The following is a 72,089-nucleotide window of genomic DNA, read 5'->3' on the forward strand; positions in this document are numbered from 1 at the left end:
TAGATGGAATGAATAACAGTTACCATAATCAAAATTGATATTTACATACTGTAGATTATTGGTCAAAAACTAAAGAAACCATTTCAGGTAATAACCACTTCAGGGAATAATGAAAAAAAAAAAAACTCACAGAGGCCACAGTCAGGAGACAATGACTGATAATGATGGGTGACTCAAAAAACATAATAAATTACATCATGTCCTGTTTAAAGTCGTGAAGCACATACATGTAATACACATGTCATTTGTGTAAATATGTTGTGAACTTGAGGACTGTACCCTGGTGTCTGCAATATGGATATCTATGTTTTAACCAAACTTGTGGGGCAACTTGAGGTGAAGAAGTTGCTTTTTTTATTCTGTCCTGATACATCTCTCTTCACCCTGGCAATACAGTACAGATGAGAAATACAGACAATTTCCTGTGGGGTGCACTACATTGCTTTGACAATTTGGCTCTGTAACACTGTATCAAATGTCAAATTTAGATTATCAAATATCAAATATGATTATCACATATCACATTTAGATTATCAAATATGATTATCAAATATCAAATTTGGACCAGTTCTTCTACATTCCATTTTCTGAACTGGAACATCAACTACAGGCAAGCTTTTGCAATTTTATTGTATTCCTAGATTGAAGAAGGGTGTGTGTGTGTGTGTGTGTGTGTGTGTGTGTGTGTGTGTGTGTGTGTGTGTGTGTCTATGCTTGTGTGCACCAATGGCTTCAATTGGCTATGTGATTGACTATGCCATCAGTTAGTGAGACTGCTCAATCTATATATCAACCAAATATTGTCACAAATGAGTCCAAACATGTAGCAGCCCCATTGGGCATCCTTTGGGCAGTTAATCGGCATTGCAGACCCCTTCCCAGAGCTGATCAAACGGCAGCCAATAAGGCTGACACACAGCCTAGTTCTGAAATTTGATCAGATACGGACAAATTGGGTTAAAAAATTGATTCATGTTGAACACTACATGGCTGGCCTTGTGAAACCCTACAAACAGCTACTAAAATATTAACATACTATGAAATACCTCAAAACGAACCTAATGCCTAATGCACACATTCCTATCATCCAACCTGATTCTAACCCTGACCCTCACACGCAAACCTGACCAACACTAACACCTTACATTAAAGTCACTTGAATCTTTTGGATTGAGATCGGTGCACTTAAAGCAACATCAAAGAGATTGTACCTTAAAAATAATGTTTCCAAAATAGTTTCAGTGGTTCATCAACTCGTAACAGGGTGAACGGCACTTCTGCATTCGCTTCGCAGCCCTCTATCGGCTATAACCGCACTATGTAAGTTTGCCAGATCGGGTAGCGGATCTGTAGTTCGATGGAATGAGACATAAGAAACCACAAATGTGACGTGCTTCTGATGTCGCAATACATCATACTTTCATAAAATCATGCAACATACTCTACCTTGTCTGTGGACATTGTTATTTGCAAAGTCGATGCTGGATAAACAAATAGCATGTGTGCAACAGAGGAAAAGTGCTTTGGTGCTGCTTTAAGGACAAGCTATTTGTTCTGGGACAATGGAGTCTTTTCATCTGATGAACATGTAAATGGTGAATTACAGAAGTCCACCATCTTACCTCCACACCCATTCTGTCCCTAGGACCTACTGCAATAAAGCTGAATGGTGATGCTGAATACAAATCGTTAGAGTGTTCCACACAAGCTACCTGTATTCATTAGGTTGAGTCTTTTCTGTACAGAGGGTGCGATGTCTGACAATCTCCTGATCTGCCTCATTTGTAATTGCTTCAAAATGGTAAAATGATTGGTCTGCTATGGACAGTCTGCTGGCTAAATGGAACAGAATTGCATTAAGGGATTGTGGGAAAGCTGCCTCAAGAACAACAAGCAATAGGCTGAGAGCCATCCGAGGCCATTTGGGAGGCAGGAAGGTGACCATTTAGTCTGCAGATGAGTCACCAAGTCTGTGCCTGTTTGAGAAGCGGAGAGAGCCGGGCGAGCTGTCTGGACAGAGACTGGCGCTGAACAGAGTGAGCAAACAGACCGATCCGTGGGGCCATAGAACGGCGCGCGAGAGAGCCCCCCTTTTAATGCCCAACCATCTGGACCGAAAACGGAAACAGATCAACGCCTGAGTGGCTAATTCCATCTAATTCCCGTTTACACCCCACCATCAAAATGGCAGCTCTCAGGGGTAGTAGCTATCTGAACATGGATGACATGATTCGCACTGCTGGAATACACCTCGTGGAATCAGTCCACACCTGCTTGGGCAAGGTGGACGTAGCCAGTGTGCTTGATATACTGGACAAAAGGTTAGGTTGGCGGCGGTGGAGCCCAAAGGGTTGACTGCTCTGCTGACTGACGAATTGAGAGGGCATGCAGCTGAAACAGCCGTCTGCCGTGGAACCAGACCCAAAGTAGCCAGAGTCCTCTTGGCACAGGCAGCTAAGCAGACAGCCAAAGCAGTAAATGGCCGGTGTGTGTGTGTGTGTGTGTGTGTGTGTGTGTGTGAGAGAGAGAGAGTCACTATGACAGACAAAAGAGAGATAAAGTCAGAGAGAGAGTAAGTGGACTTCTACTGAGTTGTTGGAGCTGACATGATAACGCAATGTACTAAAGCAATGTACTAAAGCAATGTACTAAAGCAATGTACTACAGCAATGTACTAAAGCAATGTACTAAAGCAATTTTGTTTGTACAAAACACAGAAAAAAAGTACAGAGCGGAGAAAAAAAGAGATACAAACATGTGACCACAGGCTTCTGTTTTCCAGCTTCACCAATCTCTCAGTCTCACTCTCTCTACCTCCATCATCTCTCACACTCTCTCTTTCTCCTCTCTCCCGGCAAGTCACTAACTTTACCAATAATAGAAAAGAGAGGGAATGGGTATCAAGCTGTGAGGACTCCAGACCCCCTCTCTCCCCCCTTATCTTTTCCCCTACATCCTGTCTATCTGATAGTCCGCCACTCTGAATCACACACACAAATACAAACACACACACACATACTCTTTCTCTCTCTCTCTCACACACACACATACTCTTTCTCTCTTTCTCTCTCTCTCTCTCTCTCACACTCACACACACACACACACACACACACACACACACACACACACACACACACACACACATACAAATGCACCAACAACAGCACAGTCAACACACCTGAGGAAAAAAAGAGATTAAAACGTAATCAGCCCTACCACCTGCAATGTCTCCATCAGTGACAGAAAACAAACACAAACACACACACACACATACACACAGCTGTCCCAATGTACTTAGTCCTTATCGGTTGTTTCACCACAACAGACACCTGTGTGTGAGTGTTTTTATGTGTGCACATGACAGCGGCATCACCCCTGCTGGCAAAATACATTGCAATTGCTGTGATAACACACCTCTTCTGCTCTAATTGCAACCATTTTGAACTTTTTTCCCCCTAATCAGCAATGGAAAGGAAAGGAAACAATGTCTTTACCTCCACTCACCTCTGACAAATGAAAGCTAAACAGCACAATACTGGCACAAGGGCAGCCCCCACTGGTGGAAAGTGAAGGTGTTTATTCATAAGAGGTACTTCAATATTATTCAGCCTGGGTGAACCCAGACAAACCTGTTCAAATTTAAATCTGGTCTGCAGGTCCATCTGGAGACCTTCCTTTTCCCAGTCACCAAAAATCTATAGGAGCCAATCACAACCACGTATCCGCCATGGGGCGGGCTTTATAAAGTATGATGACAGAGGACTACAGTGAGCAGCACTGTTCAACACAACCAACAGCTGCACTGATGGGCTCAGTGTTAAAACCTGCACAACTACATTGTTAGTGTCTGCCATACCTCTGAAAATACTAGGTAAGAGTTTATAATGTACCTGTTTAAGTTGTATTTCACTGCTGGTTGCATCTCTTGTGAATTAGAAGCAAGTGAAAGGTCCCCAGACCCATTCATCTCAGTTAAGATTTGAGACGCAGTCTGGTGTTAGCCAGGCTAAATATTTCTGTGAAAACACAACAAAGTTTAAAATGAGTCGTGGCCTACTGGTTAGGGCTTAGGGCTTGGAACCGAAGGGTTGCCTGTTCGAACCCCGACCAGTGGGAATGGCTGAAGTGCCCTTAAGCAAAGCACCTAATCCCTCACTGCTCCTCGAGTGCCGCTGTAGCAGTGTCTCGTTCTTATCAATGCTTAATATCATGGCTTTGTTTGTTCTTTTCTGTTCAAACAGAGGTATTAGACAGCAGGCAGAAAAAAAAACAAGAACATAAAAGCCTGTCGGTGGGGAGACTGACAGGAGGACAAGGCAGAGAGGAGTTCTAGAGAATGAGAGAATAAGATAGCAAAAGAAAGAGAGAGTGATCAGGGAGGAATCCACTTTGAAAGTTAGAGGCGGGATTGACACTGAGGTCAGGGAAGACACAGTAAAGTTTTAATGACAAAGCCTTGGATGACTTTGAGCAAGAGAGAGAGGATAAGAAAGAGAGAGAGAGAGAGAGAGAGAGAGGTGGTGAGTGACAGGGAAAGAAGCTGAATGCAGGTCTGGAGTGAGTGGAATGAGATGAATGAACCAGAACAAGAATGAGAGAGAGAGAGGCCAATGCAAAAAAAGAGAAAAAGAAAGAAAGAATAAAGAAAGACAGAGAGAGAATGAGAGGGGCTGTGGAGGATGAAAGAGAATGGTGGACATGGTCCTGCTGCCATTAATGATGGAGAGAAGAAAGGAGGAGCGGAGTGATGGAGTGGGCTGTGGAGGGGGGCACCTGGCTGTGACAACAGGGACAAATCTTCTCTAAGTACAAGAAATACCGCGCATATATGCTCCTCTGCATCGCCAGCCAAATTAGACAGCCAATTTAAAACTGGGGCCAGAGGGTGGGGGTTATACAGTTAAGATGTGTGTGTGTGTGTGTGTGTGTGTGTGTGTGTATGTGTGTGTGAGAGAGAGAGAGAGAGAGAGAGAGAGAGAGAGAGAGAGATTGATACACTGTTTTTGTCTTTACTGAGTGAGTCGCTAAGCACACAATGAACACATCAGCTACTAATTTCCCCTTTCAGTCATACAGGTAAAAACAAGCAAGTCACCCGAGACACACACACACACACAAACACACACGTTATTTACCAGCAAAATATACACTGGCATCAGACATGGCACCTCATATCGATTCCATGGGAAGGCTGATGGGAGGTGTGTTTGGGAGAAACATGTTGGCTTTGACAAGACAAGAGAAGATGTGATGTGATGCTGGAGTAAGAGACATAGAGATAAGAGAAGCCTGTGTTGGGACTGGAGGAAGACGTCAATGCGGGGTTAGACCCAACCAGAACAAACAAGCATCTCACAGGGAAAATAGGCCAAAGCCTGTCGAGCTAAGATTCCCTAGTCATTTCTGAACCTCAAGCACTTGTCACTCATTTAGTCAAACATTCTCTGGTCTGTCAGTGTGCGTGTGGGGGCTGGGGGTCTGTGTGTGTGTGTGTGTGTGTGTGTGTGTGTGTGTGTGTGTGTGTGTGTGTGTGTTTCTGTGTATGAGTGAGTGAGAGAGAGGGATGGATTGAGAGAGAGAGAGAGAGAGAGTGCGCATCCATGCTAAACAGAGAAAGGCACACATTTAAGAAACGCACTGCCATGCCAAGACCAGAATGATCCCCCTGTCTGCACGCTGTCACTCACAGATGACTGCAGCAGCCCTGGCACGGAGCAGCAGCCTAAAGCCCCACCTCAGGGAAGAGTCAGGGAGAGGGATTAGAGATAACACAGGAGGAGAAGCCAGGAGGAGAAGCATTAGGGGCCCACGCACATTAAAGAAGCCAGGTGCTGCCAAGACATCACGGGTGCCCGGGGCGGGCAGACGGAGAGACTTTAATTAGCGCCACGGACGCCAGGAGGAGGTGCCAGCGGCACATTATCAAGCACACCACCTCAGGGGCACAGGAGAGACTGGGCAAAGGGTCAGGGCTAATCCACCTCTGGAATATGATTTGTTGGGGGTGTCGATACGGGCGCATTGAAGAATAGTGCAATGTCACGTGGTGAGCGATGGAGACAAGGCTAGTTTGCAGAAGGAATGACAAAAGATGGGGGAATGATGCTGGTGTTTTCATGACTGCTGCTTTCATGTGTGTTTACTTTTTAAGTAAACACACACAAACAGAAAAAATTGTTTTGGTCCCTGGAGGCCCACTCCCAGAGGAGAACAAATGGATTACAAAAAAGCGAGCAATGTAGTTTGCCATTATAGGGAAGGCTTAATGCCAGCAGGGCAGATTTGATGGGCACCAGTTGTCTGACTCAGACGTCCTCTGAAGCCAAAACTTGTACCCTCTCGGCTATACCCCATGCCATTCCAGAAATACAATCTGAGCAAGTCTTCTCACTCAAAAATTGTCAAACAGACAGAGATTTCAAGCTTTTTTGAAGGAAATTAGTATTCTCTAATGCAGCATTACAATGAGCAAAATAGTTGAATACTCTTATCTAATTACTTTAACTAATTGACTTAATGTCTATATTGGTTATATTAGACATCTTTTTAAAACAAAATAAATAAATTATTTGTTAAGCCATTACCGTTCAAGTAAATGTGTCAAACTGTTACATCATCGTGCAAAACATATTTTCAAATGACATGGAAATTATTCTACAGCCCAAACCCTTAAAATAAAATAAGTGTGATGACATGAATGGCTTAGTATGCTATGAGTAATACTTTATATGAAGCATAACCAACATGCTTATAAGAGTAAGCAACTAAGAATCTTCTTTGCCAGATCAGAGGAAGGTGTTTTTTCTTGATGTTTGTTTGTTTCCAGTATTTTTTGGGGTTTCAGTCTTTCATGATGTGGTTATAGGTACAGATTCCATGACAATAAGACTGGTACTACTGCTATGGATCCACAACCACAACAGGAGAACAGGTGCAGAACAGGAGCACAGAGGATGCCATCTCTATGGCACTTCACTCTGCCCTGTCCCACCTTGAAAATAGCAACACCTATGTAAGAATGCTGTTCATTGACTTTAGTTCAGCATTCAACACCATCATCCCCTCCAAACTGATCACCAAAATCAGGGAACTGGGCATCATTACCTCCCTCTGTAACTGGATTCATCAACCTAAACACCGGCATACCACAGGGATGTGTGCTGAGCCCTCTCCTCTACTCCCTCTTCACCTACGACTGTACACCTGTACATGGGTCTAACACCATTGTCAAGTTTGCAGACGACACTACGGTGATTGGTCTCATCAGCAAAAACGATGAGATGGCCTACAGGGAGGAGGTCCAGCACCTTACATCGTGGTGCACTGACAACAACCTGGCTCTCAACACCAAAAAGACCAAAGAGCTCATTGTGGACTTCAGGAAGTCTAAAGCTGGCACACACACCCCCATTCTCATCAACAGGACTGAGGTAGAGCGTGTCACCAGCTTCAAGTTCCTGGGTGTCCACATCTTTGAGGACCTCTCAACACCTCTACCCTGATCAAGAAGGCTCCCCAGCGTCTTTTCTTTCTGAGGAGACTAAAGAAGGTCCACCTGTTTCCCCAGATCCTGGTGAACTTCTACTGCTGCACCATTGAGAGCATCCTCACCAACTGTGTCACAGTTCGGTATGGCAACTGCTCTGGCCACGAGCGAAAAGCACTGCAGGGGGTGGTGAAACAACCAGTTCCTCACTCCCCTCCATCGAGGCCATCCAGGACAAGCGATGCTTATGTAAGGCATGCAGCATCATCAAAGACTGTTCTCACCCCAACCACAGACTGTTCCCACCACTACCCTCCAGGAAGCATTACAGGTCTCTCCACACCCGAACCAGCAGGTTCAGAGGAAGCTTCTTTCCTGCAGCTGTCACCTTACTGAACTCTAACTCTGGATCCCGGTGATAACCAAACAAGTCCAATCAACTAAGCCCCCAACCAACCCCCCCACCCCCCGCCCAGCCCAATGCCTCCTTGCCTATGCCTGTTGAGGTGTCCACGACTTGGCAACCTTGACAGGGACAACAAGGAAGCGGACATATATACACATATATTCTATTAATACACTGCATATATCTATATTATTCTTACTACTATTAGGCTACATTGTTACTGCTACTACATTGCAAGTAACTGCTAATACACTGCACATATTTATATCTAATTTATATTACTCTAGTCTAAACCACCTTCTGTTAACAAACTGCATACTACTGTCTACACTGCACTATATTTCTTGTCCTGCCTATGCACCACCTGTCTATACTTTGTATATCACATTGCATTTTTCTGCTTTTTTGCTCTTCTGGTTAGACGAAAACTGCAATTCATTGGCTTTGTACTTGTACTCTGCACAATAACAATAAAGTTGAATCTAATCTAATCTATAATCTAAAGTGTGTCTAGGGAAAACAAAAACCAAATGCAATGAAGGGAGCTCCCAGCAAAAGGCTTCCCATCGGAGCAAGCCACAGAATGAGTGAAAAGGCCGAGAGCGCGTACATGGGAAACCCAGCCTTCTTATACAACTCCTAGCGCCACCCCTGCACTCAGCACCCTGCAGGAGACAGACAGGCAGTACATAGAACAAAGGGGCGGAGCACCAAAAACAGTCAACAGGGTCGTAACAATAAATTACCCCTGAATGTTTTCAGGGGTAATTTAAGGTAAATTTGAGAATATACCATTTCGTAGTGTATGGTACGGGTACCAGTGGTGGTACACAGACTCTCTCTAGTGATACTCCTGGAGTCTCGAAGATGTTTTTTTCATAAAGACTAAATAATCACTTATTATCAAAATATTTATAATAAAAAATCCTTAACCACGTGATCACTGAATTTAAATTTAAATAAAATTAAAAAATGCATTATGTACAATGTAAAATATGTGGTTAAACTGGCCTACGCTACTGTATTTTAATGCCGGTCATATGGTGGTAGGCCTACTAGTTGCCTGAGATGCCTGTGGGAATGGTGATATAATATGGCAAACAGAACTAGGAGATGAAGTGAAAAGGAGGTAAAAGTGAGAACCTGAAGCACAAGATGAGGGAGCATAGGGCCTGCATTCCTTTACACACAGCCACAGATAAGATACTCTCCACAGAGGAAGAGGAGGAGGAGGAGGAGTGGGAAAAGGAGAGAGACAGTAATGTGAGAAACAGTGCCAGCAGGGCAGTGATGACAGGAGCGAGATGAAAGACCCTGTGGGCTGGCAATGGCACCTGGGAGAGATGGCAGCTACAGGGAATGAGAGAGAGAGAGAGAGAGAGAGATAGAGAGAGAGAGAGACCCAGCTGGAGCTGAAGAGGGAAAAGATGGCCCAAGAGAAAAGAGAGATTGCACCACTCAGGAGCAAATTGGGCACATGGGAGTGAAGAGAAGAGGAGAAGAGTGGGGAGGGAAATTGAGATCGTCAGATAGTCAGACGGAAGGAGAGAGGCGACTCACACCAACTGATGTGGCTAAGCAGGGGAGAAATGGAGACAATGGAAGGACCCAGTGGCCAGCACATTTGTACAGATGAAGAAGAAAGAACACAGCCTGGGAGAGGAAAGCAGAGAGAGAGAGAGAGAGAGAGAGAGAGAGAGAGAGAGAGAGAACATGCATGACAGAAAAGAGAGTGGGGCTGACTCCTCTCAGGACTCTGGAGGTCCACTATCTGAGGACATTATAGGCCATACTTTGAATGATTTGAATAATAAATAGGCAAAACCAATTCACCAACCTAACACCATGGACAAGACCTGAACCTCAAACAGGTCAGCACAATGCTCCCACATGCCACAGTATAGCATATAGGAGCAGGAGGACTTTGCTTGATGATAGACTTGGCACTTTGTCTGCCATTTAATCCTGTTTCCAAAAAGTTGGGATGCCGTATTTAATGTAAATTAATAAATCTGCAAATCTCGCAAACCCATATTTACTTGCAAAAAGGACATAGACAACATGTCAAATGTTGAAACTGACAAAGTTTGGTTACACTTTACTTGAAGGTATCTACATAAGAGTGACATGACATGGTCATGAATGTCATAAACATTATAAACAAGTCATAAACAGCTGGAAGGATTATTGGTGCTTCACTCCCCTCCCTGAAGGACATTTACACCACCCACCTCACCCGCAAGGCGACCAAAATTGTGAGTGATGCAAGTCACCCCGCTCACAATCTGTTTGATCTACTGCCCTCTGGGAAGAGGTACAGAAGCCTGCGCCCCCCACTACCAGACTCACCAACAGCTTCATACACCAAGCTGTAAGGATGCTGAACTCTCTCCCTCCTCTCCCCCCTCCACCCTCAGGTACATAACATCCTGGACATTGGACCCAAAATGGCCGCCTGCACTACTCCACTTGCACACTAGCACACTTGTACACTTTACAACTTGGTGTTGTTGTTCTGAAAACACAACACTTCTGCTGCTCTTACATAACTTGCACCACTATGCCACTTTCTTTCTTACTTAGGTCAAACAGAACTACCCAAGCCTTTTATTGGCCTGACTTTGCACTAGTATTTTATTGACTGTCTATGCACAATTTCAACCAAATTTTGCTGCTCTTATTTTTTTTCATTATTATATGTGCCCTCTTATTTACTTATTTACTTACTTTTTTTGTTTTACTTGAATGTTATGTTTGTCTGTGGACCTAAATTGGTAAAATATGTCTAGTCTTCACCGTGGGATAGTGAGAAACGTAATTTCGATCTCTTTGTATGTCTGGAACATGTGAAGAAATTGACAATAAAGCTGACTTTGACTTTGACTTTGACTTTGATAAACGCTTATGACATAACGCTTCTGTCATTCGCTTCTGTCAAGTGTCATTCGGTTTTTGCCATGACAAGTTAGGATTAGGGTTAGGGTTAGTTAGTGTTAGTACATAAGATGGACTGAGGCAAAGTAGAAAGCTCTCCTGTGGTTACACGTTTTTAAAATTATAGATTCTGCATCCTCCTGGTTGAAGAGAACCAACCAACTTGTTTTAGCCCACAGTTCAAAAGATAGCATTTTTAATGGTGCTGGGGTGCATTAGTATTAATGCTGAATTATATAAATGTTTTGAGCAACCATTATGCCATCCAGATAATGTCAACGGCCAAAATGCGAAATTGCATCCTGCACATACAACTGTATGGCTTCATAGTAGAAGAGCCCAGGTAGGCCTACTAAAATGGCCTGTCTGCAGTCCAGACTAATCACATTAGGTGTATCATGAATGTAGTTTCAAAGCTGAACTGCTTTTATTTAACCACTAGATGGTAGTAGTTGCCCACTAAAATATATTTTGGGACATTTCCATTTATGAAAAATCATATCAACCACTATTCACAAATCTACGGCAAGGGCTCATTTTTGGCCAATTCGTAAACGTAGGCCTCAGTCATTTATCGTAAGGCACTTCACCACCATGTGCTTATATCTTTCTTCGCTGTTGCATACACACACAGCACGCTACAATGTGTCACAAGCTCTTGCATGTTAGCCTATTTCCTTGTTTTTGCAGTTAAGCATGGCGTGTGCAGAGTAATCTGCTGACAAGGTCATTACAGGCCTATTTCGTAAAAACACATTTTCCTTAGCAGTTAGGTTAGGCTACCCTTGCATAACTAGTCTCCCATGTTATACAATAGGCTGAGTAACAAGAGGATGCTGCATTTTCACCACTGCCGCTGCTGTTCATCATAGTGACTGATATGATGTAAGTAAGTACTTTTCGTGATTATTCTTTGTTATTTTATATCGCAGTTGCAAAAAATACCTAACAAAGCAACTGCACAGCATTGGTATCCCCGTAGCACAAGAGCTGTTATATGGGGTCGGTAGACCGACCGACCGAGTGCATCTGCAACAGTAACAATTGGAACACCTAAAGAACTGGGTGGGAACACGCACACTGTCCCCCCTTGGTAGAGTAGAATCCCAGTGTCTCGAATGATGTGCAGGGTTTCCGTGGGGTGTTTAAAATTATTTTTAAATGTCATTATATGAGTTACAGGGCTTAAAATACCGGTAATGCACTAGGTCTAGTTCTTACGTACATTTGGGTAGCCTATGGTCTTAATTTTGTTAATAGCCTAGCCCAGTGGTTTTCAAAGTGGGGGCCGGGGCCCCCTGGAGGGTCGCGAGGGGGTGCCAAGGGGGCCTCAGCTTGTTTGAAGGAAAAATAAAAGCAACAAATAAATACATTTGAAAAATGTAAAATATACTATGAGGGTTGTTATACAATGCTATTATAATAATGTGTCGCATATCTGAACATTATATTTTCCATGATAATGACTGGGAATAATAGTAGAGTGATAGCTCTCATATAGCAGAAAGTCCCAAATGCAATTTTTACACACTGTATGCTCCATCGCAAAGTGCTTGTGGCTAAAATAATTATTAGGTTTAGCTTAATGTATTTTTACATTTGCCGTAGTATTGTCGATGTGTTTAATAACACATCAAGGAGGTCCTTGGCCAGAACCTAGTAGTATTTAATAATAATAATAATAATAATACATTGATTCATGAATGCATAAATGCACAAATAGGCTGACACCAAACATAATTTCACTGCATTTCTTACATCCAGTAACTATATGCATGTGACAATAAACTTCCTTGTATCCTTGTAAATTACTGACATAAATCAACTTTTTGATGATATTCTAATTATATGACCAGCACCTGTATATAGCACAAGAATGTATATAAGCAAGTATATGTGGAACCCAACATATATTTGGATATCTTGCATGAAAGTCTATGCTGAAATTATTAGAAAGTGGCCAGTATTGAATATATTGATATGAAAATATATGTTATTTAACATAGATGGAAATATATTTCTTCAATGCCATCACCCAGATGTAGCATAACCTCAATCAAAACAAACTGGCATAACCTCTGGCATAACCTCAATCAAAGAGAAGCGAAGTTAAGAGTCAGGTTTACAAGGCTACAAGCGTAGCCAAATAGGCTACTATGTCCTTCCATATGCCCTTCGGAATGCGGCTAACTTTCTTATCGCGTCAAGTGTTGCTATAGCAACTGATGGAACACTAACCTGTCACCTGACCCAAAGACGACAGCATTTGACACAGGCTGGTTGAGGTAGGCTAGGTAGGTAAACTAATATCAGCAATTTAAAGTTGGCTAACCATTTCTGTCCTACAGACAATGGTGTGGGATAGCCTTTTACTGTCTTTGGGGATAGCAGAGATGGTAGTGGTTGGAATGATACATAACTTACGAATATGATCTTCTGCATTAGGCTACTACTGTAGGTGTAACCAATAGGCTAGACTATGCTATTGCGAGAGAGAAAAGGATAACTTGTCATACCGTTTTACAAGAGTGCTAGCTTAAATTGTCCTAGGCTACACTACATCTTAAAGTTAGGCCTACAATTATACCCTGCTAGTTCTTTGAGTTCCGAGTCGAGGACAATGCATTGCTTGTATAGGAGGTACCCAGATAGCAAGCTGGCGGACCACTGTCGGTCCATTGCCGGTGTTATACGGTAACTGGCTTTCATGTTAACTGGCTGGACTGTTTACTTGGCCTCTGGAGTTAACGTAACCGCCCCCTTCTCTTGCAGGTGTGTTCAGCTGATGATTTAGCCTCCGATACCTGGCCGCAGATTCGTCTGTTTAACTGAAGTTCAAATAGACATGTTTGTGATACTCCAGAGGCAAAGTAAACAGTCCAGCCAGTTAACATGAAAGCCAGTTAAAGTATAACACCGGCATAGCTGGCCGTCTGCTGGCATTTTGCTCATCGGTTCTCTGGCGGTTTGCAGACAAATTGCCCAATATTTTGCACCTTTTTCATTTCTTCTGTTATACTATTTTACATATATCATTTTATTAACTTTTCTTAAATTATACATATAGGCCTATATATATATATTTCACACACACACACATATATATATTGCCTGCTGAACTGTTTGCTGAAGATGGTTATTTTTATTGAGTGAGTCAATTGGAATGTTTATTTTGGAGCTGTGAGCAAATCTGCCAAGCATACCACATCAAAGAACACTAACTTCAATAATTACAAACAGCACTAAAGAAGATTTGCTCTAGGGGCTCCTCTACAGTTGAGAAGCGCAATAATAAATGAACTATTATGCGTCTTGCCACAAAGTATAAACACAACTCCGATACAATATAGCATCGACAGCAGTCAGTAGAAAGAGAGCTCGGAATTCCAGTCGCATAGCAGCTCTTTGATTTTTTTTTTTGTGGGGGGGTGGATTCCTGTAGCTGTTTTACAAGCGATAAGAGCTGCTCAGAGTGCGGCAGAAGTGCTGTGCTGTTAATCCTATTAAGAGTTTATGTGCCATCAAAATGGTTTTGGAAACATTATTTTAAGGTAAAAAACTCTTTAGGGGGGCATTTGATTACACAACATATTGCTTAGTTAAGTGACACATTTTTGCCCACTTTTTTAATTCACTAGATGGCACCACAAATATCAAATTGGAGTATGCACACCACTGTGTGTGGATTGATGTAGAGGGTACACAAAAACGACATCACAGGTTTTTTAGGCTAAAACATTTTTTTGTCACGGCAAACAGTCCAGGCTCCACAAACGGCAACAAAAACAAACTCGTGCAACCTGCACCACAAAACATAAGTGTTACAGCCAATAACCGATGAGATGTGCGTTTAGGAGGGTTTTACTGTAATTGCACGGAGGGAGGGGGAGGGAGTAACGAGCTAGCTCTGTTTTGTTTGAACGTCATCAGGGGGGTATTCCAAGTATGTGGTTTAGTGACAAACCTGGCAAAGTTAACTCAGAGTGGTAAACCCCCTACAACAAGAGCCCTATGCTATTGTTTTGTTAGGAGAATGAAGCGATACAGCTCTTCTATTAGGAGGTTTACCACTTACTCTGAGTTAACTTACTCAGGTTTGACACTAAACCACGTACTTGGAATAACCCCCAGAAGTGATGTTGCCCAACATCGCTTATAGCACCTTTAAATTAATGTTCTTGTGTAGCCTTGCTCCACCCGCCTGTATCTCAGCTCATTTTCTCCTCTCAATGCACTTACGTTTTCCTCAGCCATCCGGACGGTGGTCCCGTCAGAGTTGAGAGGGTGTTACGTTGGTTTCAAAAACAAAATTGGCAAACGATAGTAGCAATGCTTGCAGTGCAAACATAAACAAATTGCAGTTGGAAGAATGTGTGAATTTACACAGCAAAGGTCAATATGTTGTTTCCTGACTGCTGATACGGTTTATTATCAGTTTACAAGTTAGGATTGATGTGATTGCATTAACGCTGGACCAGTTATTTCAAAGACTACGCCAGTTATGATGCTAGGGTAGGAGACATTTCCCAATGGAAAGTACCCAGACTCTCTTTCACAAAGTGAAACAAAGTGAGCGAGTGTGGCAATACCAGGCTAGTACTTATAATGTTGGCTAAAAATACCCTCTGGTGTTTGTATAAACATAAACAAGTCCTGGCTCTGGAAATGGGAAACAAACATTCAAATAGATTGCGTGCTTCAGGAGCATGGAAGGGAAGGATGTCATAAGCTGAAAGCTCTAATTTTAACAACCTAAACCGCATCTGCACTTTAGTGCCGTACAGCTACTAGTACCCCACAGCTACTAGCGCTCCTGCTAATTGACCCCCCCCCCCAAAAAAATAAAAATAAATAAATAAATAAAATAATAATAAATAAATAAAATAAAATAAAATAAAAACTCTGGGTTAGTTACCTCACTGGTGCAGGCTTAGGGGCTTAGGGGCAAGGCCACTTGGCAATTTTAGGGGCAAGGCCACTTGGCCTTCAGTTGGGCATATTTGGTGGGGGGCACAAAGGCCATATGTCAGGGCACCTAGGCCAAAGATAGATAGATAGATAGAAAGATAGATAGATAGATAGATAGATACTTTATTGATCCCCAGGGGAAATTCAAGGTCTCAGTAGCATACAGACATCACACACACATTCACTAACAGCAGAAAAAAGTAATTAAAAGTATATAATAATAAAATAAACACAGCTAAGCAATAAGGATAGTAGAAGATAAAGAATATACTAAAATACAAATTATACTAAATAACACAAAATCTAAATTAAGTCTTAAAACAGTATCCACATAGTGGGTGATTAATCATGAGGCGCTTGCAATGACTGAGGCAGGTACTGAGCCTGTGATTATCTGTGCATAGTAAGGTAAGGTGCTCTGTGTGAGTGAGTGTCATGGTGATGGTGCAAATTACATTACATTACATTACATTACATTACATTTTAGCCAAAGCGACTAACAGTTTAAGTTTTAAAGCAATTCTCAACAATTTTAGGACAATTTAAAAAACGGTAGAGTACAGTAAGAATAAGTGCATCAGTGAGTGCTGTTTTTAACAGTTTCGTGTCAGTTCAAGAAGGCTGGTAAGTGCTAGGATCGGCAATACTTGTTGTAAGTGGTGGTATGAGAGGAGATGTTCTCTAAAGAGCTGGGTCTTCAGGAGTTTTTTTGAAAATGGAGAGGGATGTCCCTGCCCTTGTAGGAACTGGCATTGTGTTCCACCAACGAGGGACAACAGATGAGAAAAGTTTGGATTGGCCTGAGCGTACCGTTGGTAGAGCTAGACGAGTGAGTAAGCAAATGAGTAAGTCCAACAGTGCAACAGTGCAAGAATAAAGTCTAGAGACCAGCATAAAATAAATATGGACATATAAGAAAGTAGTTAACTATACAGTAGTAGGCTATAAAAATGATCAAAGTTCTATTTAGTCTATTCACAGCAGTAGACCTGTATCACTGTATGAAACATTACAAAAACATGAAACATGATGTATAGAACTGTAAATCATCTGATCATCTAATATTTACAGACATCTAGGCTACATTTAACATTTATTTTATATTTGGCCAATGAAATCATGTGCCTTGACCAACCAAAAGAAACAATGATCAAAATTTATGATCAAAATTTTTCCTTACTAAGAGTAGGTCTGAAATAACCTGACCCTAACCAGATGAATTTCGCTCCGCGTAGCTTCACTCGTCTCCATCTGGAACCGATCCATTGAAGTGTTGCTTCAGAAGGCTGGGCCTAATCAAAAAATGCTTGCATATGATTGAATAAGCCACTTGTCCGTCATCTATTGACGTGCTACTTCAACCACTCACATCGAAGCCAACCCGTGATGCTAATAACAGTCTCACAGTCGCTTCTACGCTATGTCACATCTATGAAACTCCCGCCCTGTGTCCTGATTGGCTGTACCATAAAATCGGTTGCAGAAATCACTCTCAATTGAAGAGGTCCCAGATGGATGTGAGTGAAGCTAGGCGGAGCTAAGCGGAACAAAATTCATCTGGCTAGGGTCAGGTTAGGTCTGAAAGGCTTTGTGAATAACTTTTAGCTTTAATAAACTCAAATACCCTAGATGCATGCTTAGCATTTTGTGATCATTAAGGCTCCTTTCACAAACTCTTAGTCAGCTGTATATCCTCTGATTTTATTTTTACTGATATATGGCAATATTTGTAACATTTATTTTGTATTTGGCCTGTTATGAAATCATGTAGAACAATTTAAACACATTTTGAAACCTAAAGACCAAAGTTGGAGACATGAATGTAGACCTTGCTGCAAATTTAAAACCGGAATATTCTGGAACAGCTAACTGTACAGGAGACCTTAATGTTCGGTAAGGTCTGCTGTTTATTCTGATATATAGTATGGTTTGTCATGTGTTGAACAAAAGGTTTGTGAAGTATTCCACCGAGATGAATGGGTAGGCAGAATCTTGTAGAAGTTATGAATTGAATCATATTATTTACTTTTCTCGCAAACCGTTCACCACAGCAATTAGCGGCTAACATCGTTTAAAAGCTGAGAAAAAGCTGTTTCATGTTATGTGATACATGTGTCTGTGTGTGATGAGTAGGCTACTTTGCGAGTATTTCAACTGAGAAGAATGGGTGAATTTGGACGCACTTTCTTTCTCACTTACTTTCTTTTCTGTCATTTTGTCCACTGCGTAAAACTGAATTAATTTGCGCCGTGAGTGCTAAAATTATTTTGACATACAATTTGACGCTATTAGACGGACGCAAAGCAGAATATTGAAAGAAGGGGACTCCAAGGCCACAAGTGTTTGGAGACCCCTGATCTACTACTCTGAAAATCCAGAGTTCTCGCGAGAGCACAATTTGAATTGTCTCTGCAAGAGACTCTGGCAATGAGTAATGATGCATGTTACTTTTGCCCCTTGCATCGCAGGGAACCAATCACATCGGTGTATCTGATATAGGCAAGATTAACAGATGACGACAGTGCTGCAGTTGGAAGTCCGGAATTAGTCAGTAAACATTGGTCGTATTGTTATCCAATTGCATCGAAGTCCGGAATCAGTCAGAGTAAACATTGGTCGTAGTGTTATCCAATTGCGTGCAGTGAGATTTTCAAATGCATGCTCAAATGCATGCTCAAATGCAATCTTTCTAGATTGCAGGGACTGGATTTTCCAGGCTACTGATCTACATGATCTTTATCATGTTTTAGCACACTCAGCGGGGTGACATCGTCCATGGCGACCCGGATAGATCGACTTGCTGAACCAAAACCCAACCTTCTCAGATTCCCTGACAGGTAGGTGCATGGAGAACACACAAACATCTTTACGGATTAAATTCTGCTGTGTTGTAAATCATGCACACTCAGGCAGACTCGTTTATTTATACTGTCCTCCAGACGTTCTGTATACTGGTTAGATAAACTGCCACCACAACGAAGTGGCCCGACCAACTTCGGTGAGAAACCAGGCTTGACTATCTTTGTGTTATATTCTTTTCTATTCCCTTGCTGTGTCAAGTTATAATGTAACCTTGCAACGAGATGGACTTGCACCACTGATGTCTAAGGAAGTTATTGTACTGTTAAGAGTGGCAGGTACTATTTTTGAAAAGCATGTAGTAAGTTTATGATGACTTTTAAAATGTTGATTGTTTTTTAATTGTGATATACAGAGCTGTCCAAACGATGGTCAAAGTTAACAGAAGGCAAGCAAATCCACTCTAAGTTTGAGCAAAGCAGGTATTTTCACACCATAGACAGAAAAATAGTAGACGGGTCATTCTATGAAACGGGCGCCTTTTCAGATACACAGATGTGATTGGTTCACCATGATGCAAGGGGCAAAAGTAACAAGATCATTACTCATTGCCAGAGTCTCTCGCTGAGCAAATTGATATTGTGCTCCAGCGAGAACTCTGGATTCCCAGGGTAGTGTTTTCAAGTAACAGTATGCTATTTACAGACAAAACAAGTTAATGTGACGGGTGGTAAAAGTCAAACCAGGGGACGCAGGAAGCTAATTTTTTCACATATTTACCAAAAAAACATGATTTTATTCTGAATAAATATGTCTAATGCCATCAGAACAGTATATTTAATTCTGAAAATTACAAACGTTTATTAAGAACATAACATTTACGTGGTGATATTTTAGATGTAAATGTCAGGTCAATACGGACATATGGTAATGGCCACGCCCTTGTGAAAAATGGTTAAAAATAGTATGATACTCTTCGAGAATAGTATTTTCTTGTTCATCATGTTAACATGAACCCTTGAATTATTCATGGTAGGCTCTAGTATGTGCCTCATGAAATATTCTGGAGGCAAATGGCACCCGTTTCATAGAATGACCCAGACGCATAGTAATACTTTTACTGATAGCAATAGTAGTCCTTGAATAACTGAAGGAAAATGTGTCTATGTCTGTGTCTGTGTGTCTGTCTGTGAGAGAAAAAGTATGAGAGACACACTCACACAACTTTAGTTATCCAAGGACTATTCATTGTTTCCACCTACAGTGCAAGACTGCCAAACTTGTAAACCCATAAATACCAATGTTGGGCATTTCTCTGATGTGGATCATCCATCAGACCTCCTATCTCCCTCCATTTCTCTCTCTCCCTCACTCTCTCTGTGCAGACGTTCAGCGGAGTGGTGTGTGAGTGCAGCTGCACTGAAAGCTCTCCCGTCAGACAGGGTCTGCTCCTTGGCTCTGCCACGCCTCCCTGCAGTTGGCTGGCAACCAGACCGCCCTCTGCTGGCCAAAGTGAGAACTGCTGCATTCTCTCTCATTTTTCACATATTGTAGATAGATAGTTAAAGTGCGTATGTCAGGTTAAAAAACATTTTTGACAAATGAAGGGACATGAGGCAAGATAGTAGTGAGTAGTGGTTTTTCTTGAAAAAAATCAACTTTAAATACAATAGAACAATATTTACAGTTATTTTTATAACTGAATTCATGAACATTCCAGGAAACATTCCAGACACAATGATGACCTCATAAGAGGGAATCCAGCAAAGTTGGTCAATTAAAACACATGGGATAAGGGAGTCTACTACCTGCCTTACATAAAAATATCCTGATACCTTTTTTTCTTTACTGGCAACCATTATTGATCTTAAAATGTGATGAAGAGGATATGGGCAAGTAGCAATGCTTGAAAATGCCAGTTGTGTCACTTGCCATCACATAGGCCATTATATAGCCTAAACTAAGTAGAATCAGTAAGCAACTCATTAGTCTGTGTTCAGCCAACCATGGGCATATATGCTTTCCTTTAGAGACCTGACTATAAAACCATCAGTGTATATGTGCTACCACACATTTGCTCTTAGTGATCCGATCCTACTCACACCCCTAATCAATTTCTCACTGATGATTTGATGGCCATGATTTACCTAAATTTTGTAGCCTATTCGTCTTTACTTTGTCCCTGCCAGTCAGGCTCATGCTTATAAACCACTGGTATGTCATAGAGAAAATTTTTGGCCTTATCAGTGTAAAAGAAAATGCAGTTAAAACCCATTCTCCCCTATGCTCAACTTTGCTGGACTCCCTCTTATGAGGTCATCACTGTGTCTGGAATGTTCATAAATTCAGTTATAAAAATAACTGTAAATATTGTTCTATTGTATTTAAAGGTGCGATTTGTAGGATTGTTACCGAACATTCTGTAGGCCAAAATCAAAACACTGGTGAACGTTCTCAAGACTACCAGACGCGAGCCTCTTCTGGGTTGCCAGATGTAATGAAGACTTAGCTACGTTTTTGCATTTTTAAACAACCAAAACAAATAATGCATAACGAAAATGACGTGGCTGTAAAATATCAAGCAATTGGCACAGAGGTATTTATTCTAACTCCAACATCAGGCTACAAAACTAAGCCCATTTATTGCAATTTACCCATTTAGTGTTTATAAGTCCCAGTGCCAACAATTAAATAATGTTCAAAATGCTCTCTGTAAAATTGCAGCCTCTTGTGCATGACTTAGCTGGGCGAACAAAGCTGTCCATACTATGCTGTGAAGTGCTCGGAGGGAGAAGAGGGAAAGCAATTTAATGTATTAATATGCACAACAAGTTTCATGCTGTAATCTAGACCTGACATCAAAGTAAATATCTGTTTTATGTAGATTTCTACACCTGCAGCATTTACCATTAGGCTACTAACAAATAATTTTACAATTAGGCTACTAAAAAATAGCCTACCATTAGGCTACTAACAAATAATTTTAATATTAGGCTACTAAAAAAAATTTCTGGGGTGAGCCTATTTGCTATGGTAACCTAGCAACCTGTGTGTGTGTATGTGTGCACGCGTGCAGTGCATGAGGGAAGATGAGGGTGCATGCATGTGTGTATAAGGGGTTCTTTTTTAGGCATACTGTCTTGCAATTGAACGTGAATAAGTTTACTACTTAAAAACATCAAAGCTAAACATTATATCACGACATTGCTACAAATACAGTATGTGATTAAAATCAGCCAACATCAATGTAGGCTATAGGCTACGTAGATGATAGATAGGCTAGATGGATTGATAGATGGCCTACTTTATTGACGCTTGGTGAAACAGCATGGAGTGGATGTTTTCGGTTCAGATGCTTGTTCTTTTCCTTTTTGAGTATGTAATGATCCCAAAACTTTACTTGAAAACTCACGCGCTAGTGGTGTGCTTCCTGAACAACGGTCCGTATGGAACAATCAGATCCCTGCGCGAATAGTGCGCGTCATAGGAATTTAACGAGGCTTCAAGGCAGGGTTTTTGCCTCGAGTAATTTTTGTAATCGAGTTATTCGAGTAACTCGTGAATGGTATCAATTCCTTCATCCTCCAGGAACTGCCTGCACACTCTCGCCACATGTGGCCGGCCATTGTTGTGCACCAGGGGGAACCCAGGGGCCTCTGCACCAGTACAGGGTCAGACAATGTGTCTGAAGATTTATCCCGATACCTAAGAGCAGTAAGGGTGCCGTTGTTTTGCCCATAGAGGTCTGTGCGCCCCTTCAAGGGTATGCCTCCCCAGACTATCACTGACACCACCAGAATGATGTTGCAGGCAGCATAACGTTCTCCACAACATGTCCAGACCCTTTCACGTCTGTCATATGTGCTCAGGGTGAACCTGCTCTCATCTGTGAAAAGCACAGGGCGCCAATGGCAGACCTTTTCATTTTGTATTCTATGGCAAATGGCAATTGAGGTCCATAGTGCTGGGCAGTGAGCACAGGTCCTTCTAGAGGCCATAGGGCCCTCAGGCCACCCTCATGAAGTCTGTTTCTGACAGTGTGGTCAGAGATATTCACACCAGCGGCCTGCTGGAGGTCATTTTGTAGGGCTTTGGCAGGGCTCCTACTGTTCCTCCTTGCACAAAGGAACAGATACTGGTCCTGCTGCTGGGTACAGGATCTTCTACCACACCGCCCAGCTCTCTTAGAGCAACTGCCTGTCTCAAGGAATCTCCTTTTGAGACTACGCTGGGAGACACAGAAGTCCTGGCAATGGAACATATTGGTGTGCCATTCTGGAGGAGTTGGACTACCTGTGCAACCTTTGTAGGCTCCAGGTACTGGCTTATGCTACAAGTAGTGACACTGACCCTACCCAAATGCGAAACTTGTGAAAAATCACTCAAGAAGGATAAAGATGGAAAAATTATCAGTTGCCACCACCTGTAAAACCATTCCTGTTTTGGGGGTCGTCTCATCGTTGCCCCTCACCTGTTGTTAACTTTGATGACACCAAAGCAGGTGAAACTGATTCACAACCACCTCTGGCCAGACCAATAGCTTACAAGTTTGATAGACTTGATGCTATACTCCTATAAAAAAGTGTTCCCTTATTTATTTTGAGCAGTGTACATACTTATATACTTGGCTGACGTGTTTATCCAAAGCACAACTTGGTTGGTACTTTATTAATCCTGAAAGAAACTCTACCTATGACCCTATTGTGGAGGGTATCTGTCCTATCCCTTGGGAAACATCAGAAGGCATCAGCTTAATAGCAATTTTCTGCTGTTAAAAACTCTGTGTAGGAGCCAATACATTCAGGTTTATTTCCTGAGAGGCTACTGTGTAACTCAGCAACAAACAGTATGTCCTCCCTTCAGGACTATGCAGCATTATTGTTCAGTTATGCAAAAGTTTGACAGATAAAAGATAGATATAGTATACTTTATTAATTTTCAAAGGGAAATTACAGTGTTCCAGCAGCCATACAAACACAGCGCTCACATACATTCTAAGAATATTATTCCTTTTATCTGCTCAGGGGGGAGTCATTATAAAGTGCTATTGCAGTGGTATTTTTGTATCTTGCCTTTCTTATAGCTTAGTTGGCGTACCCTCCATCTGAAAACACTTTTTATTTGGCTCAAATTAATCTAATTTAAAATGTTGAAATGGGCATTCAAACAGGCAATGGCCTTTCCAGCATACAGGTGACATAATAATAATAATAGTAATAATAATAAGCTTTATTTGAATAGCACCTTTCATACACAGAATGCAGCTCAAAGTGCTTTACATTTGAAGCATGTAACACAATAATAGTCATTCAGTCATTATCAATCACTTTTACTTTTCTTCATTGCTGTGGCCGTTTATGATCCAATCAGCAACATATCAGAAATATAGAAAATAACATGTTATAAGACTGGCAGCCTTAACCCTTTACCCCCCACAAGCACACCATATGGCAACTGTGGCAAAGAAAAACTCCCATATTCCAGGAAGAAACCTTGAGCAGAACCTGACTTAATAGGGGGAGCCCACCTGCTTCTGGCTGGCTGCGCCCTCCAATGGCAGCAGATGTAGAATAATCTGAAAAAGTAGTCTACACGATAAGATGAGTTAACTAAAAGCTTTCCTATACAGGTATGTTTTCAGATCTTTTTTAAAAATATTTACTGAACTCGCCTGCTTGATGTACAGAGGCAGGGTGTTCCATAGTTTTGGGGCATAATGAAGAAAAGCAGCTTCTCCACTTAGCTTGTGGAGCACTTTGGGTACAATTAAAAGATTAGAATTGGATGATCTAAGTTTCCTTTGTGGTTGATAAGATATTAAAAGCTCAGAGATATATGAAGGTGCTATGCCATTCAGAGCTTTGTAAGTAATTAACATAACCTTAAAATCAATTCTATAGGAGATAGGGAGCCAGTGCAGTTCAGCCAACACAGGGGTGATGTGTTCTCTCTTCTTAGTCTTAGTTAAAAGTCTAGCCGCAGAGTTCTGTATGAGTGCCAATTTCTTTAGATGTTTTTTGGGAAGACCAGTGAAAAGTGCATTGCAGTAGTCTAACCTGCTAGTGATAAAGGCATGAATTAGTTTTTCTGCATCTTGTTGAGTTAAAAGGGCACACTTTGGCAATGTTTCTCAGGTGGAAATAGGCTGTCTGAGTAACTTTACTGATATGGGGCTTAAAACTTAACTCTGCATCTAAGATGACACCGAGGCTTGTTACTTTTGGTTTGACCTGGTGCGCCAAGTTCCCCAGATTACTAAGAACAATGTCTTGCTTTGGTTTTGGTCCAACCAAAAGTACCTCTGTTTTGTCATCATTTAGTTTCAAAAAATGTTTGCTCATCCACTGATTAATGGAGGTTAGGCATGCAGTGAGGGAGCAAAGGCCATCTGGGTTAGTTGGCTCCACAGAAATATACAATTGGGTATCATCTGCATAGCTGTGGAAGTTTACATTATGCTGACTTATGATGTTTCCCAACGGAAGCATATATAGGGAAAATAGCAGGGGACCAAGGCAGCTCCCCTGGGCCACACCAAAAGGCAAGTCATGTTTTTCAGACACATGATCTCCTAGACTGATATAAAAATCTCTGCCAGTAATGTAGGTTTGAAACCAGTTTGAAACCAGTTGAAACCAGCATTATCAGAGAGACCCACCCACTTCGCAAGGCGGTGAATTAGGATGCTATGATCAATGGTGTCAAATGCCGCACTCAAATCCAGAAGAATAAGGATTGAGACTTTGTTTGAGTCAGTAGCCAGTCTAAGATCATTGACTATTTTTACTAGAGACGTTTCTGTGCTGTGATTTGATCTAAAACCTCAAGGATACTGTTTTCGTTGAGGAAGGTATTTAACTGATTACAAACGACTTTTTCAAGTACTTTGCTCAGGAACGGTAGGTTTGATATAGGCATGTAGTTGCTCAGATTTTTTAAGTAAAGGTTTCACAACAGCGGTTTTAAAAGCAGTTGGAAATTTACCTGTTTCTAATTAGGTATTTATTACCTTGAGAATAAAGGGAGCTAAGCTATCATATACATTTTTTAGGAATCTAGTAGGGATTGAATCCAAAACACATGTTGAGGAGCCGGTTTGAGTTATAATTTTACTAAGCTCAGATTGAGTAATAGTGCTAAAGAACCTTAATTTTGGGGGCTGTTTTTGGGTGTACTATCAAACATATTACTTGTGTTACCAATAGCCACTGTTTCCACACTGTTTTCAGCAATTACCTTAGAGAAGTGGTTCCTTCTCTCATTCGAATAGCTCTATTATAATTTGCTATTCTTTCTTTTAGAATGGCACGGTGAACCTGTAACTTGTAACTAACCTGTTTTTTGACATTCAGATCATATTGATCTAATAATAATAATAATAATAAAAAAAAAGATTGCTTGCTGTTCCAGTTGAGTGTGGCAAAGATGGCAGTTGCCAGCCCCAGGATCTGTGAGTTGGCACAGCCGAAACTGGGCTCTCTACCGCCCCCATTAGACCACCCTGGAAATGGTACTCCGCTTACCTCTGCCTCCTCACGAATCCACCTTCTTGCTGGTAAGACAGCCATACACACACACACACACAAACGTGTACACAGGCACAGACATACACACAGCCAACACACAATGCCTTTCACATACACCATGCCTTTCTTGGCCAGGGCTCACTTGGAAAAGAGACTTCTGTCTCAATGTTTCAACCCTGGTTAAACAAATGATAAATAAATACACCTTCACTTTCATAGAGTCACTGACAAAAAAACACAAACACACATATATTGATATTCTATCATTCTGTGGGATCATCCAGATTCCTCTCGAACAGAGGAGACCAAACAAAGAAGTTTTATTCAAAAAAGACATTCAAATGACCATTCAAATGGCAAATAAGGTATTGTGGAAGATTCAGGACACGCTTGCCTCCCCCCCCCCAATGGTTTTCATTTAGCCAGATAATCCATAATAATCATGAGAGGACCCCTCGTAATGCTGCACTCTCCTGTTTAAATGGTCTCTGTTTCCCTCTCTCTCTCTGACCCCCAGCCCCAAAGAATGACCACCCGCAGTACCTGCCGGATCGCCCGGTCAGCTGGCCTCCGTCAGCAACTGCATGTGAGGCTGTGGCTTCAGAGCGTCTGCAGGTACACACTCACAATCACACACTTAATAACACACACAAACATACACATTCAATCACAAACACACTCAAGCACACGCACACACACAGGCACACACACACTGATCAACTGCAGGTACATATGAGCTAATCTAAAGTGCAAATAATGGGTAAATTGCTGTTAATGCAGGTTTTACATATTATATAATGTAAATACCTTTGATAAATAATTTAGACTTGTTCAGAGATGAGTTTATTAACTGCAGTGATTAAGTTCTGTAGCATCTGAAGCTACCGTGTGCTACTGGTGAACATTGGGAAGATTTGACCTTGAGTAAACATTGGGAAGATTTGACCATGAGATTTGACCTTGAGTAAACATTGGATATTTGCCATCCAATCACGAGATGACACCTCTAAGAACATGAATTTACACTTGGCATTATAAGGGGATCATTGATTTGTCACACATCAAATCTTACTTCCCCTATCTATAGACAAAGAGACATGCACATTATATCTGATTGCAACAAGCAAATGTGTTGTTATTTCTAACCAGCATGGCATTAGTTTTAGACATATCCAGGGTACTTGAGCATTCTGTTTCGTAGAATGCAGCTTATTTTATTAATATATTATTAATTCAGAGTATTTTGCATGGCAGTGCCACAAATAGAACAAAAATGACAAACGAACAATCTTTTCTGAAGCGCTTGGCATGGAAATGAGTACCGGTACATAATTATGCAGAGGATGTTTATGTTTATGGTTATTAGCAGACACATTTGTCCAAAGCAGCATACAATGACATTACAATGATTACATTAATATAGGCAGTCCTTTAATGTGACCCAGAACACATTCACATTCACACTGTTACAGTTTTTCACAATTGCTAAAATATTAAACCAAGTCCTTTTAGGCAAATCCCTCCACTCTGTGGCAATATTGCAACACACTTTGGACACTTATTGGGCATCTATTTCGGGCAGACATCACAACACCAACCTTGCTTCAGCGGCGAGATCACAACACATGACTGGCACAGTGTATTCACAACACACCACATGATTTGCACGATTTCTTCACATCTGGTCAACTTTTGCCGCAGAACTGTTACAAACTAACCGCATGCTGCATTTCTATGGAGGGTTTTTTGAGTGCTGTGTCTCCTCATTAGAAAGTCTCTGACTAAACTCCATTCTATGAACCAAATGATCAGTTTCCTGAACACATTTCTTGAATGCGATCCCCCTTTTGGCAAAACCTTTAACAGTTTTCACATATGAAACAAATTTGCAGATCTCATAGGGTGTGTTCCAAACGGGAGACAGCTGCCTACTGCCTCCCTCCCTACATAGAGAGCTGTCTCACTAGACATGACTTTGGATTAAATGCATCTTTTAAAAATGAGCGTAGCACTCTAGAATCTTTGGTTAACACTACGGTATGACGTTAGCAAAGGCCTGACGTTAAACTAAATTAGCTTACGTAAGCTAGCAGGCTAACGGTATAAATTAGTTTTACGGCCGGCAGATATATCAGACCAGACGCTATTAATGGTTACAACAATGGCATAATCAGATAGTAAATTGTTTATTTCTAATCTGTAATCTGCAAATCTAAGCAAAATAAGATCACGCAAATGACATTTTAAACAGATTCAGCAGCCATTACCGATGTCATCCGCCATGTTTGTTTACCTTTCACAGCTGTTTCAGACGTTGCTGCAAGGGATTATGGGTAGGAGGCAGCATGAAGTGTACATCGATGCTGCCTTCAAAAATGACCGTTATTTGGGAATTCTAAGATATCTTAAAAGGCAGCAGAATTTGTTTTTTCGGTTTCGAACCGCACTTGCTGCCTTGCTCCCCAGTTAGATATCTTAAAAGGCAGCAACTTTACCCGTTTCGAACACACCCATAGACTCTTTTTTTTGCAAAACTCTAAACATTCTCATGCAATAAGACACATTTTGCATTATGATGCACTTGTGATGCATAATGGTAACCGCAAGTGGCAAAAGGTAAACACAAATAGAGCAAAGAGGTCATACAGTGGGCATCGCTTTCAAATGACCACTTCAGTCGCGCATTACGAGGCGTGAAGCTGCGTGAAGCTTTAGTACCACTTTCAGCCACTGTGCGTCGCTCTGCCACTGTACATCGCTCTGCCTGCCGCCCCTTCTGAAAAAGCAGGAGACTTGCCGAGAGTAATCCCAGCCTACGAATTCAATAACAAAATAAATCATGCATAATTAAACATTACCTCGATTTAGGCTACTTGGGTATGGCTTAAGGCTTGACTACACGGTGGTAAATCTAAAATCGAAATCGAAATTTGCTGTCTACATTATTGTCAGTGTTGGGGGTAACGCAACTACGCAAATCAAAACAGTGGTGTGATAATTGAGCCAGTAGAGAAATAACTGTTCAGAATTAATCTTTAGCCTTGGGTAGGCTTCTGCAGAAAACAATGTTGTTGCCGATTTAATACTATCTGGCGACGTTTTTAACAGGCTACGCAATAGAGGCTTAGACAACTATGACCCACGTTTTGGTTTCGTAAATTAATTTGCCCTACTTCTTGACATGTCATTTTTATTTTTCTGTACAATAAACAAATACATCTGCTTTATGCCGCAGAATTAAATATTAAAAATATTTTCGTTTGCCGTAACCCGACCGACCCTGTCAATGTAGAACCGACCCAAATATTTTTTTTTTTCCCCTTTTAGTCCGACCGACTTGCTTTAGTCCGAACGACTTGCGTTAAGACCGACCGATTTTTTCTTTACTCTAAACAACCAAAACAAATAAAATATTATTTATTTTAGTAGGCCTAAGTATTGTGAATATAAATTGCCTACATACAAACGTAGGCTCTCTTAAATAAAACCCTGTGGCGTCATCTCTACACCATTGGTTTACGCATGTCACAAAACCACTGGCTCGTATGTGGCAAAACCACTGGCTTGTAATCACAATAATTTAACACACGACAGTTGGATACTTCATCATGTTCCCATGCCTACATTTTGGTGAGTAGCATAGAGATTGTTAAAACAATAAAGTATGGCTCTCCCTTTGGGACATAGAAAACTTTATATTTTTAATAGGGTAGACTACCGTCGGAGATGCTGACTTGCAAAGGCCTCGGGATAACACGTTATCTCCACTATCATCAGTCAATGCCTCCTTGATCAAAGTGGGGAATGAAAGAAAAAGTTTGAGAACCACTGGCTTAACAAGTTACCACACAGAATATTGCAACAGAAAGTTGCCTTTATAATCAACTACTATTTGTTCCAACAGCATTCAAACAAAGCCTTTATGAAAGTGAAAAGTAAAAAATATTCCATAAGAAGTAAAATAAAATACTGTTACTGTAGTAACTGTATCCCAAGCTTCAGCTCCCCACGTCTGTGACAGGCAAACGTGACACCGCTAAATTCTCAGCTTGTTTATACCCCACACTGAACGCGTAAGACCGCTAGGCCCATCACTGTGGTGCGGTAGCCTACTTTCTGGGATTTAAGTCAAGCAATATAACCATAGGCTACATATGTTTCAAAATGAGTAATTTCGGCTTTGTCTGAACTGGCCATTGTAGGCTATATGTAAAAAATAAACAAGTAGCCTAGGCCTATCCCCTATCAAATGTTTGTCTTCCAAAGTAAGAATTTCACTTCACAATGCACCTTCGACAATGAATAGCTCATTACACTTATGTTACTGTTGAACGTAGGCCTAACTGGTATCATTACAAACATTATTCTGTGTCCTAAAAACTGGCATTTTATGGCATTGTGTCATGTAAGGTTGCAAAATCTAGAGAAATGTGTGAGGTGGTCAGCGGGGGACAATTGAGACACACATTGGATTGTGTTATTACTTGAACATTCCACACTATCCACAGCTGTGGTATCGGGGGCAGGAGGATTACTGTTAGCGCAGGCTTTATATAAAATTCTTCAACAGAAGGCCTGCCTCGAATGCAGGCTTGCCCAAAATAAAGGCCTGTGGTTTGCGCAGCCTACAGTAAAGGCTTCTACATACCTGGCCTTTTCCCGACCAGTAAGCTGACAATGTGGCGCCAAAATGGCGTAGATCTCTCTGGCCCGCCAGGGTTTTGGCCGCGGTAGCGGAGGTAGCGCACCACTCATTTTTTTCAGACAAAGCGACAAAGGCGGAAACAGGAAGATGGACTAGTTCGAGGGCAAGCGAGTTGCAGTGTTTTGTTACAGTCGTGAATTTTTAATAGTTTGCTGGATAAGTTACCAGTGAGAGTTGCAACACATGGAATTAAGAGGAAAGAATAGAAACTATTTATTTTCAAACAAAGGATATCTATTAAGGCCTGAACAAAATCTCTTTCCACTTCAGGAAATTACACAAACTCAGCCAGCTGCTAGCTAGCTGGCTAGCTAACTAAACTGTTTAAATTATTAAAATTTCCCTCGGGATGACTAAAGTACCTATCTATATATCCATCTATCTATCTATCTATCTATCTACCTGTGCACACACCTTGGAAACTACATGATAATGATGATGGTAGTTGTGAATAGTAGCAACCAAAGTCTGAAGTACCATCACAGAGGCTGTTTCTTACTGCAGCTTCTTCTGCTGTGTAAGTAGTTAATGTTAGTCTTTTCACAACAGCGACACCTCTGTTCAGGAGAATATTGCAACTAGTGTTGCGACCACCACGCGCAAGTATAAATGGTTATGGCGCTTCTGTGACGTCACATTGTCGCACTACTGGTCGGGTGCGTCGAGTATGTGGGACGTTTAAGGGCATCCTAGAGTTGCAAGCAGTCTTCCTGACGCTCAAGCATTTCGAGAGTGTTCTGATGGGGAAACATGTGTTGGTCAGGACAAACAACTCCATTGTTGTCAAAGTCAAAGTCAAAGTCAAAGTCAAAGTCAGCTTTATTGTCAATTTCTTCACATGTTCCAGACATACAAAGAGATCGAAATTACGTTTCTCACTATCCCACGGTGAAGACAAGACATATTTTACCAATTTTAAGTCCACAGACAAACATAACATTCAAGTAAACAAAAAAGTAAGTAAATAAGTAAATAAGAGGGCACATATAATAATGAAAAAATAAGAGCAGCAAAATTTTGTTGAAATTGTGCATAGACAGTCAATAAAAACTAGTGCAAAGTCAGGCCAATAAGAGGCTTGGGTAGTTCTGTTTGACCTGAGTAATGAAAGAAAGTGGCATAGTGGTGCAAGTTATGTAAGAGCAGCAGAAGTGTTGTGTTTTTCAGGACAACAACACCAAGTTGTAAAAGTGTACAAGTGTGCAAGTGTTCAAGTGTGCAAGTGGGTAGTGCAGGCGGCCATTGTGGGTCCAATGTCCAGGATGTTATGTAGCTGAGGGTGGAGGGGGGAGGGAGGGAGAGAGTTCAGCATCCTTACAGCTTGGTGTATGAAGCTGTTGGTGAGTCTGGTAGTGCGGGGCGCAGGCTTCTGTACCTCTTCCCAGAGGGCAGTAGATCAAACAGATTGTGGCGGGGTGACTTGCATCACTCACAATTTTGGTCGCCTTTTTGGGTGAGGTGGGTGGTGTAAATGTCCTTCAGGGGAGGGGGGTGAAGCACCAATGATCCTTCCAGCTGTGTTCACTATGCGCTGCAGGGCTTTCCTGTTGTATTCAGTGCAGCTTCCGCCCCCACACAGCGATACAGCTGGAGAGGATGCTCTCAATGGTGCCTCGGTAGAATGTGGTCATGATGGCTGGTGGAGCACTTGCTCGCCTGAGTTTCCGCCCAGGAAGTACAGGCGGCGCTGAGCTCTCTTAAGCCAGTGATGCAGTGTTGGTGGTCCAGGAGAGGTCTTCGCTGATGTGCACCCCCAGGAATTTGGTGCTGCTCGCTCTCTCCACCACAGCACCGTCGATGGTCAGTGGCAGGTGTTGGGTGTGACCTCTCCGAAGTCAACAACAATCTCTTTGGTCTTGCTGACGCTCAGCAGGAGGTTGTTGTCCCTGCACCACGTGGTCAGATGGTCGACCTCCAACCTGTATTGAGTCTCGTCGCCCTTGGTGATGAGACCCACCAGAGTTGTGTCGTCAGCAAATTTCACTATGTGATTGTTGCTGTAGGTTGCAGTGCAGTCATGCGTCAGCAGGGTGAAGAGCAGCGGACTGAGCACGCAGCCTTGGGGGGCCCCTGTGCTCAGTGTGATGCTGCTTGAGGTATTGTTGCCAACACGTACTACTTGGGGCCTCTGACAGAGGAAGTCCAGTAGCCAGTTGCAGAGGTAGGTACTGAGTCCCAGTTTGTCGAGTTTGCAGATGAGTTGTTGTGGTATTATAGTGTTGAATGCAGAACTGAAGTCTATAAACAGCAATCTCACATATGAGTCTCTTTTTTCCAGGTGGGTGAGGGCTGGGTGGAGGGCAGAGCAGATTGCATCCTCTGTAGACCGCTTGGCTCGGTATGCAAACTGGAAGGGGTCCAGGGTGGGGGGGGAGAATGGCTTTGATATGTGACATGACAAGCCGCTCAAAGCACTTCATGATGATGGGTGTCAGTGCCACAGGGCGGTAGTCATTGAAGCAGGATGGAGCAGTTTTCTTCGGCACAGGTATGATGGTGGCAGCTTTGAAACATGATGGGACGATGGCTTGCTTCAGGGAAGTGTTAAAGATGTCTGTGAAGACATCCTTAAGCTCCCCTGCGCAGTCCTTCAGCGCACGACCTGTGTGTGTGTTTGTGAGTTTGCTTGTCTTTTAATCCTGTGAGGCTCTCACAGCCCGAAAAGATGAAGCACCTTATCAATTTAAGTGTTTAGTAAAGGTTTGCCCCTAAATAGTGTCTTAGAAAGTGAGCCCTTAAACGGACAACTTACCCAAATTGAGTCACCTTTAAAAATTGCAAGCAGGGTGTTCGATGTTGTCAGCAACACAGGGGAGGCAAAAAGACACGAAAAACAACTCTAAACTGTCTTATAACAAACCCTAAACTAAAAGTTTATTTAACTTTATTAAATACAAGAAAAATAAAAGATAAACAAAAAGCGTTGAAGCCTCAACAGCTTGGTCCAAAGAAAAATAAAAAAGGAGTGGGTAAGACTGTCTTTAGTGGCAGGCTAGCACATACCGTTGACTTGCGCTAGCCTAGCACCTGCGAACTCTGCAATTAGAAGGACTAGATGAAACGTGCTGAAAACGGTCTCCACTGATAAATATCACACTTGCTTACTTGGAAATAAGGTCTTATGTCCAAAATCCTGAACCACCCCTTTAATGAAGATATCCAGGGGTCTTTATGCCTATAAACAACAATTCATGTTCATAGAAACAACAAGGTCAATAAGACATAATATATTTCATACCTGTGTTGCAGCATGTAGCCTAGCTGTCTAGCTAGGTTTATAATGCAATCCAATGTCCTAAAATACTAGCATTTTGCCTGTCAGCTAGCTAAAAAGGTCGAGTGCTTAAACTAACATAGTGGTCTATTTAGTGGTGTATGTGCTCTGACTAAGTTCGTGTGGCATATAAACCACAATTCGTGTTGATACAAGTGTCAATGTACGTGTAGAAACATTTTAATCACATACAAATTTTCGTGTTACAGCTCAGATAGTCTCCGCCATCTTGGTCAGACTTTTTTGTAACTCCCGCCTTCAAACACAAAGACGCGGACCTGATTGGTTCTCGAATGGTCCTCATTTAAATAAAGTTAAACCTTGGCCAACTTTGTTTCGCCTGCCTCGGCGATTCGCTTTCATTTCACCCAACCAGGGCGAATTTCGTCTCCATTCAACCTCAATGAGAGCGATGCGAAATTTCTGTGTGTGGAAACACACCGTTACAGTCTCTTGCTACTAGTACATTATGTTCTTACCCCATGTTCAAAAGACATTTCATCTAGTTTAACACACTTTAAATCTAACACAAAATATTTCATATCTAAGCAAAGACACTTTATGTAAGCAAACTTTCTTTAAGCCTAGGCAAAATCACACAGGATATATCAGCAAAAACAATTTTATGCTTTAATATAACACCTTCTAATTCTAAGCTTCCAAATCTTAAAACCCTATAAGTCTAAGTTGTTTCACACTGGTTATCTGTCATTACATTGCAACATTTGTACATTTTTAATTCTTTTTGATCAAGTTAGATTTGAACAGTTATATGACTAAAGATATTTGATGTGTAAACTATGATATTTTCCACATTTTCACATAATTAAAACTTGTTACAGTGTTTCACATAAATTATCAGGGCAGTACAAGGTCCCTTCCATCTCTTCATCTGACACAGGTACTCCTGACTTGGGCAGAGACGCGCTTCCTTTCCCTACGAGCAACGCACATTCCCGGTCACGTCAATGTTGCGGTGGATACCCTGTCTCGGGGGAGGGGGGGCCGAACCCAGCAGACTGGCAGTTACACAAAGAGGTTGTGCAGAGAATTTAGTACACTTACGGCACAGCAGTAGTGGACTTATTTGCCTCGAGGGAAACAATGCATTGTCCCCTGTGGTACGCAGAACAGATGGAGACGGAGTCTCTGGGCAGAGATGCTCTGGCTCACGAGTGGCCGAGCCTCTTACTGTACGCCTTTCCACCGATAGCATTGACATGGGCAGTGCTCAGTTGTGTGCGGTAAATGGATCACAGGGTGCTTTTGATAGCCCCCAGGTGGCCAAGCATGCCGTGGTTTCATTTGCTGCTGACACTTACAATGGGTCCACCCAGTCCGCTGCCCCTGAGGAAGGACTTGCTGTCCCAAATGGTAGGGTTCGCTGTGGCACCCCTGCCCGGAGAGGCTGAAACTTCTACTAGGGGCAAGTTCTGAATGCCCGTGCTCAGTCCACTAGAGCACTGTATTCAAACAGGTGGAAGCTTTCTGTTGCTTGGTGTGCTACTCATACGCTAAACCAGGGGTCTCAAACTCAAATGAGCTGGGGGCCAATTCTGCCAACGTCATCTGATTGGAGGGCCGGCTATTTCTGAAAATGCAATGTTCTTTTTTTCAAATACCACACAAAACTGCAAACAGAAAGTGCAAGTGTTTTTATCTAGTTTTAGACACCTGTGCTAGCAACCTTAGCTTATAAATAAAATAATGATAAAATAAATATTAATACAAATTATAAAATAAATGAAAAACATAAAAACAGGTATGTGTGTGTGTTTCACACCAAATAAAAATATTTCCTCTCATAACTTTTTTAAACCTGGCAAACTAGGCATCAGGGTTAAGAAAGCCATTGCCAACACCATTGGATTTTTATATCAAAATGTCAAAAGGCCATGGCTTGAAAGTGGTCAGAGATAAAGTCCTACTGTAAATGTAAAAATCTTTGAGTAAAACAAAAGTTTATGAAGGGGGTAAATTTACCCATCTAATTTGTCACTGGATGGCAAGCACCTCAAATTATGCACCTTTCAGTAAATACTGGATGAACATATTTAAGCAGGTTTACTTTCCTTTTTTCATATTACCCACATAACAAATTAACAGGAAAACACCTAAGATGTATACCAACACCTAAGATGTTGTGGTTTAGTAATAGATTACTACAATATAGGCCTACAATAAAGTATTCTGGTCAAACAGTTCCTATCGATCTGCAGTACCCAGAAGTTCGCATCATATTGCGGGTGACTTTGTAGTTCTTTAGAGCCCTATTTCTACTAGCCCTGCTGTCTGTACCACATCCATTACGGACACTATCATCACGATTACCACTGCAACCTCCAAGCTATGTTGGGCAGAGGGTCGAAACAAGCATGGTATGCTTAGTGGACACCGTTGTATACACACACCTCCATTCACAGACGACCGCGACTATCACTGTCATAGACGATCGATCATAATCTCCAAAAAGGATATTCTCCTTCAGAATTAGAATAGGTGAATAACATAGCTTACCTAAGACTTCATCACACGTGAACGCGTTTTTCAACATTTGGTGTAGGCCTATTTCTGCTTAATTTCTGCTTCAATTTCTGCAACACTATGGCCTGCATCGCTTCCGTCATTACATATGCACGCCTTTGTGTTTCTCGCGGTAATACAAGTATTTCCTGAAAACTTTGGCGCAGCGATTTTGGGTTTGAATCAAGCTCTGGATGTCTTGCACATAGTGGAGCAGAGTAGGCCTACAAATGAGATTTGTCACCGCATTCTGGATCTATCGTCTATTTTAATCAGTATCGTTGTTTGTCGCAATTAATAGCCTCAAGGGCCGGATTACATTATTATTTTGTCATACGTCGCAGGCCGGAATTGGGCAGGACGGGTGTTTGAGACCCCTGCGCTAAACCCTTCTGAATGTCCGGTCACGGCAATACTTGAGTTTCTACAAAAGCTCCTGAATGAAGGACGCTCTGCAGCTACTTTACTATGTTGCTGCGTTGGCGGCCTATAGGGCACCTATAGAAGGCGTTTCCTTAGGCACTCACAAGTTAGTAGTGGCTTTCCTTAAAGGTGCACAGCGGTTGCACCCACGCACGCGTGTTGATTTTGCTTCTTGGGATTTAAACACCGTTCTTGATGGCCTGTTTTCACCACCGTTTGAACCATTGGAGCATGCAGATATTAAATGGCTCTCCATCAAAACAGCATTCTTGTTGGCAATCACATCTGCCAGGAGAGTTAGTGAACTTCATGCCCTCTCTGTGCTCAGTGTATGTGATGGGGTCCTAATCACAGCCAGGTTACTCTGTGCCTAACCCTGCTTTTTTTACCCAAGGTGCTGTCACAATTTGCTAATCAGCCTCTGAACTTGGCTATATTTCATTCTGTTGACCATTCACGTTTAGCACGGTGTCCAGAGATAGATAGATAGATACTTTATTGGTCCCTAGGGGAAATTCATGGTCACAGTAGCATACAGACAACATACACACACACACATTCACTAACAGCAGAAAAAGTAATTAAAAGTATATAATATAAAAAACACAACTAAGCAATAAGGACTGTAGACGATAAAGAATATACTAAATATACTAAAATACAAATTACACTAAATAAACTTAATCTAAATCAATTCTAAAAAACAGTATCCACATAGTGGGTGATTAATCAATCAGGTGCGCTTGCAATGACTGAAGCAGGGACTGAGCCTGTGGTCCTCTGTGCATAAGGTAAGGTAAGGTGCTCTTTGTGAATGAGTGTCATGGTGATGGTGCAAATGAGTAAGTCAAACAGTGCAACAGTGCAAGAATAAAGTCTATATATCTATATATAAATAACTATATTAAGAAAGGTATAAGTGTGGTCACAGTTCGGCTGTGGCGTGGAGGGAGGGGTTGTGCATATGTGCTAATGAAGCACGCAAACAGTGAGGCAGAAGACAATGGCAGACCTGCCAACCTGTAGGCATTTTGCGTAGCAACCACGCATTTTGAGATCAAACGATTTTTTACTTAAAACTACGCAAAACGAGCAGACATCCAACTTCTCCGGAAAGCTCCTTGAGCATGTGAATCTCCCGCTAATTCATGCGAGGATGAGATACCGAGAGAAAGTGACAAGTGAGAATGACAGGCAAAGCTTAGTGGCCTCTCTTTATGTTATTTTTTCTTCCGCCAACGGTGGGTTAAATGAAAGACTTGATGAGGTGAGTTTAACAAGTGTTCACTCGCAAATTCGCGTCCCCCTAGCTGCCGTTTTGCTGTGAAACTAAAAATATTCCACTGAGTGCGATTGTAAATTCACCTAGGCCTAATAGTTTGACTGTGTCTTGGAAAGTTATTACTTGTTCACGAGTTGTTTCAGTTAGCATATTTTTAATGTGTCGCTGATGGTTAAAGTTTTCATAACTAAGGCGCTAATGGAGTGCAAACCTTTCCAAGGCTAAATGCAGCCATTAGCAACGAGTCTGAAAGTGGACCAAGGCAAAATATTTTTGTTCAATTTGTTTTTTTCTTTGAGGCATATGGATCCTTCTTCTTGATTATTAGCGTGAAAACAAGTGAGAACAAATAATAGGCTTATAGACGGAGATCGCGCACCTATCACTGTAGTTGGGATAATGTAGGCCTAATCATTGCAGCCTCGCAGATGGCAGAAAGACACCGCAATCTGAAAGAAACTTGAGTGCACGTGCAAGTAAAATTCTTTAAAAGCAATCAGTAGTTTGCATTAGTCAGCAGGTAATACTTGAACAATGAATGGTTTTTTTATACAAATAAACAAAACATGTAGGTTATTGTGAGTAAAGGGATAGACTACACACTGACAACAGCAGATGTCCATAAGCCTCTATCTACTGTAGCCTACATCCAAGTAAATTAGATATGTTGGCATAACATGGGCTGATGTTACATGGGATAGATGTTTTTCTTTACAAAATAAATCTTTAATATTAATGGATTGAAAAGAGGTATAATACCAGGCATGATCGAATAGGGCCCACATAAAAGAAAATGGACAATACCCACATCAGTGCCTATCAACACAAGTGGTTTTCATAGGTCAGGATTGTTAGGCTCTAAAACAGATTGTCAACATTTTAGAGCTACTGTAAAGGATTCAGTTTGCACTTTCAGGAACACATTGGATCCCGTTTAGATAGATATTCAACATTAAAGATGGGTCGCTATCCAAAATGTGTCTTGTGAGTATAGCTATGTCTGTTTTTGGCTGCATGCATGAAAGCCGACGTGAACAATTTTTGTTTTCTCGGCTCGAGGTGCTACTCAAAAAAATTTTGCAAGGTTGGCAGGTCTGCAATGGTAAAGTGGCTAGTGGATAGACAGTTCAAGACATGGAGGTGGTGAAGAGGCAGACAGACTATCCGGAGAAGTCTATTTCTCCTCTTCCCTTAAGTGATGCATTGAACAGTTCAATGGCCCTGGAGATGAATGACTTCCTCAGTCTGTCTGTTGTGCAAGGCAGTGAGCGAAGTCTCCAGCTGATCAGGCTCTTCTACTTAACAATAGTTCTGTGGAGTGGATGACACTCATTGTCCAAGATGTTGATCAGTTTGTTCAGGGTCCTTTTGTCAGATATTGAAGTGATGCACTCCAGTTCAGCCCCACTACAGAGCCAGCTTTCCTTACCAGCCTGTCAAGTCGCTCCGCATCCTTCTTCTTTGTGCTTCCTCCCCAAGATACCACTGCATAGAAGAGGACGCTGGCAACAACAGACTGGTAGAACATCCTGAGGAGCTTGCTGCACACATTGATGGAGCGCAGCCTCCTCAGGAAGTACAGCCTGCTCTGCCCTTTCTTGTAGAGTGCGTCAGTGTTGGCTGACCAGTCCAGTTTATTGTCCAGGTGGAGACCCAGGTACTTGTAGGTGCTTACCACCTCGACATTGACCCCATCAATGGAGACTAGTAGCAGAGTGGGCTTAGACCTGCGGAAATCCACCACCATCTCCTTGGTCTTTGAAGTGTTGAGTTGGAGATGATTGAGTTTGCACCATTGCACAAAGTCCTCCACCAGGCTCCTATACTCCTCCTCCTGCCCGTTCCTGATACACCTTACAATTGCAGTATCGTCAGAAAACTTCTGCATGTGGCATGACTCAGTGTTGTAGCAGAAGTCAGATGTGTACAAGGTGAACAGGACTGGAGAGAACACAGTTCCCTGTGACGCTCCGGTGCTGCTGATCACAGTGTCAGAGAGACAGTTCTTCAGTCTGACGAACTGTGGTCGCTCCGTCAGGTAATCTGTGATCCAGGTTACCAGGTGAGCGTCCACACCCATCTTGTCTCCCAGTCTGAGGGGTTGGATGGTGTTAAAAGCACTTGAGAAATCAAAGAACATGATTCTCACAGCACTTTTCCCCTTGTCCAGGTGAGAATGTGTCCTCTGTAGAAGATAAATGATGGCATCGTCCACGCCCACTTTCTCCTGGTATGCAAACTGTAACGGGTCTAGTGCATGGCATACCTGGGGTCTGAGCATACCTAGGACGAGTCACTCCATTGTCTTCATCACATGTGATGTTAGAGCGACAGGTCTGTAGTCATTAAGCTCACTAGGATGTGGCTTTTAGGGACAGGGGTGAGACATGATGTCTTCCACAGTGTTGGAACTTGTCCAAGGCATAGACTTAGATTGAACATGTGCTTCAGTGGCTCCCCCAGCTCAGCAGCACAGGCCTTGAGTAGCCTTGGACACAGTCTGTTAGGCCCCGCTGCCTTACTCGTGTTCAGTTTCTTTAGTTTAGCGCTCACTTGTTTTCCTCTGATGATGGGGGGTGTAAGGGGATGGGAGGGGGAGGGGTGCATCTGGGATCTGTGTGTCTGATGACTGTTGACTGAGGTCGTTGTCGCCTCATTGTTCAGTGCATGCTTTACAGCAGTATGTCTCCGTGACTGCCCAGTGGCGTGCAACAGACCAACTGTTCGTCCGTTTTGGGGCCTGCCAGATAGGAACTGCCCTGTCAAAACAGAGACTGGCACATTGGGTTTCAGAGGCCATCAGCAGTGCTTACCGTTCTGCCGACCAGCGACCAGCGCCTGCTTCTGTGAGGTGTCACTCAACGCGTGCTATTGCAACCTCTTGGGCTGCATTGGGGGGATAACTCTTGCCAATGTATGTTTTGCGGCTACTTGGTCATCGCCATGTACGTTTTCAGGACTGAGGTGTTTTATTCCTCGTGACTTGGTGGTATAAGTCTTCCACTCTGTCTGTCTGGAAGTATGAAATAGAACGCTGGTTACAAATGTAACCGTGGTTCTATGAATAGTGGAAGACCGCCAGAGTTCTTGGTCACTCGGAATTGAGAGAATGACCATTGAGAAAGATCATGACGTATCAATATATATACATATATATTAGGGCGTCATGAGGTCACAAGATGACAACCAATCAATAAGTTCTCGTAGCCAATGCACAAGTGATATGATATTGATGCATTGGCTACGAGAATATTTCATGATATTTCCACTCTGTTTCCGCCTCTGACGGTCTTCCACTATTCATAGAACCACGGTTACATTCGTAACCAGTGTTTGTCTTTGTGGGAAAAAACATGGATGCCACCAGGGCAGCAGCTGTCTCGGTAGTACTGGGCGCTTGCCTAGAACACGAGAGCAAGCTTGGGGATGATTTACACTTGCATTCATATTCCAGCTTCATCACACTTACAATTTTAATTTCAACAAATGCTGTGCATTTTTCTAGAGCCACGAGGGGGGGAGTAGCTATTGTTATTGTTAGCTACATTAGCCTCTTTAGTAAACCAGCTCGTAAACAAAACTTTACATTGTATTACAAGCACAGCAATGCATAAATTGGTGCCCGGATTTAAGCAGCAATGTAATCAAGTGTCTAAGAGCATTTAAAATCGACATTAAATCGACCATGTCATGCGTGCATGTCTCTCCCTCTCTCTTTTTCTGTGTGTGTGTGCAGGAGCTGTCCCAGCCTAAGCCCCGGCGTGGTCTGTTCGAAGGCGACAACCCCTACACCGTGAGCCCAGCCGCCAGAGCCGCTTCCGCCTCCCCTCGCACCCAGGAACTCAGCCTCCCACTGGCCCGCAAATGCAGGAAAACATAGAGAGAGAGAGAGAGAGAGAGAGAGAGAGAGAGAGAGCTCTTGTCCCTTACTGCACGATTTCAGCTGTTAATATGCAGTAATTATGTTGCAATAAAAGAAGAACATTTAGGTGTTGCTCAGTCTGTCATCCTTTACAGATTTAACCATCCTTGGAATAGAGGGCTGTCATTTTTAAGAAAAAGGGCAAGTTAGAGGAATGCATAGGAAGGACTTTTGTCCAACACCTTTGAAGACTTTCAAAGGAACTTTGTGAGTAGGATTGTAGATTATCTTTACTTCCTCTACCTTGGACAACATAGTGACTCAGATATCATACACAAACACAAATGCTGTGGAAATACAGAGACAGTAGAAACATATAAATAACCAGACCTTTATGCTAAGATAGTTAGAAATATATAAATAACCAGACCTTTATGCTAAGATAGTTAGAAATAAACAGACACACAGATAACCAGACCTTTATGATAAGATAGTTAGAAATACATAGATAACCAGACCTTTATGATAAGATAGTTGGCCATATCTTGTTCATTTGCCCTAAATTATAAGATGCTGAAATCACATTTCATAAAAATTGCTTTAAAAGCGAAATGTATTTAATCTGCATAACCTTTTGCACATTTATCTTTCTTGATACCATGCCACGAGAGAAAAAAGTTTGTATTAGACTATATGATCCGGCTGTGTGCAGGGCCGAGCCGTGCAATTCAACCCAATGCACGAAGACCAGACTCAGCACACAGGCGGATTCGAACCTGCGAACAGCTGCACCTCGGAGCGGAAGTTGAGCGTGTTGACAATTGAGCTAAAATCCCCTGGGTTGCTCGCGGAAAAAAAAAAACAGGATGTGGCAGCTAACTCATAGACGGCAGTTCAGAGTTTGTGCCCTTATATTTTGTGAAATGTAGCGAGATATAGGCACTATTAATCCAAAACTTTGGTTTGCTGAGCTTGTGTAAGCTACAATTTAGTTTGACCAGACCTAACTGTAGTAAACAACGTCTAAACGTCTCTCTTTAGCACCCCCGCTGGGTTGCTGGCTAGTTTGCACCTCAGAAACGTGTCTGGTGGAACGTTTGGCTGGGTTTGCCCAAACGGTCCCAGGGGAACGTTTCCCTAATGAGACCAGGTTGATGATAGGCTATATGATCAAGCCATGCAACAATAGACCTCTGAAGTTCGCCTACAAAAAAGAACCAAAACGGCCATCTTTGCCCAAATAAGGATTGGATAACGGTTAATTAACGGTTGTTAAAGGGACACCAGGCAAGCCTGATGCTTTTTCTCTACGAAACTCCCCCTAGCGTCTGTACATGTCGATACGTGTACGAGCCCTCGCTTGGTCTGAAGTTCTTTTGCTTTTCTTTGCATCTTCCGTCAAGGGTTTTCACTGCTTCTTCGCCAGCTTTGCCATTATGCACACGTTTGCAACAATCGCTAGCGTTTCGTTAGCCTGCCTCTGTGCTGTGGATGCAGGATGTAAACGGATCCTGCTTCTCGCGATGTCTAAGACTTTGTGAGACAGGTCGGCGGGTGCGATACACTGAACTTGCAAGCGGGATATTCTTCCTACAGGCAGTAGGAGCGGGCGAGCGAGTCTTCATTCACCCTGTAATGAGTCATTTAACCATATACCGACTTACGAAGATGATTTAATTAACACAAGAACGTTGCCTGGTGTCCCTTTAATTGAAGCTAACTCGCTATGGCAAGTTGCATTGCAAGTTAGCTCTGGGGTAGCAAAAGTCTAAGTGTGCCGCCTTCACATACCGGAGATCACAGTATTCACTGGAAGGCAGAGGACAAAAGTGTGTTGAGGAAAACGTCTGCATTTCAGACTTTTTCATCCCCGGGAGAGTTTAATAGGGGCGATAATTCAAAATCCCCATGTTATTTTCCCATAGGAAAAATCGGCAGATACCGGATGTCAAAGATGGCAGCTTTTTTGTAGGCGAACTTCAGTGGTCTATACAAAGCACGTGCATGCAACTAGGGGCAGAAAGAGTTATGTTGTTAAACAAGGAATTGATATGTTGCACAACCAGAACCAGCAATAGATAGAAAATGCTCAATGATCCTAAAGGAATGTGAATGTTCTGCTTTTGTGTTTCAACAAACAGGATATTCGTATTCCTTTAGGAATAATGCCACTACTCCCATGAGTAGCCTAATATGCTCATATGCGCACAAGTTTGGGACTGATTTACTTAGAACCGAACTGAATGATGAGTAATAGTGCTTTTGGGTGCTTTTACCAAATATAGGCCTACTGAACAAATGTACAACCACAGGGTATAAGTATAAGTATATATACTTTTTTGATCCCGTGAGGGAAATTTGGTCTCTGCATTTAACCCAATCGGTGAATTAGTGAAACACAAACAGCACACAGTGAACACACAGTGAGGTGAAGCACACACTAATCCCGGCGCAGTGAGCTGCCTGCTTCAACTGCGCTTGGGGAGCAGTGAGGGGTTAGGTGCCTTGCTCAAGGGCACTTCAGCCACGGCCCACTGGTCGGGGCTCGAACCGGCAACCCTCCGGTTAGGTCCAGAGTGCTAACCAGTGGGCCACGGCTGCCGCCTAGGGTAGTCTGTATGGACATTGTTGTTCCCACGAGAACTGTACGCTGCTTTCCAAACAACAAGCCTAGGATAACCAGCAATGTCAAGACCCTTCTCAATAGGAAAAAGATGACGTTTAGAGAGGGGGGCATGGCAGAGCTGAGGCGCGTACAGGGGGAACTCAAATCCAAGCTGAAAGTGGCTAAGGAGGACTACAGAAGGAAGGTGGAACAGAAGTTGCAGGAGAACAACATGAAGGAGGTATGGGATGGAATGAAGACCATCACTGGCCTTAAGAAGAGCAGCAGCTCTGTGGAGGGAGATGTAGAATTCTAGGGTATTCTCACTGTATTCTGATGTGTTCATATTACTTCTGTGTGCAGTATACAATGGGGAGAGATCCATTGTACATAACTGTGCCTTAGGCCTGTGTTGGCACCTGCCACGTTGGCATGATTGACGTTTGTATGTTTTAGTATAACAGGCTTTGTCTTAGGTTTTGACTCTGAGACGGATTGAGGAAGCGACTCAAGGAGCATCTTCTGTCGGGAAGCTCAGTAGCTGCTTCTAATAACAACCACAACTGTTAGACTCTGCGCAGTTTTACTGTTCGAGACTTAGCCTGTGTTCTGTTATTCATTATTGAACCATCTACAATAAATCATCATCTAATCGCCGATCCTGATCCCGCCGTCAAGCTTTATTGACCAACTTCAATACAGACATTAGAACTAAAACACAACGCAACAACCAGAGAATCCAACAGAGATCTGGACAGGGCGAACCAGTTGAACCACTTCTGCAACAGGTTTGACTGCTCTGCTCCAGCTCCAATGGCAGTGGTCTGTCCACCACCCCCTGCTGACTCAGACACTGCTCTTGCCAGGGTGTCCGCGGGGTTGTAAAAGGTATTAATAGGTAGTAAATGAAATTAGCCAAATTTAAGGCCATTTAAAAGTATTAAAAAGTAATAAACGTCATCTGATGAGGTATTACATTTTCGAACCACTAACTAAAGTGCAGGCCGCCGGCCAATTTTCAAAACCCAATGTGGCCCTTGAGCCAAAAAGTTTGCCCACCCCTGAACTATAACCTCCGCAATTTCCCCCATTCATTCTCAATGGCGCGTCTTACAGTACACATGTAATACTCTTTTTGTCCACTGGTGGTTGTTTTGGTGCTGTTTCGCTTTTGCCATCGAAAACGGAATGAAATGTACAGGCCTACCTGCAAACAATGTAAGAGGCCTATGCTGACTGCATCAGTGCTCAAAGTATTCTAAAAGTTTATCCATTAATTGTCATATTTCTGGGACTTTCTGGGATAATTATTTCTATTTTTTATTCACTCGTTCAAATGTTCATACAAAGAGTTCACAAAGTTCTCATAAGGTGAGTGAAAGTTAGAATGGTAGTAATTTCAGACCACTTCAGCACTTTGAGCACTTTGACTCAGAGTTTGAGAACTTTAAATTATTTGTAGGATATTCACAACTTGTGCTGTGTATTCAAAGACACAGAGTTCAGAGTTCACACATTTTTAATAAAATATACTTTTGGGACTCCCTACTAATACTTTTGGGAATGCAAACGTATTTTTATTAGTAGGCCTATTATTTAATTTGAGCTACATTTTATACTGATATGGCATGATGGCAATATAAACACAGCTAACAATGGTATTAAATTGCAATAGCCTATGATTAAATGTAATGGAATATTCAACTAAGGTAGACTGCTGTTCACAGCACTAAGCTATTTATGGTTACTGATATACTCCGAGTTTCTGGCCCTCTCTTAGAGCCAGGCATAGTGAGCTGGCCCTCGGAAGAAAAAGTTTGGGGACCACTGGTTTAGTGGAATAACTCCATATAGTCTCGTGTGAAAGCAGATTCCTTCAAATGCGCCGCTGACTATCAAAATATCGATGTGCTGTTTGAAGTTGCGCTGCGTGCTGTTAAAGGGAGTGACGGATATCATCATTGGTTTAAATGATGTAAAGCCCAAAACACGGCCATAACTGATTAAGAAACATAGGAATGCCTTGTTGCGCCATCCGCCTGACGTTTGATAATGAACACTCCCAATGTGGACTGGACGTCCCACTAAATTTAAATAAGCTTTTCGCCAGTGATCATGCGTTTTAGACTATGAAAATAGGGCCCTTTGACTTCACTGACTAGTCTTATTGTTCTTGTTGTGTGCAGCTCCCTCTGCTGGGCCGTCGTCTGTCTAAAGCAACTCAGAGGATTCCTGCTTGGATACACCCTCATCTACTCCAAGGACAGTACCGAAAACTGCCAGCGTGAGCAGGCTGACTCCTTATCATAGTTACAGTAGCTTCAGTGTGGTCTTGACATGAAAACATTTATATATTACAAGAATATTTAATGTAAAGGGTTGAGGATGAATTTATCAATAAATATATCACTTTGGCCATGTTTCAATGAAGTGTATAACACTGAAATATCAGGCACTTAACCAAAACTGTAAACATCGCCTGCACGCTATACACACACACAGCCATACTCTGTCAGCATTAGAAAATCTGGAAGCCATAACTAACCTATTTGCTTGCATGTCCTTACATGCTGTGTGTGTGTGTGTGTGTGTGTGCGCAGGTATCTCAGTGGGGAGTAAGGACACACAGAAGACTTTGAGGGTGTTGCAGGGTAAATATAACATCTGCATAGAGGCCACGACCATAGGGGGCAGCACTGCAGGACCCTGCATATCTGTGTACATAGGTGAGACCCCCTCCCACACACAAACCTATAAACAACACACACACACACACACACACAAGGAATAGTAAAACTGAGTTAAACTGCTTTTAACCAAACTCAACTGAACTGAATGAGGTGGATCATGTGGTCTGTTAAAGTGGTCTGTCTAGCCTTGTGGACTGCAGCAGGTGGATCAGTTGCAGTGGCGAAGTTACTCAGCTGGGGGGCGCCCCTTCTCTTCGTGGTAGCGTTCCTGCTCATCGCTATCAAGCTGAAAGTCAGGTCTGCTCTGAAACACGCACTCACACTGACCTGTTACTCACTCACTCACACTGACCACTCACTCACTCACTCACTCACTCACTCACAAACACTGACCTCTCACTCACTCACTCACTCACACTGACCACTCACTCACTCAGTCACTCATTGATTAGATGTAACTTGTAACTATTGTAACTATTGTCATTGTGCAGAGTACAAGGACAGAGATAATGAAATGCAGTTAGCGTCTGCACCAGAAGTAGCCTTACGAGCCAGACCCACATTAAAATGTAGGGTCTGGGCACTCACCGTCGGCAGTGCTCAGTCCGAGGGGCAGGATAATCAGTTGTCTTTTAAATTCCCTCTGCACGCAATAGAGCAGGGCTATTCAATTACAAATTCATTTGGGCCACATTTTAAAACCACAGACTTGAGCCGGGCCACACATTTTCAGCGACTAGAAAGCAAGAGGTAATTATTTAAACCCACATAAAATCGTGTAATGCCTAGCAAGCAATGTTTATTTGATTGACCTTTCAACTTGGCAACAATGAATAATGTCACTTTAACAATAAAATAGTTACAGTATAACCAACCAATTGAGGTAACCTAGTAGCAATACTTTTTTTACACTTTTTTAATAACAAACCGAAGAAAAAATGACCCTGGTACATATCAAAGTACATAAAAACAGAGACTACAAGAGGCCTAACATTTGCTTCCCCTTTGAAACCAAGTTTACCAATTAACTTTGGTTACTTCAGACACAGATTAGGTGCAAAAAACAAAAGATTAAACAGAACCTGATATATGCTGCTTTTGTTTTTTAAATTATAAGCATAGCCTAATTAACATATATTTTTGGTTAGGCTACATCTGACCTAGGCACATCTTGTGTAGATAATCAAGAAAGTGCAATTAAGCAATGGCATTTGTTTGCCTCATGAAATGAACACTGAACACTGACCCTGACACATCACAAAGTGCATTTAACTAGCCTTAATAATAATACTAAATAATAATACTCAAAGCAAGGAAAAGTTATCTGCTGTGCATGAATGATAAAAAATAAAAAGGTACCCGTCCGTCCACGTTGGGTTGAATCGACGGTTTTCATCTGTAATTTTACGTTTTGGGGTTGAAAGAGACATTTTATTTTAGGCGCAAACTGCAAACACCAACTTAGAACCAGACTCTGCTCTGAACTATGCACAGCATTATGGGTTGTTGCCAGGCGACGCGCAGAGTGTTGGGGCTTTCCCAAACTAGCTACTTGGCCCTCCCTTATTCATTTCCTCTCGCTTTGCCCATAGCCAGAATGCATGAATCCAGTTGAAGTGAGTAGGGCTAGATCGAAGTAACTAGCTTGAAGTGGCTAGAAAGGGCCCTCACCTGTCCGTACAGTGCGTAGCGAAGCCTATATCTGATCATGAACGGTGTTTTGCTTTTCTGTCTGGACCATCGGCCGGGCCACTCGGAGGCTGCGTCTGCCCGCGGGCCGCTAATTGAGCTGCACAGTCCCGCCCACAGCCGATGCCGGGATAATTAGTTGTCTTTCAAATTCCCTCTGCACCAATAGGGGCCTTAATAGGATATTTGTTTTCGGGCAGCAGGGAATTCAAGCCAAACCGTTGCAACTCTGCCATCAATCATTACAGCAAGCCCACCAAACGAATTTCTATACACGATTTCAATGTCTCCATTGTTTCTGATTGGAGAGCTCGCGTCAACGAGAGTTGTTAGACTAGCCCTGGCAGCAAATGTAATGCCGCTAGGGGCGCGTCTAGATTTCTAGGCTAGCGAAAATCTTAATGTGATTAAAAAATGTCTTGACGAATATTGGTACTTGTATCAACAAGGATTGGGGTTTATACATCACACGAACTTAGTCAGGGCCAATACACTATCAACAGACCACCGTAAAATGTCAGTTTAAACACTTAAACTTTTCAGGTAGCCTATTGTGGCTAACCTTTAGCATTTCCGACATTGTATGTCATTACATAATAGTTCCCCAGAAGCCATTATTTCATTACGCCAGCCACCATTGGCTGGACGCACTGACGATGCGACGTGGAGAAGGTACTTCCTCCTCCCTTTATATTCTACGGTGCAACGCCATTGCTTCAGTCTAAAACCTCTTCTCGCCCCAGAGAGGCTGCTCTCTCGTATACAGGTGCTGTGGCTGGGTGGCTTAACTGTTCATTGAGCGCAGGTAACGACCGTCCCCGAACGCCATCACCTTAACGCCAGCTTCATCTCTAAGAGCACTGGTTTGGACTTGGCTAGCCTGTCAGCCAAACAGTAGCCTCTCCCTTGCTAGCCTGTCACAACAGTAGCACGCTAGCCTGTCTCCAAACAGTAGCCCGCTAGCCTGTCTCCCAAACAGTAGCCTAAACCCCAAAGCTAGTCTGTCTCCATACAGTAGTTCCAAAGCTAGTTCTGTCACCAAACAGTAGCAACCAAGTAGCCTGTCGCCAAACAGTAGCCTCCTCAGCTAGCCTGTCGCCAAACAGCAGCGCACGCTAGCCTGTCGCCAAACAGTAGCCCGCCAGCCTGTCTCCAAACAGTAGCCAGCTGCCTGTCTCCAAACAGTAGCCCGCTAGCCTGTCTCCAAACAGTAGCCCGCTAGCCTGTCTCCAAACAGTAGCCCGCTAGCCTGTCTCCAAACAGTAGCCCGCTAGCCTGTCTCCAAACAGTAGCCCGCTAGCCTGTCTCCAAACAGTAGCCCGCTAGCCTGTCTCCAAACAGTAGCCCGCTAGCCTGTCTCCAAACAGTAGCCCGCTAGCCTGTCTCCAAACAGTAGCCCGCTAGCCTGTCTCCAAACAGTAGCCCGCTAGCCTGTCTCCAAACAGTAGCCCGCTAGCCTGTCTCCAAACAGTAGCCCGCTAGCCTGTCTCCAAACAGTAGCCCGCTAGCCTGTCTCCAAACAGTAGCCCGCTAGCCTGTCTCCAAACAGTAGCCCGCTAGCCTGTCTCCAAACAGTAGCCCGCTAGCCTGTCTCCAAACAGTAGCCCGCTAGCCTGTCTCCAAACAGTAGCCCGCTAGCCTGTCTCCAAACAGTAGCCCGCTAGCCTGTCTCCAAACAGTAGCCCGCTAGCCTGTCTCCAAACAGTAGCCCGCTAGCCTGTCTCCAAACAGTAGCCCGCTAGCCTGTCTCCAAACAGTAGCCCGCTAGCCTGTCTCCAAACAGTAGCCCGCTAGCCTGTCTCCAAACAGTAGCCCGCTAGCCTGTCTCCAAACAGTAGCCCGCTAGCCTGTCTCCAAACAGTAGCCCGCTAGCCTGTCTCCAAACAGTAGCCCGCTAGCCTGTCTCCAAACAGTAGCCCGCTAGCCTGTCTCCAAACAGTAGCCCGCTAGCCTGTCTCCAAACAGTAGCCCGCTAGCCTGTCTCCAAACAGTAGCCCGCTAGCCTGTCTCCAAACAGTAGCCCGCTAGCCTGTCTCCAAACAGTAGCCCGCTAGCCTGTCTCCAAACAGTAGCCCGCTAGCCTGTCTCCAAACAGTAGCCCGCTAGCCTGTCTCCAAACAGTAGCCCGCTAGCCTGTCTCCAAACAGTAGCCCGCTAGCCTGTCTCCAAACAGTAGCCCGCTAGCCTGTCTCCAAACAGTAGCCCGCTAGCCTGTCTCCAAACAGTAGCCCGCTAGCCTGTCTCCAAACAGTAGCCCGCTAGCCTGCCTGTCGCCAAACAGTAGCCCTCTCCCCTTGCTAGCCTGTCAGCCAAACAGTATGCACGCTAGCCTGTCTCCAAACCTAGTAGCCCGGCTAGCCTGTCTCCAAACAGTAGCCTCAAACCCCAAAGCTAGTCTGTCTCCATACAGTAGCTCCAAAGCTAGTCTGTCACCAAACAGTAGCAACCCGTGCTAGCCTGTCCTCAAAACAGTAGCTGAAACAACATGTCGACGCCAGTGCCCCCCTCCCCGAGGAGGAAGCGAAGCCCCGCCTGGGATGTGTTTGTGTGGGAACAAGATTTGGGCCGCTGACACCCACCAGGTGTGTGCCGCGGTCTGGGGGCTGCAACACGGCGTGTGTGAAGTGTGTGAACACTGCGCCCGACTTTTCCCCTCCGGTCCACCAGCCCGGCTGGGCTAACACGCCTAGCTAGTCTCACCGACGACGGACCCCATGCTAGGAGCGATGACCTCCCTCCCCTTGAGTCAGCAACCCTTTCCCAGGAGCGGCCGGGCGCTGGAGAACTGAGCTTAGCTGGGGCGACCAGCTCGGCGGCTCTATCGCCCTATATCCGACACCGAAGACAGCCCAATGGGGATGCTAGGTGCGACTGGCGAAGCTGAACTCATCTCAGAGGATGACTCCGTCGACCTACTATCCCTGGGGGATGAGGATGGCGACGACTTATTCCTCCCAGCCACTCAGGCTGCTCGCCCGAGCGGCGTGAGAAGTGATAGCACCGCCACTGAGGCTGATGAAGCCGCAAGCGTGGGCCTTCACGACGTCTGCAAGAGAGCAGCTGCAAAGCTCGGCGTTCCCTGGCCTGAGGCCCAGAAGGAGACCGTGTCCTCTCGCTACGAGGGAAAGAGGCTCCCGAAGGCTAAAAGCTCCACCAGACAACTACTGCCCGTCTTCCCTGAGTGCCTCGAGGAAGCCACACGCTCATGGAGCAGCCCATTCTCAGCGAAAAACCCGGCTCAAGGGCTCGCGGCGCTGGAATGGCCAGACATGGAAAGCAGTGGATTCTCCCATCTGCCCCCTGTCGAACCGCTCCTGGCCTCCCATCTCCACCCCACCCAGAAGTCTCGATGACCCCCTGGGACCCGCATTCCCCTCCAAAGCCGACAATTTCCAGTCCGCCGTGACTGAAAAAAGCTACAAAGCAGTGGCGTCGGCGGTGATCTCAACGCCTCATCTCTGCTCATGGCCTACCAAGCCGAGCTGGAGGAAGACTTCTCGTCCGCCCCCAACGAGCCAGCTGTGTGGGACGAAATGTGTGTGGTGGAGCTTTTAGCCTTCGGGAGCCTCTTTCCCTCGTAGCGAGAGGACACGGTCTCCTTCTGGGCCTCAGGCCAGGGAACGCCGAGCTTTGCAGCTGCTCTCTTGCAGACGTCGTGGAAGGCCCACGCCTTGCGGCTTCATCAGCCTCAGTGGCGGTGCTATCACTTCTCCGCCGCCCGGGCGAAAGCAGCCTGAGTGACTGGGAGGAATAAGTCGTCGCCATCCTCATCCCCAGGGATAGTAGGTCGACGGAGTCATCCTCTGAGATGAGTTCAGCTTGCCAGTCGCACCTAGCATCCCCATTGGGCTGTCTTCGGTGTCGGATATAGGCGATAGAGCGTCGAGCTGGTCGCCCCAGCTAGCGCTCAGTTCTCCAGCGCCGGCCGGCTCCTGGGAAAGGGTTGCTGACTCAAGGGGAGGGAGGTCATCCGCTCCTAGCATGGGGTCGTCGTCGGTGAGACTAGCTAGGCGTGCTAGCCCACGTGGGGCGGGACCGAGGGAAAGTCGGGCGCAGTGTTCACACACTTCGGGGGATGTTAACGCCGGTCTGGGCGTGTTGCAGCCCCAGACACGCCGCACACACCTGGTGGGTGTCAGCGTCGAAATCTTGTTCCCACAAAAACATCCTAGCCGGTGCCCATTTCCCTGAGGAGGGGGGGGGCACTGGCGTTGACATGTTGTTTCGCTACTGTTTGAGGACAGGCTAGTGGTTGCTACTGTTTGGTGACAGACTAGCTTTGGAGCTACTGTATGGAGACAGACTAGCTTTGGGGTTTGGAGGCTACTGTTTGGAGACAGGCTAGCGGGCTACTGTTTGGAGACAGGCTAGCGTGCTACTGTTTGGCGACAGGCTAGCAAGGGAGAGGCTACTGTTTGGCTAGCCAAGATGAAGCGGCGTTAAGGTAGCGTTCGGGGACCGAGTCGTTACCTCGCTCAATGAACAGTTAAGCCACCAAGCCACAGCACCTGTATACGAGAGAGCAAGCCTCTGGGGGCGAGAAGAGGTTTTAGACTGAAGCAATGACGCTTGGCCGTAGAATATAAGGGAGGAGGAAGTACCTCCACCCGCATAATGCCAGTCTTCCAGCCAATGGTGGCTGGCGTAATGAAATAATGGCTTCTGGGGAACTCGCGAGGGGGCGTGTCCCATAGTGAGATACCTCACTCATGCTATCAGAGAACCGGGGTTACGTGAGTAACCTTAAGGTATGAAATATATTATGTTTTAGTGAGTGTCCAAAGGGGTGAAAGTCACATTATTGACTGTTGTGTGTCCGAGAGTCAGTTTGTGGGTTTTGTTAGGGCCAGCATGTCATGAGGGACAAGACCTACAAAGTTGTGGTGAGTTAAGCAGGGAGGTTGGTAATGCTGCTAGCAGTGCTAGTTAACATTATCTAGGCTACTGTAGCCTTCATACTGTATGATTCATATCAATCATTAACCTAGGTATACTTCTTTGTGCATTTAATGAACATTTTGTGTAATAATTCACGGCAAATTAATAAACTGAATATGGTGGTCCAAGAGCAGACCATGCACCAGTCCATGCATCAGCCCGACTGAGCAGTGATGACAGCATAGGATGACAGTCAGGTACAAAGAACTGCACCATGTTGCTAACATTAACGTTAAATGCTTTCACACACACACAATATAAAATACACGATGATAAATATAAAATTCAATATCAAAACAGTATTATTTACACGATTACTCTTGAAATAACTGCTATTAACTGCACATTCACTATATAAAAATCACTGTTTGGAGGAAAAGGTTTGCGTGCTGTCGCCGATTGTAAATTGTTCAAATGGCAATTTTGCCGCTTTGTCCTTGCTTATATTATTCAGGCGCGGTGGTTTATGGGATGAGTAGTTCCTTTGCTCGGAAATGAAAATATGTACACAGTCTTGTACCTTTGACTTTTTTTGAATTTTCTCTTCGTTTTTTCATTCGAAACGATATGTTGTATGCTTATGAGTTATGCCGTAGCTGGTTAGCCTAAGACATGCTGTAAAACTCTTTAGATACGGATTTTTCCAAAACGTTAATGGGACAAATGAATGGGAATCTTACTTCCGGCACCTAACCGCATTTCGGCTGTGGGCGGGACTGTGATGCTCTATAGCAGGGATCCGGTGGTACGCGAGCTGCCACTAGGGGGTACGCGAGATGAAAAGGGCAATGTTGGAAATGTGCTAACAAATATTAATTAATTAATAATCGAATTAGTTCATAAATAATTATGTCGCCGACTGGCTACATAAAAAACGCATATGTAAATGTGTTGATAATATGTGCATGTGCGTTGAGATGAAACCAGCAGTTTTTCAGCAGGAACATGCGAGGAGGACCTATCTCTTAATTAATGGGGTGGTTTTACTTTTCCCATACATTTTTTTTTTTTAAACAAGTCAATGGTTTTATGTTTCAGTCAAGCTTTGGTTGGTTTAAATAGAACTGGTGTGCAAAATGTATAGTAGTGGATTAACTTTGATTTGCTGTGCTGCATATGGGACAATAGACGCACATAGTAAATTATATAGGCCTATTAAAATATTTAAATAGCTTAGTCTACCTAAAAAATATTGAAGGGAATCCAGTCCAGTAGGCTATACATGTTTGGCAAGTAGCCTAGGCTACTACAGTACAGATACAGGTGAAGAACAGTCAGCCTCAGCCAGTAAGCACAACTAAATATGTACAGCCAGCTTCAAAAGCAAGCAGCCCAGACCCTAAAGTTGGGTACCGCATTTATGGCTGTGAAGGTAATTCACACACAATTATTTTCTTTCGCCAAAATATATTTGGTAACTTCTGTAGACATCCAAAATGGGGTGGGTGTTAAAATTAGTAGAAAAAAAACTATTGCATAAAACAGCTTTTGCCGTGGTATAGTCTTAATTTTTCCATTTAGATGTCTTAAAAAGGTCTTAAAAGTCTTTAAATTTGCATTTAGAAAATGTGCAGATACCCTGTTAAAACTTAAACTGTTTACCATGTTGTTAGTCGCTTTGGCTAAAAATGCGTCAGCCAAATGTAATGTAATGTAATGTAATGTATAGACAGGTATTGCATAATACTGCCGTGTGGACAGTAGTATACAGTTAAGTAAGTGGCATGGTTCACAGTTGGGATATGTGCAGTGAATTAACAGTAACATTAAAAGAGCAGAATAACTATGGACTGACAGGGCAAAACCCACAACGATCTGATTAAGGTCAGTACCAAACTTTTCTCAGTTGATCCTATAGTATTTTTTTACGTAGAGTCCATTTCTGCTTGGGACATTTTTGCATCATGCATAGGTAGACAGAGTCAAGTGTTCTGGCCTCAACATGTTCAAATGTAATCAAATAATTATGCAAAATTATGTTTATGTAATATTACAGATACAGTATGCAAATAAGAAAAATCTAATTTAATCAGATCGTTTTAGGTTTTGCCTGTGGGTTTCACACATTTGATGAGTGCTTGGATAGTAGAAACAATGAGAGGTGGTCAGATTGTCCTAGGTTTCTTTGATTGTCAGAGGAGCCTCTTTCAAGGTTGGAGACCCGTCCAAGAGCCGCCTGTCCACCTGGTCCCCTGCACTCCACCGGCAGGTACAGCTTTACATGCCGCAACTCACACAACACACCCCACCCACATCTTCATCACCCCACCCACCCCTCTCACTTACCCCACCCACCCTTCACTTAGCCCACCCACACCCTCACTCAACCCACCCACCCCTTCACTTACCCCACCCACCCCTTCACTCACCATTCACTTACCCCACCCACCAACCCCTCCTCACTCACCCCTTGTCAAACCCTACTCCTCAGTCATCACATCGCATATGGGATAAAAATCACAGACTGAGCCTTTAATATTAATAGTTAAGCAACAGTATAGGGTTTGGACAAAAATAAATTGGCATGACGACCTTAGACAGACGTGGCTTTCTTCCGAAGTTGTGCTCTGATGTTTCTTTGATGGTGTGTGACACTCCACTCAAGTGTAGAGAGAGACAATACTGGCACGGCATGTTCCTGAGGTGTTCTTGGTTCTGTTTTTCAAAGTGTCGTTGTCTTTGTCGTTGGTTTTGATATGCTCTCTTTATCATTCTCAGAGTGACCCCTGCTACCCCCTGAGAGAAAAGGAGCACCCGGACCCTCTCAATGAGCTCATCTGCCCCAGCCAATCAGACATGGACTACAGTATGGTCAAAATCGTCCACCAATCACCTGTCAGCACAGATCTCAACAACCACATAGACAACCAATCAGCTCACAGCACAGAACTCACACACCAGAGAATCAACCAATCTACACTCAGCACAGATCTCCATTAACACTCAGTCAACCAATCATCTGTCAGCTTGGTCCTCAGCAATCACAATGTTGTCCAATCACTTCCCAGCATAGGCTTTCAAAAATCGTCAGTCAACCGATCAATGCTCAGCATGGACCCCAGCTTTCAGACAATAGCCCAGATACCCATCACCACAGAGCTGGATTACTATCCTGTCCAATCAAAAATCACTGTAGATTTGGATTATAGTCCTGTACCCGAATCAGAAAGTGTCCATCACATAATCCAACCAAAACCCAGTGAGGAAATGGACCACAGAATCATTGACACATCACTCAAGACAGGCTGTCTGTCTGTGTGCATGCAATGTTCATAATTGTTTTGACTTCCTTAATGCATACCTGCAAACTAGTCACTTTTTCGGCCGCTTTTTTGGCCTTTTTGAATTTGTGAGACTGTCGTCGATTTCATGCGAGAGTGATAGAGAGGAAAAGTGACAAGACAGACAGAGAATGACAGGCATGATTGGCCTCTCTGTGCTATTTTTGCAGACCTACCTATCAGTTGTTTCTGAGGGCGGGCTTTGGGCCCTATCATGACATTCTAAAATGCATCGTCACTCGTCAAAAGTCTATTCAAATTTAGTAGGATGTCCAGTTCACATTGGGAGGGGTATCGTTATCAAACGTGGAGCGCATGGCGCAACAAGGTGTTCCTAGGTTTTTTAGGTTTCAGTCATATGGATGTGTTTGGGGCGTAACATCATCTAAACCAATGAGAATGACATCTGTCATTCCCTTTAACGGCGCAAAGCGCGATATGTGAAATAAATGCATCGGTATTTTGGCATTCAACGGCGCATTTGAAGGAGGCTGCTTGTGAGACCGTATGGAATAGTCATTCTTAAACCATGCTTTACTAAAAGCTAGCATAGCCTTCACGCATTTGCACTCGTCTATTATTTGAACTCATTGGCAAAGTGAAACTAACTTCACCAAGGTGTCAGTCAACAAAGACACTTATATGCAGTTACTTTCACTATTGACTGGTTACCATCGAAAGCATAGGCTGGAAAAAGAAACACTTACCCTAATATTGCTCAAATGACTGAATAAAACAACATTTATCCTGCAGAGGAGTTGCTTATATCTCGTGACAGTGCGTCTTCAGGTGTGCTCTATACGTGTCTCTCGCCTCTCCTCTAATCACTTTTAACCTTCATTACCAATTTGCACATGTACAGTATTTCGTAATATCTTTATTCTAATTATGTTTCCCAATGTAATCGTGCAATTTGTAATGCTTTGCATGGACGTGCACTGGTGTGCGTTCATGAATGATAGAAGGATGGTGCATGCACCTGCCAATATGACTGTTGACATGCGCTCTTAAAATAGCATATGAACAACTCGCCATTGACTTCTGACCAGGTTTAGGTGGTGTATGATAGCGATTTTTAGACAATGCGCCAGGCCCCTCCCTAGGTTGTTAATTGCCACACCCCTGGGCGTGATGTTTAAAAAATAAACGTGCAAAATACCGAATTCAACTTTGCGCCGGTGAAAAACGAACTTTACGCCATGCGCAGGTGCCCAAAATACAGCCCTCAATGTTATTATGCTTGGACAAAAGATCTCTAAAGGTGTCAGGAATGTTATGTATTATGTGAAAGAAAACATGCTAAGGAGTTTTATTTACAACACCTCCACATTTATTGGCACCTCTGTCCCCAGGTAAAGTTGAGTAGAGAGTGTTATAAAAAAAATAGCCTTCTGGCAATTTATCTCAGTCTCACCATTAGAAACAGACACACGTGAGCTTAGATTCAACTAAATTGTCACTGCACAAGTAAGACACTAGTACAACAAAATGCTATTTTATGTCTAACAGTGCTGTTGAGACAGTTTTGGCAGGATGTATAAAACGAAACAATAAACTCCCCACGATGTGACTCTATAGCCTACATTGCCTAGGATATAGCCTATTTGTTACTGTTTCATTGTGGCTTTTGGGGAGAAACAAATAGTTTGCAACAGCACACGTTGAACTTGAATCAAACATTCTTTAGAACACAGCTGATCAACCGTCTGCTTTCACTTTTGAATGAAGTTCCAGTCCTTGCGCAGTAATATGAAAGACGTAAATTAGAAGCACAAAGCCCATTTTCCTTGACAGCGGTCTGTTATACTTAGCAACGGTCTGTTATTGAGAATTAGCAGACCACCGAACGTTGGGAAGGCCCATTCAAGTGAATGGAGCATTCTGCAGCACTCTGAAGAGCCGTGTAATAATGATGATGTATTAAATATCAAGTGCAAACAGAAGAAGGCCACTGAGGCCCACGTGGACAGTCATAGTCCACGTGCAAAGAGCAGTGGAAGGCCATGGAGTAAAAGAGGAGGAAAGACTCCATGGCTTTACAGGGGGAGTGGGATAGGGGGGCAATGCTGGCTCTGAGTGGGGTAGGGGGGGCAATGCTGGCTCTGAGTGGGGTAGGGGGTCTGAGTGGGGTAGAGGGGCAATGCTGGATCTGAGTGGGGTAGGGGGGTAATGTTGGGTCTGAGTGGGGTAGGGGGGTAATGTTGGGTCTGAGTGGGGTAGGGGGGTAATGTTGGGTCTGAGTGGGGTAGGGGGTCTGAGTGGGGTAGGGGGTAATGTTGGCTAGAAGATCCAAGCATGACCCACAGTTGGTATATTTGTATCTTGGCAGAGACAGACAGATTTTGATTTAAAATTCAAAGTATTTATCCAGGAGTTTGTCTTACCATGCTGCGGTTGCAGGCCCTCGGAATAATAGTAGCCCCACAACACCACAGACTTTGCATCATAATTATTAGTGGGCATGGGGTTCTGTACACCACACCCATCTTGAGTGTTGGTCAGTTAAATCAGCATCAGCTGATGTAATGTAATGTTTGTTGACGAAAAGCTCAATTTTCATTTAATCTGACCATTGAACACAACTCCAGGCAAAGCCAAGAAAATATTTTTTTCTTGCTTTTGCATGCCTTTTAAATACTGCAAAGAGCAGTGGTATGGATCTCAAGATGCTGTTTTTTTTCTTGTAATTTTCCAAAAGTGATCCTGCTCTACATCCTCTTTCTTCCAGATGAGATGTAAATAAACTTAACACAGCCCACAAAACACATTTCATAACCTGAGGTGTAGGCATCACATAACAAAACCGGAACAAAACCACATACTGAAATTATCTGTCCAGGACACCTACCACAGAACAAAAAGTGACACACAACATTAATAGTAGGGTGCAGTATGAGCAAACAAAGTTAGTTCCGTTAACGAAGGAACACATAGTTATCATTTCCACATCTTGACTTTAGTTTAGTTTTTCAGCCTAGTACTGACATAGTCCTGATAACACTGATTGGGTTGGCTAACTCTGCCGGCTCAAGTCACCGGTGAGTCAGTAGTATTGACCACTGGTGTGATACTAGGAGGTGTAGGTGGTGGGTTGGCGTTTTCTCTCTATCAGGTACTGGTGAGGTGGACCTCAGTGGCACGTCCTCCTCAGAGCTTGCCGTTGGGTTTTCATCCACCCGGAGAAGATGTCTCTTGTTTCTGATATATCTCTTTCCTTGTGATGCTATTACGTAGCTATTACGGCTCGTGTCCATTATCGCGGCAAAGCCCACCGCGCCGCACATAGCCCATTGATTTCCTATGGAGAGCAGCAAGGCGTGGTTTACGCTTCCGCAATGCACCTTGGTAAGGCGGCGCGGCCATTCGAACAGAGGCGGCGCGTCAAGAAGTTGGGCTCGGCTGAACTTTATGCAAATGAGAGCGGTTAACGCAAGGCGGTTAGCCAATGAAAAGTACATCTTCGGTAAACAAGTTCTGTCCTTTGCTCTAGTCTTCCGGTCCGGAACAATAGCGTGCCAGAAATATTTGTTCCGCCTGATAATCGTGTAGGTTTTATGAAAATATATTAAGCTACATAGTGGCGAAGAAGTTAAGTTTAGAACAAGTTCGCCACTGCATCCTGTCAAAAAGACCTTGTTGGCGACTTGAACCAAGACAGAAGGTGCTTTGGAGGAACATGTCAGTGATATTTGTGAGTGTTTCAATAAAATATGTTAACAGTAGTAGGCTACCTCCACTTTAGTAGCCTACGTTAGCTGGCATTGTGTAATTAGATAAAATAAAACGTTACACCATACACTTTAGCCTATACACATACATAAGTGGCGACGGGAGAGGGCTAGGCGCCTGCAAGCCGCCCACGCACCCATAATAATGGACCGCGAGCGTTAGGGTTGCTGAGCAGGGCCTTCCACTCTTGCCACTTGATCAAAACCACGTTCAGTCTGCACTCTGACTGTTTGACCTGGTCTTAGTGCAGAGAGGCGTTGAGCACTGCGGTCATGATACACATTCCCCCTCATTCTGTGTTTGGAGATGGCAGCAGCCACGTTGACTTGGATAGCAGGCCTGAGCATGTCTGGGGTTGCTGGCAGGAAGGTCCTGGTCTGCTTTGACATGAGGCGCTGAGCAGAGGAAGTCCATCACTGGGAATGTTGCGAGTGTGGAGAATGGCTGCTTGGATATCTGTGCCATCATGGTGGCACTTCTCCAGCAGGTGCTTAGCGGATCTCACTGCACGCTCAGCAAGACCATTAGATTGTGGGTAATAAGGACTGCTGCGGAAGTCTGCAAAGTGCCTTCCAGTGAACTGGGTCCCATTGTCAGTAATGAGGGTGTGGGGCACACCATGTGTTGCAAAGTGTTGCTTCAGCTTCACAATGGCTGTGTTGCTGGTCATGTTGGGGAGGTAGTCCAGCTCGAACCACCCTGAGTAGGGGTCCACCAGAACTAGATGCATTTTGGCATGCCACTCAAATATATCAGCTGCAGTAACCATGCAGTGACCATGTTAGTTCAGGGATGCCATGGAGGTGCATTGGTTCCTTTGTGTGGTGTGCTGTCAAAGCGTTGCATGCAGCAGAACGAGACACCTCTCTTTCGATATCTGTGTACATTGAGGTCCAGTACATAGTCTCTCGAGCTCTGCGTTTGGTGGCTTCAATCCCTGGATGGCCCTGGTGTAGCTGGCCAACATAAAACTTTTGCAGTGCTGCAGGTATTACTAACCTTCCTCCAACGTCAACTCTTCCTTCATGGAGAAGAACGGTCGCAACTGTTGCGGCAGCTCTTTGGAGGTGCTGGGCCAGCCATGCACGATGACTTCAGAGAGCTGTTGGCAGGTGATGTCACTCTTTACTGCATTTCGTAATTCATCTGTACGACGTGAGGAGAGAACCTGGACAGTCATCAGTAGGCCTTTTCACACAGAGATCCCGCTAAATTTGCGGGAAGAGGGGACGTCTTTTTCCCGTCTTTTTGTGTCTGAAAGCAAGGTGAAAATTTGCCGGCCTGCTGATCTGTTCACATGATGCGGCATTTTGAGGAGCCAGGAGGCAGGATCAGCTATAGTAAATTAAATTGTGACGTGCAACAGGGGGCGTTTAGAGTGATAGTCATAGCAGGCCTTATGTGCGTGGGCCTTTAGATACAGTAAGTAGAGTAATCCGGTTTTAAATTTGCAGCAATGTCTTTATGCATATCTCCAACTTTGCGGTTCCTAATGTGTTTAAATTGTTCAATAAGTCTACATGATTTTATAACAGGCCAAATACAAAATAAATGTTACAAATATCGCCTAGATATCTGTAAGCATTACAATCAGAGGATATACATATAGGGCAGACAGACGCTCATGAGTTCATGCAATTGTTTTATCGCTGGATTTTAGGATAGCCTATTATCGATTGCATTCCAAGCTACAGTCAACTCTAGCAGGCATTGAATGACTGGAGACTTTGTGAATTTATAGATTGACATAATGTGCTGTCTCTGCTATTGCTGCTTTTGATCAGTTAGATTTATTTGCAATATCCTGTGGTGGGCTGGACATAGCATTGAAACGCCCGCCCAGATTCCCCTTTCCTCCTTGACCCATTCACACTGGTGGCGGAACGAAAAAACTCGGCAAAATGTCTAGGGGGCTTGGTAGTAAATTTGGCGAGACACTTTGTCCCGCCGTTCCGCCTCGGTCTATGTGAAAGGGACAGTCGTTCCGCGATTCTGGTACATAAAATCGCGGCAATTTTGCCAGTGTGAAAGGGCCTAGTAAGTCATCAGTAAGTGGGGGCTCAGACTCAGGTAAGTGTGCAAACACCAGTGCTAACATTTCTTTTTCAATCTGAGCATACCTGGACTCAGTTGGTGTGAGGGCATGTGACGCGAATGCCGCAGGCCTCCCGTGTTGGAGGCACACCGCCCCAAGACCGTGTTGGGAGGCATCTGCCGATATGACCACTGGCTTTAATGTGTCAAAAAATTGCGGGATTAGTCAGTGCCTGCTTCAGTTTGCTAAACGCCGCATCATGGGCGTCAGAGAGCCAGAGACAAGGCCTACAGAGCTGGGGATGAAGCTGGCACGAGAACAGCGAGAGCCAACCTGTCCCGTGGCATCAAGGAAGCAAAAAAGGAATACACTCACAAGATAACCACCCACTTCAAAGACAGCAGGAACGCACAAAGCCTATGGCAGGGCATTCAGGCCCTCACGGACTACAAGCCCGTGCCACAGAGCTGTTAGAGCAACATCCCTCTGCTCAACAATCTGAACCGCTTCTTTGCTCGCTTTGAAGCACAAAACAGCACTTGCCTACAGAAGACCCCTCCCCCTCTACACGAGCAGCCCCTGTGCCTCTCTGCCGACAGCGTGAAGAGGACACTTGCTGCTATTAACACCCGTAAGGCAACAGGCCCAGACAACATCCCAGGTCGTGCGCTGAAGGACTGCGCAGAGGAGCTTAAGGATGTCTTCACAGACCTCTTTAACACTTCCCTGAAGCAAGCCATCGTCCCATCATGTTTCAAAGCTGCCACCATCATACCTGTGCCGAAGAAAACTGCTCCATCCTGCTTCATTGACTACCGCCCTGTGGCACTGACACCCATCATCATGAAGTGCTTTGAGCGGCTTGTCATGTCACACATCAAATCCATTCTCCCTCCCACCCTGGACCCCTTCCAGTTTGTATACCGAGCCAAACGGTCCACAGAGGATGCAACCTGCTCTGCCCTCCACCCAGCCCTCATCCACCTGGAAAAAAGAGACTCATATGTGAGATTGCTGTTTATAGACTTCAGTTCTGCATTCAACACCATAATACCACAACAACTCATCTGCAAACTTGACAAACTGGGACTCAGTACCTACCTCTGCAACTGGCTACTGGACTTCCTCTGTCAGAGGCCTCAAGTAGTATGTGTTGGCAACAATATCTCAAGCAGCATCACACTGAGCACGGGGCCCCCCCCGCCTGGTGCTCAGTCCGGCTGCTCTTCACCCTGCTGACGATGACTGCACTGCAACCTACAGCAACAATCACATAGTGAAATTTCCTGACGACACAACTCTGGTGGGTCTCATCACCAAGGGCGACGAGACTCAATACAGGTTGGAGGTTGACCTTCTGACCACGTGGTGCAGGGACAACAACCTCCTGCTGAACGTCAGTAAGACCAAGGAAATTGTTGTTGACTTCCGGAGAGGTCACACCCAACACCTGCCACTGACCATCGACGGTGCTGTGGTGGAGAGAGTGAGCAGCACCAAATTCCTGGGGGTGCAGTGAAGACCTCTCCTGGACCACCAACACTGCATCACTGGCTAAGAAAGCTCAGCGCCGCCTCTACTTCCTGCTGAAACTCAGGCGAGCAAGTGCTCCACCAGCCATCATGACGACATTCTACCGAAGCACCACTGAGAGCATCCTCTCCAGCTGTATCGCTGTGTGGGGCGGAAGCTGCACTGAATACAACAGGAAAGCCCTGCAGCGCATAGTGAACACAGCTGGAAGGATTATTGGTGCTTCACTCCCCTCCCTGAAGGACATTTACACCACCCACCTCACCCGCAAGGCGACCACAATTGTGAGTGATGCAAGTCACCCCGCTCACAATTTGTTTGATCTACTGCCCTCTGGGAAGAGGTACAGAAGCCTGCGCTCATGTCACTGTACTGGGGAATGAATTTGGATAGATAGTTTGCCATGCCCAGAAACTGCTGTAGGACCTGTTTGTCCTGTGGCTTCTCCATCTCGCAGACGGCTTTGATCTTTTCAGGATCTGGCTTAACACCATCAGCGGTTAACAGGTGGCCTACATGGTGTACACAGTTGACTCTGAATTTGCACTTGTCAGGATTGAGCTTTAGGTTGATGGCACGGATCCTGTTCAAAACCTGTGTTAGGCATTCATCATGTTCTTGTAATGTACGTCCCCAGATGAGGATGTCATCAACCACGATCTCGCAAGGTTGTCCAGCAAATAGCTGTTCCATCACGTTCTGGAAGACCTTGCTGCCTGTGCATATGCCGTATGGCATTCTCAGGAACCTTTATCGGCCATGAGGTGACATGAATGTTGTGAGCTTGGAGGAGGCGTGGTCAAGGGGTATTTGCCAAAACCCACATTTGGCATCTAAGATGCTAAATATTTTTGCAATGATTTGAGCGGATGACGGGGTCTGAGGAGGGCCCAGTTTAGATGCACTGGGTCGATGCAAAGTCGCACCGTTCCATCATTTTTCTTCGCTGCAACCATGGCAGACACCCATTCTGTTGCGTTGTTTTCTGGTGTAATGACACCAAGGGCAGTCATTCGGTCCAGCTCCGCCTTAACCTTATCTTTCATGGCAATGGGGATCCTGCGGGGAGCACATGTTGTGGGGGCAACGGTGTCATCTAGTCTCATATGATATATCACAGCCAATTTACCTATGACATTGGTGTCAAAAAGGTGAGCTTCTTGTTGCAGCATGTGGACGCCAGGTCCGAGATGTTTAAGACCAATAGCAATACTGTCTTGTAGTCCCAGTATGGGTTTTACATCCCTATTGACCACATGAAACTTGAACTGTCCCTGTGTTCAATGCAGTGTTACAGTGCCATCAGTTTTATTTGACTCACCTCCATAAGCCACTAGATTGACCTTTTCATTTGGATCCACATGCACTGTGTGGTCATCTGCATGCAGCAGTTTTCTGGGCAGCACATTACATTTGGCACCAGTGTCCACTTTTACCATCAGTTGTCCATTTCCGTTCTTCATTGTGAGCGTGGCGAAGATTTCTCCCTTCTGTGCGGGTGTGAGTATTGTGTCACAGTAAAAAGTATCAACCATCTGATTGTCTGGTTCAGTGGTCAATTTGTTTACTCTACCAATTTCTCTTCTTCTGTATGGAGTGGGGGCTTTGGGGTGAGCTGTGGCCTGCGCTGGTACAGAGTGACAACACAGTTATTGCATATCTTATTGAGAGCAAAGCATTTGCTGCGGTAATAATTCAGTGGAAATGCATGGATTCCAGTTTCTTCCAGTAGCAGCAACTGGAATCCATGCATTTCCACGGAATTATTTTGGAATCTGATCCCTTATCATACCTGTTCATTCTTACTTGTCGCTCGACTTATCGTGACTAAATTCAAGATGGCTGCAAACGCTAAACTTCGTAAAGATACTGTCTGTATAAATCGTCTTGTAAGTAAACTACCAGTGCTTTTTCAAAGTTCTCAATGTCTCGTTTTAAATGTCAGGGCCCTCGGAAGTCTACCAATGAAGTGTGGAGATACATTGAGCCTCGTAAATGGTGTAAAACAGTGATTTATTTGCATGGCTAGCCCGATGCCGAAGCACCACCATTGAAAAAAGCTGTTCAGAGTGCATCGGCTAACTAGCCAGATTTTGGAGGGCAGGGGACAAGCCGAGATGGGCTATGAGACATACATTCACACTCGGTATCATGTTTCAACACACTTTAGGTCAATATCACACCGGAATTCTCCTTTAAAGAAGCCCTATGCAGGTCTGGTTATTCCTTCACTGTTTCTGGGTTTTCGTCTGATTTGGGCTCGCATTTTTCACGACATAGCTCCCCCTGCAGCTTCGGTAGCAAGTGACCCCCACTAGCTAGCGAGCTAGCCATCAATAAACCAAGCTAAACACATAGGGCTCACAATAAAACGGTCGAGCAAACACATTGTTCAAGAGACTATCAAATCACATTACAAAAACGAAGTTCACCCAAGGATAAGCTACTTACAATTTCAACAGCAACAAAGCCAAGTCGGAGTCCGTTTTGCAGTCTTCTTAGAAACTACAATCTGACTACATTTTCGAGTATTTCCGCCGAGTTACATCCGGATGTGTTCGGACCGCGACCAGAAAGTTGCATATTCATTTTTTTCGTGGAGAAGCACTAGGGGGAGACGAACCACCCACCAAACGACCCAAAAAGTGCTGTAGAACCATCAGAACGACTCTCAACCTGCGTAATTAAGGTCATTTTTGCTAAAATTGTTGCATAGGGCCTCTTTAAAACAAACACTATCCAAAACTAGAAAGTTGCTAGGTTGACAATCACCTACAGAGAGCCGCTCAGATATAAAATGATTTTGGAAATATTATGTTAAGGTCAAAAAACTGTAATGCCTTTAATACAGTGGGAGTTCCAAAGGCTGCCACATGCCAAGTTGGGACATCAATATAATTGATCCAGCAGCCATATTGGATTTTGTCGGAAACACGAAACCATTTATACAGGTCACAGATTTTGTCCACTCATCACAAAACTTGGCACACATGATCTTCAGACTAAATCTTACATATGTCTTGCTTTTTGAAGCCATATTCAAAAGCATTTGCCTGTGACAGCCAATCGAAATCGACAGTGAAGCCGCTAAACAGGAAGTGACCTTAAATCTCAGCCAATCTTTGGTTGTTTGACATGAAACTTGCTTGAGTGTTTGCAGCTATATGTCTGATGTAATAGCATCCAGTTGATATGGCAACTCTGGCCTACTGGACTGCTTGGCCCCCTCATTGCCGTTTGCAGCTATATTTAGATATATTTTTTCCTCAGAAAAATACTTTACTTGGCTTAAAGATTGTTGACCAAAATAAATCACCAAAATATGATTTTGGTGATTTACACACACACACAAAAAGACATTTAACATGACAGAAATGTAACACAAACAAATAAAGTAAAACAAAGGCCAATAATTCACACAATTAATGTGTATTTTAAAGTATTAAGTTCTACTAATACATACTAATTTGATGTTGTTAAACTTGATGTTGTTTGAATTTATGGTGCATTGTCACTTTAAGGGCGCTGAGTCTAAATGGTTCTCATAACGGGTCACAAAGGATGAAGCTGATCCAATGCTAGCCTTGTTAAGTTATTATAAGCAGCATTCATTGGTAGGATATGGAAACATGTCATGAGTTGTTGCTAGCTTGACATTTCTGTGTGCAATTAAAAGTGCACTGAGCCTGGTAGCCACCTAGTTACCTGAATGGCTATGTTTCAATCAGCATATGCTTCATGGAAATGTTTAGTTTAAGGAAAACTAATTATTGAAGACCAGTGTTGGGAGTAATGCGTTACAAAAGTAATGTAATTACTGTAATATATTGCTGTTTGCGGTAACGCGGTAATGCAAGGCATTACAAAAAAAAATTGGGTAATATTTTACTCGGTACAAACTTCAGTAACGCGCGTTACAATGCATTTTAACCAAAAATTAAGAAGTGTTTTGTTTTGAGACATATTCGCAAACACCACCGCGAGAATAACAGAGGAGAAAAAATCCGCGCAAAATAGTAGAACGTTATCTCCTGATACTGGTTGAAGATGACTGTGGCTGTAGCGGACTCTATTTGCGGGATGGACATAAGCCTACGCTCAGAGACAAGGATATGAAGAACATAATAGTGCACTTTGTGCGAAACCGAAAGATCTCACTATGCTTCGCGAAATAGCACAAGTCATTTAATGAAACATCTAAAGTGGTGCCACGCTAATATTTTTGATTCTTGATTAAACACAAACTTCTAGTGCATGTCAGCTTTGAGCTGTGAACTTGAATTCACAATTGAATTTAAAGAGAATAAAGGGATAGAAATGCAGAAAAAAGATTGTGTAGCCTGGCAGTGCCACCGCTCCCACATGTTATTGCATACTTTCCAAAGCAATGAAGGCTGCTACAGGTAAGATTATAAGGTAGGCCTATTTACAACATAAATTGTCAATAGGCTATGCTGGCGACACAAATAAAATCTCCTTTGGAAACCAATGGCTTACGCCTTACAGTATCAAGCGGACTTAAACTGCCATATCGCGGGCGAAAAAGTTGTAATAACATTCACACAGCTCCATGAGTCAAGGAAAGCCAATGAAGTAGCCACTTCTAAATGGGACCCACTACACAGTAGCTTAAGGTGTGTTGCTAAAGCAGCCATAATGAAATGAAGGTGTCATTGTTTGGATACTTCACACACACATGCTTTTTAATTTCACAGACTACAACTACCAAGCTGGAATCAAAGCACATCGATTCCCCTCTCACACCCTGCACGCACTTAAAACAAAATAAACAGGCGTCTCAGTCTCACGCATGTATAGGCAAAACTGTATCAGACCGGTGTAACGTTGGTAAATCTTCCATTGCACAGAATGATTTTGTAGCACGTGCAATAAATGACAGTCGAAAGATACAAACAGTGCTGCTATCAATTTGCTTGGTATAACCGCATTTATAGTTTTCTACAAATGCAATCAATCAAATCGGCCTCAAGAAGAAATGGGAATTACACTTCATGTGAACATCGTCCTATCCTTATTAGATGTTCGCTGCGGTAAATTACAGTCCTTGTAGGAAGCGGCCATTGTTTTTCCAACCCACTTTTAACTTCCAACAAAATTACGTCTCACTGCTATCTCACTGCAACGATGCGCCATCTAGTGAACAAACGACTACTTATCGCCAATACTGAAAATGCAGCCATGATGATGATGATGAATATTTATTTTGGCTTTCTTTTAAACCTACTGAATTTGTAATTATGTATCGGCCGTTCTAATACCGATAGTATGTGGGTGCCTGTGTGTGTGTGCATGTGTATATGTGTGCACCGCCATCTACAGGCCAATGAGTGTACAGTCACTAAATGTACACATAACCTAATTTTTTTAGACCCCCCATGGATGAAATTCTACGAAACTTGGCATACCCCCAGAGAATGCCAGGTCATAAAATTTGGTGCAGTTCTGAACATCTTAACTGAAGATAGGGGCGATTAAAGCAGAATAATATTGCTTTTTCATTTTTTACCGGGCGGGGGGGGTGTCATTATGATCCTACACTTTCAATTTCGTGCAGTTTTGACCATGTCAGCCAGAGATATTGTGGTGAAAACACCTAATTTTTTGCTTTTTAATTTTTAACTAGGTGGCGCTATACATGAAATAAGTGGTAATGGGATGGGTTGACATGCCCACTTAAGACCAACATACAAAAAAAGGTGGACCTCCTAGGCCCTGCGGTTCTCGAGATATTCACAGAAAACTGTCTCCGGCCACCTACAGGCCAGTTGGTGTATAGATAGATAGATAGATAGATAGATAGATAGATACTTTATTGATCCCCAGGGGAAATTCAAGAACATAAACATATAGTAACATATAGTAACATAAATTAATTTATTGTGTGGCCCCCCATGAACGGAATTCGACGAAACTTGGTGTGCATTCAGAGGGTGTCATATTGATCCTACACTTCCAATTTCGTGCAGTTTTGACTATGTTAGGTCACAGATACCTGCGACTACAACACCTCATTTTACTTTTTGTGTTTAACTAGGTGGCGCTATACATTAAATGAGTGGTTATGGAATGGGTTGAAATGGCCCCTTGAGATCAACAAACAAACAAAAAATGGTCCTCCTAAACCTTACGGTTCTCAAGATATTCACAGAAAACTGTGTCTGCCCTACCCTCCTTTCGGGGGGTGCAATCCAGCGGGGGGGCTACAGATCAAAACGAAAAACGATGGTTCCATGCTATCCATATGGGGTTACATGCCCACCAAGTTTCGTCTACCCCGGTCTTTCAGTGTCCCGGGAATCCTTGACGGAAATTTGGACATGCGAAAAAGAAAAAAAAAAAGAAATCTGACTAAACCTATATGACCGCCGCTTCGCTGCACGGTGGTCATAATAATAGGCCTTTTATTTTACTTTAGCTGTTTGAGTTATCATTTAAATGTCACTCAAAACCACTCACTTAGGGCACCAAAATGGTCAGTAGGCCACCATCTTGACATGTCTTTATTAAAGGAACCGTATGTAAGAAATGTATTTTAATTAATCATAAATGGCCCTGATATGTCAGTAGACATTAAGAAATCATGTTATTTCAAATACGTATATCACTGACAACAGTTGTCTGGCCAAGATATTGTCATTTAAAAAGTGGAGTTGCAGCCCTCAACTGATGTTGATGTTGTCATGTTGTGTTTTGGCCTGATGCGCCACCCTCCACCTATCTACTAATCACAAAGTCAGTAGTGTTTCGGCATTCATGTTGCCAGCTCTGCCAGTCAGAGGGGAGGGGAAGGGGATACATCGCTCTACAGTAGTTTGGGGTGTTATTTTGTGTCTCTGGTGCTTCCAAACGCATACAAAAAAAACTCCATACTGTTTTAAGTGAGATGCGGGTTTCTGAATGTATCCTGCCTTCAGTCTCCAGGTGAGCTGGTCAAAATCGGCCAAAACATTTGAATATTCCCACCCACCACCCCCTCCCATCAGAGTTGCAATTGGGCCTGGGCAGTTTTAAGTTTTGGAACCTCTGGCCTAGCCTATGCTGGAAGTGACCCTGGCCATCCGGTAATAGGCAGCCAGTTTCACAAATGCTTTTAAACTTTTGAATAGGCTACATCTATGGAAGCATATGAGTAGCTTTATTTAAATGAGAATGCAATCTGCAATATGCAATTCAAAAAGACATTACATTAAGCAATTGACAATCTGAACTGTTTGAACTGTTGTTGGCCATGCCCCACCAACTCCTCCATTGCAAGCGCTAACTGGGTAAGACATAAACACGGAAGTGACGTAGCCTAGTTCCCGCCTTGACGAGTGACTTGACAGATTGCAATGCGTTTGGCAGATTGAATGGCCATTTGAATTTTGCAACACAAAGAGC

At 43.5% G+C, this 72,089-nt stretch overlaps 1 protein-coding gene across 3 annotated transcripts; it reads left to right on the plus strand.

Annotated features, from left to right (window-relative positions):
• Positions 1–13,057: 13,057 nt before the first annotated feature.
• Positions 13,058–42,314, plus strand: theg (theg spermatid protein). Of its 3 annotated transcripts, none has more exons than XM_048243933.1 (8): positions 13,058–13,120; positions 18,545–18,631; positions 18,734–18,792; positions 19,009–19,075; positions 19,979–20,105; positions 26,004–26,148; positions 26,637–26,734; positions 42,063–42,314. In XM_048243933.1, the coding sequence occupies exons 2-8, from the start codon at positions 18,570–18,572 to the stop codon at positions 42,204–42,206; spliced, it is 702 nt and encodes a 233-aa protein (XP_048099890.1). In that variant the 5' UTR covers positions 13,058–13,120; positions 18,545–18,569; the 3' UTR covers positions 42,207–42,314. The 3 variants fall into 3 exon arrangements, with proteins under 3 accessions (XP_048099890.1, XP_048099896.1, XP_048099903.1); XM_048243939.1 differs by having other exon boundaries at positions 13,070–13,111; XM_048243946.1 differs by lacking the exon at positions 13,058–13,120 and adding an exon at positions 16,584–16,639.
• Positions 42,315–72,089: the final 29,775 nt, after the last annotated feature.

Source organism: Alosa alosa, chromosome 1 (assembly GCF_017589495.1).
Source record: "Alosa alosa isolate M-15738 ecotype Scorff River chromosome 1, AALO_Geno_1.1, whole genome shotgun sequence".
NCBI classification, from domain to species: domain Eukaryota; kingdom Metazoa; phylum Chordata; class Actinopteri; order Clupeiformes; family Clupeidae; genus Alosa; species Alosa alosa.

Bases quoted from the DNA above. Each gene is read 5' to 3' on its own strand.
- theg (XM_048243933.1), top strand. From the start codon at position 18,570: ATGGCGACCCGGATAGATCGACTTGCTGAACCAAAACCCAACCTTCTC. The intron at 20,106-26,003 runs GTGAGAACTGCT...TTGCTGTTCCAG, and splicing joins ACCGCCCTCTGCTGGCCAAA to TTGAGTGTGGCAAAGATGGC. The intron at 26,735-42,062 runs GTACACACTCAC...GTGTGTGTGCAG, and splicing joins TGGCTTCAGAGCGTCTGCAG to GAGCTGTCCCAGCCTAAGCC.